The 60,948-nt window shown below is 35.3% G+C and overlaps 6 protein-coding genes and 1 long non-coding RNA gene across 8 annotated transcripts in view; 5 read left to right on the forward strand and 2 right to left on the reverse strand.

The window, feature by feature from the left end:
- The window catches only part of LOC109082727 (ensconsin-like), a 42,420-nt gene extending 29,482 nt beyond the window's left edge, over window positions 1-12,938 (reverse strand). Inside the window, 1 exon segment of the mRNA XM_042713693.1 lies at window positions 12,797-12,938. Within this exon segment, the coding sequence (XP_042569627.1) occupies window positions 12,797-12,829 (33 nt within the window). The 5' untranslated portion in view covers window positions 12,830-12,938.
- Window positions 12,939-15,521: 2,583 nt separating this feature from the next.
- Window positions 15,522-29,083, forward strand: LOC109057744 (protein phosphatase 1 regulatory subunit 14C-like). Its single transcript, XM_019074985.2, has 4 exons — window positions 15,522-15,807; window positions 26,062-26,145; window positions 27,318-27,350; window positions 28,594-29,083. The coding sequence occupies exons 1-4, from the start codon at window positions 15,580-15,582 to the stop codon at window positions 28,666-28,668; spliced, it is 420 nt and encodes a 139-aa protein (XP_018930530.2). The 5' UTR covers window positions 15,522-15,579; the 3' UTR covers window positions 28,669-29,083.
- A 6,720-nt stretch (window positions 29,084-35,803) lies between these two features.
- LOC109057743 (iodotyrosine deiodinase 1) lies at window positions 35,804-39,069 on the forward strand. Its single transcript, XM_042713694.1, has 5 exons — window positions 35,804-35,996; window positions 37,626-37,826; window positions 38,016-38,175; window positions 38,673-38,829; window positions 38,947-39,069. Exons 1-5 carry the CDS (start codon window positions 35,813-35,815, stop codon window positions 39,067-39,069), a joined length of 825 nt encoding a protein of 274 aa, XP_042569628.1. The 5' UTR covers window positions 35,804-35,812.
- Window positions 39,070-40,300: 1,231 nt separating this feature from the next.
- On the forward strand, window positions 40,301-43,998 carry LOC109057803 (suppressor of IKBKE 1). Of its 2 annotated transcripts, none has more exons than XM_019075035.2 (5): window positions 40,301-40,632; window positions 42,009-42,114; window positions 42,194-42,336; window positions 43,233-43,346; window positions 43,426-43,998. In XM_019075035.2, the coding sequence occupies exons 1-5, from the start codon at window positions 40,477-40,479 to the stop codon at window positions 43,543-43,545; spliced, it is 639 nt and encodes a 212-aa protein (XP_018930580.1). In that variant the 5' UTR covers window positions 40,301-40,476; the 3' UTR covers window positions 43,546-43,998. The 2 variants fall into 2 exon arrangements, with proteins under 2 accessions (XP_018930580.1, XP_018930581.1); XM_019075036.2 differs by having other exon boundaries at window positions 40,476-40,608.
- On the reverse strand, window positions 40,322-44,755 carry LOC122135133. The gene is made up of 2 exons (XR_006153366.1): window positions 44,393-44,755; window positions 40,322-40,661 (listed from the first exon to the last, which is right to left on the reverse strand). It is a non-coding gene; the product is annotated as an uncharacterized LOC122135133 (long non-coding RNA).
- Window positions 44,756-45,010: 255 nt separating this feature from the next.
- On the forward strand, window positions 45,011-47,456 carry LOC109057802 (MICOS complex subunit MIC10-like). Its single transcript, XM_019075034.2, has 4 exons — window positions 45,011-45,173; window positions 46,570-46,617; window positions 46,704-46,813; window positions 47,285-47,456. The coding sequence occupies exons 1-4, from the start codon at window positions 45,110-45,112 to the stop codon at window positions 47,291-47,293; spliced, it is 231 nt and encodes a 76-aa protein (XP_018930579.1). The 5' UTR covers window positions 45,011-45,109; the 3' UTR covers window positions 47,294-47,456.
- Window positions 47,457-48,073: 617 nt separating this feature from the next.
- On the forward strand, window positions 48,074-54,513 carry LOC109057801 (5-hydroxytryptamine receptor 6-like). Its single transcript, XM_019075033.2, has 3 exons — window positions 48,074-50,181; window positions 50,812-50,946; window positions 51,418-54,513. The coding sequence occupies exons 1-3, from the start codon at window positions 49,171-49,173 to the stop codon at window positions 51,775-51,777; spliced, it is 1,506 nt and encodes a 501-aa protein (XP_018930578.1). The 5' UTR covers window positions 48,074-49,170; the 3' UTR covers window positions 51,778-54,513.
- Window positions 54,514-60,948: the final 6,435 nt, after the last annotated feature.

The following is a 60,948-nucleotide window of genomic DNA, read 5'->3' on the forward strand; positions in this document are numbered from 1 at the left end:
AAAAACTTATATTTTTGAAATTCCTATTAGGACTTGATCTGGAAATGGAAGTCGATACAGATATCACATCTGTGGAGAACATAGCTGGACTCAGGATGGTATGCAGCATAGATGTCTACACAGTGACCTCAGTCCAGAACAACAGAGACGGAAGAGGTGGATTAACAAAGACGCTCTTGCGTACCACACCCTGGAGACTATTGTCTTGAACAAAGGTCTCCTGAAAGACCTGAGCCAATGCATACAGGCAAGTTATTACAACTACACAATCAAGTGATCCTTGTATAACACTACACATAATACATGTGTATTTTTTTTACAGGCACACTTGAAGTTTTCTACTCAGTCCTACTAAAGTACTGCCAGAAGAACCTGCACTTCCATTTCTCCTCCATGTTAGCTCGCACGCAGCTGGCCATACTAGACCATAATGAAAATGTTCAGTGTAAAGAGGCCATAACCAGTGCTCTCATTTTTCATCTATTTGAGTATTACTTTGAACATTAATGTATAAGTTTTTTTTTAGGCATACCTCGGTACAACATTGTGTTTCCCCAAACACTCCAAAGACTGGGTTGCCAGGAAACTTTTCGATCCCACTACACAAACGTTTAGAGAGGATCTGGTTTGGAGAGTTCTGGAATGTTTGAAGGATAAACAGATTACTTTTAAGGACCGGTCATCTCATGTGACACTTTCCAGTCTACCTGCTAATATTGCAACCCAACCAAAACCTGACAAACAAGAAGCCATTTCAAAGCACCAGTCAAGATTTAGACACTGAATGTTCTGTACATTTATTTTTATTTTTGAAACTGATCATCTCAGTTGTGTCTTCTTACAACAGTTAACGCAGTATTAATCAGTGTTTTATAGTATAGTTAATTTTATTTAAATGCTTGACAATTCTTTCGACTTATTACCCATTTAAAAACTTATTTGTTTTGATTTTGCTTCTGATTTTACTCTTGTATCTTTTGTTCCATTGTAAAACTGTGCTATGTATGAACAAAAGCACCACAGAGTACAAAATAAAAAAGAACATTACAAAACTTGCATATGATTATTTATTGAGTGCTTACATAAGTGATGCCCTCAAAATACAAAGATTGTTTAAACAAATGTCATATTACATTAGAGTAACACATTTATGTGTACAAATTATTTATTTACAAAATAATAAAATTTTTACACATAGCTAATTTTTAATGTCTACATCAGGGCAAAAGCATAATCTGCCTCTCTGAAACCCACATAGGATCCAGACTGGGATGGGTATGCCACCAACCTGAGCTGACTGTAAAACAAATGCATATAGTGAATAATATAGTTAATACACGACACCTACATCAGTACAATAATTAAACAAACACGGTACTTACTCCACAGACAGTGTACCACCAGGTCCTTCAGGCCTTGGTCGACGCCTCCAGTTTATACGATGTAAGGAGAATACCACTTCGAGTACACTTCGACTCAACAAAGGCAGAAAGCCTTCATGTCGTGTCACACAGGAGCACTCAGTTCTCTCACCAGCAGCTTCAACAACTTCAAAAGGAGGCATTTCAATTGCCCATTCATTGCAGCAAACACTCTCAACCTCTGTTGGCATTCCTTCACATCTACTGCACGTGCACCACCATGTCTCCTGAGCTCTGTGTCTACCTAGTTCTGCAGTTTGTGCCGCTGCTGCTGCAGCCTCCTCCATCTCCCTGAGTTCCTGGTCGGTATACACTGGTTCATACAAATATGGCTGGCCCAAAAAAAATCAATCTCCGTTTGGCTTATATCAAAATCATCTGACATTTTTCTTAAAAAAATCCTTGATTTGTACTTCTAAATCACAAACTCTGTTTTGTTATGTCCTCTCCTCTGCGCTTCCGCGTTTGTCACTACTCACGCTAAGCATACGTCATCCACCAGAAAGACACTCTCTCATGAACACGCGTATGACAGTTAGAGGAAGTGACAGAAATATGGATATTTTTACTACAACAATGCATGGATTCACTACAGAACGCCTTCGTTCACCCACCAGAGCCGTGTGAGGCACGATTTACTATGGATTTAATTTGACTTGTTTTGGACTGATAACCTGCAACACCCACGGAGTGGCATTCTAAAGCTTGAAAGATGAAAAAAAAAATTTTTCAAATAACTCCGACTGGATTCGTCTGAAAGAAGAAACTCATATACTCCTAGGATGCCTTGACACTGCGTAAAACATGGCCTAATTTTCATTTTGGGGTGAACTAACCTGCACCAATTCAAGGTGGACAATTTTATCCAATGCATCATCCATGAGACTGTACATGCTGTATTTTGCACTGTAGCACACCTCCCGACCAATAAATCACAAGCTTTGTGCTTTGTTACTTTTGATTTAAAACAAAGTCTCACACACAGCAGTGAACATACACCGTGAACACACACCCGGAGCAGTGGGCAGCCATTTATTCTGCGGCGCCCGGGGAGCAGTTGGGGGTTCTGTGCCTTGCTCAAGGGCACCTCAGTCATGGTATTGCCGGCCCGAGACTCAAACCCACAACCTTAGGGTTAGGAGTCAAACTCTCTAACCATTAGGCCACGACTTCACCCACGACTTTTATTACTTTTATTTTTAAAAGTCAAACAATAAATACCATTTTGGCATTGTTTAATGTTGAGTGACAGTGATGCACCTCAGTTCAAGAGAAGTGAAAGCACATGTGAACTGATCTCCTCCAACATAGCAGTTAGGCCTACAGCACGAAATAAACATGAGTGACCATCCGAAGGCATGTTAAAAGAAAGAGTTCAACTTACCGAAATCCATATCCTGTCTCATGTAATCGCTCAATCAGTGTTTCAACCATGGAAATACGTCAATGTAACAGCTTGTAAACAATGTCACGTAATGTCACATTTACCTCAGAAAAAAAAAAAAGAATTCGGTGATAAACGTGAAAAACGAAAATGAAAAAAAAAAGAACTCTAGAGAGGAACATTTTGCTAAATACATGCATAATATATATCTAAATATATCTCGCAAGGTTGTGAACCAAATTTGACTCGAATCGTGAAATTTGTGTCAATGACCAGCCCTATTTTCAGTTATCATAGAAACTAGAACTGTATGATTTGGGGATTTTTAATTTTTCTCGAAGTTTTGATTTGCAAGTAATTCAGTCTGCACCTGAAAAGTTATAAAAAATGCCTGTACACTAAGGTGAAAAAAGACAAGCAAAAAAGCTAATAAAAAATAAAAACCACAGCTATTCTGAGGAACAGCAAATTTTTCATTCACAACATGACCTTCTTCAGTGTCTAATGTCAAGGAATGGAGATCACATGGTTTGTATGTCTCATGATGACCAAAAAACACATGATCAAAAAAAAAGCACATAATAAAAATTTTAAAGAACAATAGTACAATTACATTACAATGCAAATATTTATGGCCGTCTTAATTTCCTAATTTTCAAACATTAAACCATCAAGCTTTTATTTTGGTGGAAAACTGCACAGAGCTCTTGTAGGTTCTCTTTTGTTGACAACAGATGGTTTATAAGCACTTCTTATTACAAATCTGGCAAAATGTTTGCCGCATGTTACATTCCTAAATACATATTAAAGCAACCCAAACTCACAGCAGATACAGAGATGGAGTTTGCAGCTCTGAGATACAGAAAACACTGGATAATGAGCTGTTCACATGTAAAAGAGAAGTGTCATGCTTCACTCTGAAACACAGCCTTTGTGATTTGATTATCGTACTAACGCATATCACAATTTTAATTACTTGTGCAGCCCTAGCAAAAACCACAAATGGTTGTAACCATAGTAAGTGAAAAAAAAAAGTTACAAAAACATCATAAGATATTATGCTGCTAAAAAGAACATTATTTTGTGTATTTGGTGTAATGAAATGTTTATGCGGTTTAAGGTTCAAAAAACACATTATTTTCCACATACTGTACAGTTCTCCTCTATGCCCCGCCTTTCTGAAACTCATCGGTTTTTTTTTGTTTTTTTTTACAAAGCTCATCGGTCTGAAAAGCGAGGTGTGCTCTGATTGGCCAGAAATCCATTGCGTTGTGATTGGCCGAATGCCTCAAGTGTGTGACGGAAATGTTATGCCCCTTACTATACTGTGATGTGTGTCCCAGGTACGTGCATGAATCAATTCGAACAACTGAGTCTTTACTCATTTTCAAAAAAAACATCTAAAGACTCCTCTTTTTCACCTGCACTTAACCAACTAATGCTAGTACTTACCTTTTCTTTTCTTGTCTATCATATTCTTTAAAAAAAAAAAAAAATCCCCTGGCTAGTGGCTACGTGTTCTGTACTAGACTAACTGAGACTTGTCATATCACTTGTATACTGTTGTTGTTCTCTTGTTGATCTGATTGCTTCTATTGTTCTCATTTTAAATGTAGTAGACATTTAATTACCAGGGTTCCCAATTTCTAGTCTAGGAGAATCACTTTCATGATCTGTGTTCCCACTGACATGGTCCCTACACAGTGTTCATTGCTCCCTACTCCCTGAGCAGAGGAAATTTGTTGAAGTGTACCTCACTTCAGAACATTCATTCATGGATTTGCACTACGCAACGTCTTCACACACGGACAAGTGTGACATCATATACCTCTGTAAATAAATACAATTTAAATTGACATCTCGCACTTTAAATGTAACATATACGTTTGCTTCGCACTGGAATCATGGCGGAATATCCTGTGATGTCCAATTCACAGGGCACTTATGTTCGAATAGAAGAAACGTTTGAAACCATAAGAGAAACAAGTGCAGAGCAGGGGGGCGCGAGGACTGGGATCGAGAACCGCTGCTCCACACTGCTCAAAACTCGCGTTTGAATCATCAGTGGCAAATCCTTTACATATGTAAACTTACTTACAGCCTGTGAGTCAGAACAGCCGGCATTGTAGTCTTCTCTCCCAGGATCAGGAAACAGTCCTCCATAAAATGAGCTTCACACACTCGAATATTTGGCTTGAACTGTTCTGGAACAGTGTTGTAAATACAACTTAGCCACTGATTTCTAGTTGTGTCCTCTTTTGGAAGGCCAAACTAAGTAGTTTCGCTTTCACAACGAAACAGCATCTCCACAACATGGCGCCAGCAGCAACAGCGCGAATAAAAGTTACGCCTTTGCATAACGGCGTTATGCAAATTTTCCCACATCGTGATGTAGACATGTGGGGGCGTGTTTAAACAAGCCATTTTAGGAGGGCGCGGACGAGTCTTAACTTTCATAAAGAATATCTCTTTGGATTTGAGACTTTAGTCTTTGCAACTTTACAGATCTTCTTTATGCACCAAGAGCTTGTAACACTCCAAAGCGAAAGGAAAACTTGAAATCGCATCATATGACCCCTTTAAACAAGTTCAATTGTGCCGACAGTTTAATAGTACACTAAAGTTCAGACTAACAAAACATTGACTACTCACTAACTGACTTCTGAATTACTAGATGACTATCCTTACACATACCTGCTTTGAATGCTTTATTCTTTTGTGCAGAGCACAGCCTTTGTGGCGCACCCAGAACATAAAACTGATAGAAGCCACTTAAATGAAAAAAACAGTGACTGGATCTAAAATGTCTAAATGGCACACAGCCCATTTCTCCATCTCTGAGTTACCAGAACTCCACAAAAAAAAAATCTGAACGTAGCCTAAGAGTGTATGTGTGTAATGCCTACACCAGTGAGGTAGCAGTGTTTTCAGTTCAGAGGGATTTTTAGCCCAGCTGAGAACAGTCTTGTGACCCAAATCTGAGCATGTGAAAAGTCAAAGTGGGAGTCAGACCTCATAGGTTGAAGCATGTTTGCTTCACATTTTAATGTTAGGAGGTTTAGGCTAATTGTCATTAGAAAGCTTACATAAAAGTGATTCCTCATAGAAAAAGACCTGTCTATTCAGATCTAGAAAGGAAACTACTGAATGTGAGCATTAACCTACATCCCTAATTCATATGTAAAGCCTTTAGCCTGAGTCCGAACAGTCCCATCCACCTCTATGTGGATCCTTCCAGTCAGTTGTTTACATTCCACTTCCCGGTGGTCATGTGACCCACCCACAGCCCAGGCCATCCTGTCCAACTTGTCAGTCATCTGCCAATAGCGACAATGGGTGGGGAAAACAGCCACTCCCAACAGAAAAAGAGAGCAATAATATTTTCCTTTTTTTCAGTAGAAGCTGTGCTAAAACAGACACTCAAGACTGATGAATGTTTTTTTTCCACTTCAGTGAAATACATGTGATGCTGACGCTCACTCTAGTCACTGACATCATTCTCAGTCTGCATTTACAAAACTGATATTGATACTCATTTATGCAAACAAATACCAGCAGATATCAACTTTTGAGGATACTCGGAACAGAAAATAATAACAACTGAAACAACCTGATTAGCCAGTAAAATTAACTAATTACTTACAATTATCTAACTAAGCACTTAAAAATATATTTTTGTATTTTAGGTAACTAGAATGCGCTTTTAAGCATAACACTTTTGATGCTCAAAATTGCTGTCTTAAGTTAAGACTCAGGAGAGAAAAAAAAAGCCATTACCAACTGAAGCCATTAGCAACTGAGTATTAAGGCCACACTTTCCTTACGCACATTTAGTTACTGAATCAGGGCTCTAAAATAGGTTGTCATGAATTCTCACTAAGAAATTTTGGATTGCATGTACTTTGTTTTTTATAATTATTATATACAGTATAATTAGTAATGCTTGCACATCACTAACCCTGCACTGCAATGCCGTCATCTGATGATACACACCAGTTCTGAAATAAAAATGCTTAACTTTAACTTTTAACAACTACAAAACACGCAGACACACAGATCACTTAATAGGCCAGGTATTAGCTTAGCACCCCTGAGAGCAAAACCCCAGAGAGATTTACATCAGCCTTTTTAATCTTTCCTATCCTGACCTCCCACGTACCTCCTCCTTTCCCTCGTATCTTGCAGCTCCGCTGTCCCTCCTCTTCCTCAGCGATGGTGGAGAGAGACGGGATAGCTGACCTGCAGGCCCCCCTCCTCATCCTGAGGGGGGCCGGCATCCTCCTCTCTTCTCCTGTGCCGCTCTCTTTCAGCAACCAACACTGCTAACAGCTAACACCCCACACATCTCCTCTGAATGATCTTAGATGATATAGCACTCAGTAGGATGAGTAACAAACACAGTAAGAGCTGGAATACGCAGCAAGACAGATTGAAAGGAAAAAGAGATGAGTCGAAACCCCTTCCAGTCCAGCCCGGCTTACTGATGCTCCTGTAATCCACAGAAGCGGCCGGCTCTCTTCCTCCTTAAGCCTGAGAGACACGGCTGCTCTAGTTGCTGATGCTGACACTGTCTCTCTCTCTCTCTCTCTCTCACAGGCCCTTATAGAGAAAGTACCACAGACTGACAAATGCACTGAAACACTGCCTCACACACACACACAGTCCTCTGTTTCCTACTGAAATATTCAGTATGAAGACCTGCAAGGTGAGCCAGTGGATTAACAGACACCATGACAGTTACAGCACACAGAATGGTGGGATAAAATGAACCGGAAAGAAATGAATTATTGCCCGTCCTACAATTGTTCACAAACAAAAACTGACCAACTTGAATCTGCTGTGAGATCTGTATAGTATACTCTTTCGCCCTCACATGAAATTCCACATTCTGCCAATTCCTAGATTGAAATGACTCAATTTCCCCCGTGAAAATTCACCAAACATTGGTAAATATGATTGTGCATGAAGACAGTCATCCCACATTTTAACATGGGACGTGGCTACAACAGGCTCAAAAAAACAAATACACAGACCAGGGATGGGTCAGGATGATCGCCAAGTCATCCAACAGCGCTTGAACATCAAAAGAGCTCAAACTGAATGTGATGAGTCAAAAGGATTGGGTACAACAACATCTTTCCATTGTGTTGTATTTGCTGGCGGCGTGCAGAAACAAACAGCCTGATTTAAAAACAAAATGACTAATGGGCCAGTTCTTTTAATGAACTGGAAAAGAGGTTTGTGTTTTGAATCAGTCTAATGAAATACTGAATCCATCAGAATAGTTATCGCCTGTGTCCCACCCTTTACTGTCAGCTAGATAAGAGCGTGTGTGCGTTTATGAATGAGAAACAGTTGACAGTTTACAGCCAATGGGTGAATAACACCTAAAGATCAACCTTTGACCTACTGAAAAGCATCATGACTTTAGTTCACGAACACAAAACTGACGAAGTAATGAAATACTGTTATTTGATCCCCTTTTACATACAGTGCACAGTCGACTAAAACCCCTAATAACCACCAAATGATTGCAACTGTAAATCCTCCTTCTACTTTAATCCACTATACCAGGCATATTTTGGTTTGATTTAAAAGTAAATCCCAAAAACTAAACAAACACAAAAAAAAAAAAATACCTTTTTTTTTTAATATATTAATGCCCAAATGCCCTTTTTTAAATATAAAATCTAGGAATAAAAAAAAAAATACAAAAAATATGACAAAAAAAAATTATATAAAAATATACACAGTAAAAAAAAAATTCTAAAAAAAAAAAAATTCAAACAAAAAATAACGAAAAAAAATTTAATTAAACCAATTAAAAGGTTAAAATTACTGATTTACAGGGGTATCTGCCAGAATTTAAAAAAAAAGGGATATTTTGCGGTGTAAAAACATGAGTTGATATTTGCATTGATCTGACCATGAACAGCAAGAAAGGTTTATGTTTTTGCGGTGTAAAAACATGAGTTGATATTTGCACTGACCATAAAAAGAAAAAAAAGAAAGTTTTAAATGCAAATTCATTCTCTGCCATGAAGTGGCGCTTTAGGAGCGCCGAAATATTGCGGTTTCCCCGGTAATGGCTGAACACAAAGCAGCTCCGCAGGGACAGTCACTGCTTTATCAGGAATTATAGGTCAAATTAAATAAAAATGCCAATGACACGTTTCTGAGGACAGTCGGTTCCATTAATATACATTAAAATAAAGACATCCGCGCCGCATTCTGAAGCATGCAGTGCTCATATTTACTCAATGACATCATTGCCTTTTGAAGTTTAATCCAGCTGTATTGCGACTCTTGTCTTTCCGTCCCCAACTGTAAAACCTCTTGAAATTATAATTAAGACATTTTTTTATACCATTTAACGCATTTAAAACTTTTTATGGCCTTAAGTTTGATACTAGTCACTTTAGGAGTTTTTAAGGTCCCGCGGGAGATCTGTAGGTAGCCGGTCGGGTAGAGTGGTGATACATTTTGGTAGCCTGACTGGAAAACATAATAGCCCCCGGAAGTCGGGCTAACGATTTTGCGAGCCCTGTGTGCGTGACATTCGCAGTGTTTCAGTGTATGCTGTCTCTCTAAATGAGGACGTAAACACATGATCAACATCTCCAGAGCTCACTTCATGAGCATTTGACCGTTTGATGAGTAAAACAAAGGTCATTTCACATACACAGAGCTGTAAAGGTATTCACGGAAACCCGTCAAAATAAAAGTCTGGTTTGATTTGAATTCTATTTTTCAGTAGAATGCAAATAGCCTACTACTACTACTACTTAAATGAAACAAACATTATTTTTTAATGAATGCTCACACAAGATTTCTTCTTCAGGTTTTAATTTTAATAGTAAATCCCCTTTGTTTGCCAAAAAATAAAGTTTGCTTAATTTTCAATAATTAAAGGATAAATTAAATGAATGTTTTATGCCTTCAATTGTTAAACAGAAATTTTTAAATACACAACAGAATTTCTGAGGGGAAAAAAATTCATAAGGCTACTTTAGGAAAAAAAATTAATAAATTAAGTTGTGTTATGCATTCAAATAATTAGAGATGCTAAAACAGAATTTGATAACAATAAAAAATATGGTAAAAAAAAATAAAACATTTCATAGGGCCCTAGACATCATTTTTGTTAACCTTTTAAATAAATTGATGTGAAGATGTATAAGTTTCATGATTTTAATTAATTAGACATGCTTTTTGACCGATACAATTTCATTTAACTGTTTAAAGGGTTTACTCCATCCCAAAATGAAAATTTTGTCATTAATCAATTACCCCAATGTCGTTTCAAGATTAACGAATTTGCTTTTACGGGTTTGGAACGACATGGGGTAAGTGATTAATGACAAAATTTTCATTTTGGGATGGAGTATCCCTTTAAAAAGGAGTCGAGAAAAAAAAAACTTAATCCAGAAAAATTAAAATGGAAAAAACGGAATTTTGAAAAAAATAAACCAGAATTTAGGAAAAAATAAACAAGACTTTTTTTTTCATCTACATTTAGCATTAATCACTGTTAAGAGCATTTTAAAAATAAACATATAATTGTTCAAATTAAGAAAATTATTTGTAAATCGCAAGGAAAGACAATTCCATTGAAATTACGAGTTAACTTTGTTTTCTGCTCATGATGAGAGCATTCTGATGTTTGTTTTAAGCAAAATATAAAAATACTCCAGACTTGTATCTAAATGTAAAAAATAATAATAGCTTGAACATCTGATCTTATCCGATTGCATTTGAAATACTCCTGCACTAAAGCGTCAATATAAAAAAAAAAAAAGACTACTTTTATACAGTAAATCCTACACATAATTATTCCTACATATTCTCTTGAACAACTCATAATGTGACACTGAACCTATTGTATGGTCTTTAACATTTCTACCTCTATAAGAGACACTTAACATGCACTGTAGCATTAAACTTTGATGCATGTTGCATGAATAAGCCAATACCTGATAACAGTATGTGTACTAAATCCATAAAACTGCACAAGCAAACATATTCTTGCGATGATAACCATCTGTCTTTATTGGTAAACCTTAAATACACTATTCAGATGCTGAAAGTGAGGTTAATAGGCTTTTTTAAAAATGATTGTCTATATGAATTGCATGCATTTCTGAGCATGTGACATCTGGTAACACTGAAAATGCATTTATACACATTGTGCCATTATTTACATTGCTTATTGTCTAGAGCAAATAAACAAGAATTTGCATTTAGCACTCATAAATGGAAAGGTCGGACTCATTTAGATGCTAATTCATTAAAATATTCAGGAAGCAGGGGATGCATACAATGAAGCCGTCATCATGGATTCTCATAGACGAGCTTCAGTCATATACAAAAACAATTCCTTTATTCCATTCCATTATGCTCTACTACACAAAAAATAACATTGTATTAAAAAAAAAATAAAAATTTAAACAGACACAATAAAGAATTTAAAAAAAAACAAAACAAAAAAAAATAAATATTCTAAAAAAAAAAATAAATCAGCCCAAAAAAGATTTGGAGAAATGTAGCATTACATCACTTGCTCACCAATGGATGCTCTGCAGTGAATGGGTGCCGTCAGAATAAGAGTCCAAACAGCTGATAAAAACATCACAATAATCCACACCACTCCAGTCCATCAATTAAGGTCTTGAGAAGTGAAAAGCTGTGTGTTTTTACTTCACAATGATGTTTAAATTTTTCACTTCACAAGATGATAAAACAGATATAACACAAATTTAAGGGACAGAAGGAAGAAATTTTTAAAATTAAAACTTAAAACTAAAACATTCTCTTAAGATGTTAATAGATGGACTGAAGTTTGTGGATTATTATGATGTTTTTATCAGATGACGGCACCCATTTACTTCCACTGGTGAGCAAGTGATTGTTCTGATGAAGAAACAAACTTCATCTTGGACTGCCTGAGTGTGGGTAAAGTTTTCATTTTTGGTGAACTATTAATTTAATGCTTCTACTGATCAGCGAAGAAAGTAGGTTATGAACTGATGCTGATAATAATCAAATATAATCAAATGTCTTCATATTTATAACAGTGATCTATATTTATCTGTATATGTCAAAAACCCACACACTATCATGACCATGCACCTACGTTCTATCTGTGTGTGTCTTACTTCACTAAATTCATAACTGAGAAGGCACAGGAATCTGATCTTTGCCCCTCCAGCCCAAATAAAGACAGTAACCTTACACTTTAACCAGAAAAACCGTTGTTGTCTGCGGCTAGAATCCACTGACAAAGTTTAGCAGATTTTGTAACCACAAAGGACAAGTAATCTCTGTTAATCTGCAAAATTGGTTAATCTAGAAATAGACAAATATCAGCCTGACCTACATGAGTCTGTCTTTGGACCAGTGCAATACAGACACAAAACTAGTCAGATACATTTTTATTATTATAAAAAATATATTTTTATATGAAGGTGACGTGGGCGGGGTAACCTAAATTTAAATACAATGTGATTCACTCACCAAAATATTTATGTAACAAACAAAACAAATGAAGACAGGATGATTGCACCAGGCTCTTTAAAGAGCTGGTGTATCGATATTTACTTTAGTTGTACAAATAACACAACAACACGAGTAAAACATAACAGATAAAGCCCGAAACTTGTCGACCCGTCACGTGAGATGTAACAGGTGCTAAACTCAAAACTGCTTCAACGGCGTTTAAAAAGAGTATAAACTAATTAAACAGCATCATGTCAAAACATAAAATGTTTTTCTTCGAGATAGCCGATGTAAACACCCGATGGCAGTGCTTTGGCTCAGCGTTTAGGCTGATTTACTGATTTAATCCCTTTCCTCTGACCGGCGCGCGCTGCTTCTGAGGTTAAAGTGTTTCATATGGTGACAGTTTGAACCGACCAGCTTTAAAAACAGATGAGGGTCTGGAAGCGGGATAGTAGTTTTGGACAAACTTTGCTTGAAGTAAATAAATACTCACCTTGGCTGGAACTCTGACAGACGTCGCTTCCATCCCGCTCCGCCATTTCACCGACGTCACATGAGAGGATTAGAGCGCGCCCTTAGTACAAAAGCGGCGGTTACGCGCCTCTGGCGGACAGGTGCAGAATCACAGATGCACACAGAGACAGACAGATTCGACCGACTGACTGCAAGAGCTCTTTGCTAATAAAGTCCAAATTAAGTAATTATTATTAATTAGATTTTTAGTTTTAATTATTTAATATATCTGTCTTTATTTAATTGCAATGTTTATAAAATACTGTATGTTATCAAATATAATTCGTTCTCTTTATTTTTACATTAATTTTAGATTATATAATTGGTATTTTAAAATATGCATGTATTATTGTTGTTATTTTCTAATTGTTTTATAATCACTCAATCATTTATAGGCCTATTTATTATATTTTAATTATTTTATTTTGTAACAGTTATTTAAAATGGTTTAATAATATATTTTAATAATTAATAATATATTTATTATTTTTAATTATTTAAGACAAATTTGTCTTTGTGTTGCCATCTAGTGGTAATGTATTTTCATGTTATTCACAATGCTTTGGATGCTAAACCTTGAAGAGATGTTGTTAATGGGCGAGGATTGCGAAATTTTGAGATATGAAAGTCTTGTTATATGAGACTGGGCTTTTGTAAGTCGTGAATACTAAATAACCTTATGGGACACATTTTATTTTAAGATTTTATTCCTTGCCCCCTCATTGTAAAGCTGTCCTTTTAAATAGTCTACACACTGTTTTTGATCTATACATTATTACTATTACTAACTTTTTTTTTTTCTTTTCTTTTTTTATGGTATACCTGTTTATGTGTTTTCCTTGCAATATTACGAGATGTCCAAAAGGTGGCAGCAATTTACAGTACACTTCCACAACTTCAAACAAAAAATGAAGTGTGTGTTGTTCCATGTGGACCTTGATGATCTGATCATGAAAATGATATATATAAGAATGTATCATAAAAAAAATATAATAATAATAAAAACTTAAACCATCCACAATGATTTGCTGTGTGTTTTTTTGTGTGTGTGTGTGTGTGTGTGTGTGTGTGTGTGTGTGTGTGTTTGTGTGTGTGTGTGTGTGTGTGTGTGTGTGACTTGTGTACTAAGCCAGTTGTTATTTTTGGAAGTGACATCATTTGACATCACTCTCTTTTACATACAAACAAATGGCTAAAAAATATGAGAAAAAAAGTACTTCTGAGAATTGTTTGGTTCAGCTTAACGCAGAATGTACAAAAACAGAACAATAAGCCATGTATTTTTGGATGGGATGGTTTAATATTGAATATCCCCAGATAACCTCTAATCCACATACACGCACCCCATGCTTCTTGTCTACCAATCCATCATCCTGGCTGCTCACATACATCATGCATCCCACATGGTTATTAAGAAGCATCATAAAGTAGATAAATGAGAACATGAAGGAACCAAATCTCTCTCCCTCAGTCTCTCTTGTTCTCTTTCTAAAGCAGCACTGGTGTTTTGGGACTGGGCCATCTCATTAGTGTGAGTTTCATTTCGTTACATAAGCCCTGAACACTTTCTCTCCTCACTGTCCTCTATCCCACTGAAGCTCCGACCTCAGCTCCCCTTTAACATACAAGCACATATCATGCATCAACATAATACACATAACAAAGACAACTTTTTCTCCCAGTTAGGGCATAATATGAATTTGATTTGTAAACCAGGACAAGTTTATCTTAAAGATCATGCATGTCTGTTTTCTTTGTTTATATACACCACCTGCATGTGTGCTGTAATCTGTGTATTGTGCCTTATCATATTTCGTATCGCATATTGTATCGGACTGTATTGTATAGTATAGTTGCCTCCATAAATCAATTATATATCATTATAAAGCAAAATATCAAATCAATATCAAAATAATATGTTGTACTGTATTTTATTGTAATGTATACTGCATTTTATTTTGTATTGCATTCTATGTTTTGATAGATAGATAGATAGATAGATAGATAGATAGATAGATAGATAGATAGATAGATAGATAGATAGATAGATAGATAGATAGATAGACAGACAGATAGATAGACGGATGGACGGACGGACGGATGGATAAATAGATAGCCGGACAGACAGATAGATAGTAAGCCGGGACAGACAGACATAGATAGATAGAGATAGATAGTAGCCGGACATACAGATAGACGGATAGATAGATAGATAGATAGATAGATAGATAGATAGATAGATAACAATAGATAGATAGATAGATAGATAGATAGATAGATAGATAGATAGATAGATAGATAGATAGACAGCCGATAGACAGACAGACGGACAGACAGACGGGCGACGGACGGACGGACACGGACGGACGGAAGGACAGACAGACAGACAGACAGACAGACAGACAGACAGACAGACAGACAGACAGACAGACAGATAGATAGATAGATAGATAGATAGATAGATAGATAGATAGATAAGATTAATACCATGGTACATGTCAGTATGTCATGATCATCTCATGCTGTACCATACTGGCACAGCTTGTTCAGGATCTCTGTTGTGTCCAATGAGCGCAGAGGGATTTCACGTTTCACCAATACTGTGCGCGTTCCGGCACTCACAGCGTTAACGGGCTTGACATTCCCCTCCCACGCGCCGGGCTCCCTTTAAATGCTCGCGCTGTGCTTTAAATAGCAGGTGTGAGAAACTGACTGTGTCCCTGCATACACCCCTCAGACACCACCACCGCCATCACCGCCGCAATGTCCACCGCCAGCGCCGAGACGACCACACAGCTGCCCCCGGCCGCGGCCAGGGTGTTCTTTCAGCCCGGCGTGGGCTGCGCCGGTCCCGGACCGATGCAGCGGGACGACCCGGTGCAGAAAAAGCAGGGCAAAGTGACGGTGAAGTACGACAGAAAAGAGCTGCGGAAGAGACTCATACTGGAGGAATGGATCATTGAACAGCTGAGCGAACTTTACGACTGCGAGGTAAGACTGGACCCGAACCGGAACTCCATAAAAGAGCTTCAATCTAGATCATTATTGATCATTAGTTTTTTATTTAATTATTAGTTATTTTTGTTTATTGTAGATATAGTTTTAATATTTTTATTTGAGATATTTTTGTAAAATAAAATAATTTCTAAAACAAAAAAATAATTTTGTTGTAAAAACAAAATTCATTAATGACTATTATTATAATTATAAATGCATTAATTGATATTGTAATATATATGCTAATGAATAATATAATTGTATTCTTTTAATTATCATTTATGCAAGGCATCATACAGTACAGACAAAATACTATATTTTCTATTTAATAATTTTCATTCAGAGCTTTTTTTTTAATGAATGCTATCTTTTAGAAACAACATTCATAACATCTGCAAATATGCCACTTATCAGCCAGGCAAAATAAACGGTTGTTTTCAGCTTCATTCATCACTGTCTTTTTGGAGTAGCTTGAGGTTAAGTGTCTTGACCATGGGCATAATGATGATACAGTAGTATATAAATCAGCTCATGCGGGGTTCTGAAGGTCTCAAACCCAGATTTTTAACCTCAAAGCTACACCATTCCCTTGGGTTTAGGTTGACAAATTGTGGTCTTCTTTGTGTGACCTATATTTGGCTGCGATATGAGACTACAGCTTTAGGCATCCTTTGGCATCAGTCCTCATTTGAAGATGACCAAACGTCATTCTGCTGAACTGTGAAGTGTCTTATTGCTCTGTACAGTGTGCTGGTCTCTTTTGTTCTTTCTCTATCTGTATCTCTCAGTGTTACTGTTCTGCAGCAGCTTACTTTTTTTTCTGCTGATGCTGTGTTGTCCCCAGAGAGACAAGAAAGAGAGAAACGGCTAGTTTGACTCTGTGATTTAATTTAGCTAGTTATTGAAAAGTATTATTATTTTTTATTTTTTTATTTTAGGTTATTGAGGATATATTGTTTTTTTTTTAGATGTATTTTGTATGTAAATTAATATTCCTAAAAATATTTTCTTGTAAATAAAAATATATATATTTTTTGTAATATTTATTATATTTTGTTTGAAATCAAATAATAATAATAATAATAATAATAATAATAATAATAATAATAATAATAATAATAATTAATGTCCATTTTATTTTTACTCAAAGCCTCGTATAGTACAGGCAATATTATAATTGTATTAATGTCCATTATATTTACACAAAAACCCTCATATAACACACACAAACACTTTACACTATATTATAAAAAAATACACATTCAACATCTTTTGAATATATATATTTAAAAAACTGTATATTTATATTATAAAAATAATTTTTAATATATCAATAATTAATAAATACAATCAAATACAGAAACAATCACAAATACTTATCATAGTAATAGTGATTTTTTTTGTCTACAAAAATTCCATTATGGGTAAATACAGATAAACAAAATCACAAATATTTATCATCAATATGATTTTTTTTTTCATAAATAGGTACTGTCAGATAGGTTTAGTATTACAGTGACAAAATACAGTGATGTGATCATAGTAATCAGTTTGTGCTCTGCATTTAAAAAAGTGCACAAACATAACACACACACATAGGTACATTTCTGTACCGCGAACACACAACCGGGGCAGTAGTATTATCCTGCGGCGCCCGGGGAAAATGCATTAAGTCTTAGCCTTGGATGTCAAGGGCACAGTCGTGGTATTGCCCGGCCCAAGACTCAAACCCACAACCTGTGGGGTTAGGAGTCAAACTCTCTAACCTAGGCCAGACATCCCCTATATGGAAATTTCTTTTAAATGCATTAAGTCTGAGAATACACAACCCAGCAGGGTCTTGATTGTGATGTTTAATGTAATGCCATTCTTGTTCTGACAAAGTTCACTAAGCAGACATGAGCATGTGGTAAAACGAGCATTTATATGGTCTCACTGAATGACAAAATGGCATTCGCATCACTATGGTTTACAGTCAAAATTATATGTTTTAATAAAATTCAAAAAATTTGATATAAATAAAATACATATCTGTGTGAGTTATATTCAGAATATATTATTTTGATATAATACATAGCATTTGTGGCAAATGAAATGCTTTTTATTTGTGGTGATAATCAAAACATTAAATAGGATGCTGTTTACAAGCTCAAGCATCTAATCAGATTAAACATGAAGAGGTGTTTACTCAGGTGTATTCTAATGACCCCCGTCACATTATACTATAGAAACAAGAAGAGGAAGTCACACATAGTCAATAACTGTTCACAGCTCAATGTCTGGGTGCCCATTAACAGCAGGTTTCAATCAAAGGCAAGAGACTTCATGTAAACAACAGGATTCTGAATTGGAATATGGCTGCACTTTTTAATGTTTTTCAAAGAAGTCTCTTATCCTCACCAAGGCTGCATTCAGTTGATCAAGAAATACAGTAAAGACAGTATTGTTAAATATTATTACAATTTAAAATAACTGGTTTCTGTTGTAATATCTTTTAAAATGTAATTTATTCCTGTGATCAAAGCTGGATTTTCAGCATCATTACTCCAGTCTTCAGTGTCACATGATGCTTCAGAAATCATTTTAATATGCTGATTTGCTACTCAAGAAACATTCATTATTATCACGGTTGAAAACAGTTGAAGCTTCCAGTTCTGCAGCTGAAATTTTGCAATCTCATTAGCATTTCTTTTCATTGGCTGAGCAAAAATGATCAAAACCTTGTTGATATTCACAAGTTGAATGTTTGTTTGTTTGTTTGTTTGATATTACTTAAATATGTCTCTCACACTGTTAAATGAGTTAAGGGAACGTGTTTAGCAGGTTAGCATGTAAACAGACAGTTGCTGATGGGAATTGCGTGCATCCCCATTGTGCACTATGGCTGTAAGGGTTAGTGTAAGGTGTTGACAACTTAGGCAGATTTTCTTAAAGAAGAGTAGGTCAGCATGGGATTACTTGCTGACAGTGAAGGTTTTCTGTCTCTAGAGAAGTTTGACAGAATTGAACTATTTCTAACTAAACCCTGAGGCCCGAAACTTAATCTCTAGAACATGAATGCATATGCTTTCCAAAAGCTGTGCAGATGCTTCTAGAAATGCAGGCTTAGTTGTATGCATTGTTGCATTCCCAAATGTCAAGTTTTAGTTGATTTAGTTTTAGAACTTCAAGTTAAACTAAGCAACAAGCTTTGCAACAAGCTAAAATAAAATGTTTAATTTATTTCATTAAATGTTTATTTCAAGTAAAAAAAAAAAGGAGTATGCTTATTATTTTAACTCTGACTTCAATTCTTAAAAATTAAATTCTAGGCAATTTAAATAAATATTTTATTTGGATATTATGAGTCAGTTTTATAATACATTTAATAAAAATGACACTATAAATACTGTAAAAAAAAATTGAAAACCCATGAATAATTCAATTAAAACTGAAAAAAATTATTAATATAGACATTTAATAATTTAGACACTTAAAAAGCAAATACCAATAAAAGTGACAAGAACACACAAAAGTACTAAAACTTAAAAATGAAAATGGAAAATATAATAATGAAAACTATTTCAAAATATTAATTAAACTCTATCGATGTTCAAAAAACAAGCAAACCAATAATAAAAATGACAAGAACACACAACAAATTGACTAAATCCTTAACTAACATTAAAATGAAACAGAAAATATCAGAATGAAAACCTGAATAATACAATTTGGTTTAATTGTACAACCATTTGAAGGTTGCTCTATCGCCACCTTGAGTACAAGTATTTACAGTGCTTGCAATTGCATTGGCCAATCATTTGAGCCTGTGATGGGCTTAAACCGGCTCGCTTTATAACATCTCTTAACTATGACATCACAGAGCTGAGCTTTGACATCACTCAAACAGGATGAGTGACAGCACAGCGTGGATTAGATGAATTTGGCTGTCTTATATTGAGAAAGTGTATCCAACAGAGCGAAAGCAAGAAAGAAATGGTGTAACGTTATCAGGATATTCAGAGGTTATTTTCCGTGGCTTCTGGGAGAAGAGGATTGGGGAAAGGAATTAAAGCAGAAATTAGAACAGAAGATGAGAGGAAAGTAATGGAAAGGCAGAGGATGGACGAATTTAATAGAATTAGAATAGAATATGTTTAGCGGATGATAAAACAAAGGAAAAACAGGCAATTTACGATATAAAATATACAGAGATATTGGACTGGGAATTGAAGCAATTTCTGCCTCTGTAGTTAAACAGCATGTCATCTCATGCACACACTAACAATCCTCTGAGAAACAATAATGGTGTGTGTGTGTGTGTGTGTGTGTGTGTGTGTGTGTGTGTGTGTGTGTGTGTGTGTGTGTGTGTCTATTTTCACAGCATGATCTCTGCATTTTCAGCAGCCTTGTCTGTGCTTACAAGGCTTAAGAAGAACAAATGTAGGCTGCTTCTTGTTGCGATTTGCATGTATGTGTGTGCCAGAGCTCTGATGTTCTTTGTCTTAGTAAAACAAGTCCATCTGGGGTTCATTAGTGTATTGAACGTGCATATGAGGTGGTTACGTGCGAGCTAATGATGGAGTCCTCAAACCAATGACGGTCACAAACTGCTGCTGCCTAAGCTGTTTTCTGCTGAGGATTCTGTCTATTTTGGGCAGCGTGCAGCAGTTTCCAAGCGTGCTGATTCTCTCTGTGTGATCATGGATGAATAGTGCTGTGATAGGATGTGAAAGCTAATTCAGTAACACTGCTGTTCTAAACACTAATCCTACATATTCAGATTCACAGTCAATAAACATGCATTTTCCATTTTTATGGCTGATTTTTAAAAGTAGATGCAACGTGCTTATTATTTCAACTCTGTCTTCAATTATACTTATAATTAAATTGTATATGCTTGCAATTTAAATAAATATTCTGGTATTATGGCTCAGTTTTACTTTTTAATAAATCACACTATAATTGAAAAAAAATACATGACATTGTATTGTTTAAAACATTTTTGCAAAGATTGTTACATTCTGTTTTGGATTTGAATGATAAAGCTTTTATGGAAAAAAAACAGTTAAAGCATGATATTTTCACTGTAATCAAGGTTATTATAGTATATATATAGTATATAGTATGTATATATAGTATATAGTATGTATATATATATATATATATATATATATATATATATATATATATATATATATATATATATATATATATATATATTATATATATATATATAAAATATTAATATAATTAAACATTTTATTTCAGCTAGTTAGTTTAAATGAATGAATTAAAATAACTCAAATTAAAACTGAAATAAAAAAATCATGAAAACTATATTGATTTTAAAAAAGCAATTAAATTAAATTAACTAAAATTAAAATGAAACAGAAAATATAAAAATTAACTAATTCAAAATATTACTAAAATCTATATAGACATATTGAAAAAAAAAACTAATAAAATGACAAGAACGTGCACAACTAAATCTAAAAACGTTAAAATTAAAATGACAAATAGAAAAATTAAGACAATTAAGACAAAACGATTAAAACTCATTAAAATTAAAAATGAGAACAGAAAATTAAAAAAATTAATAATTCAAAATATTAATAAAAATTAATATATAACCCCCATATATAACCCATATATAACCCATTAAAAAGTAATTGTGATGAGGGACATGATAAATTAATAAAATTAATGAATAATAATGTATTATTTGAAGAAAGAAAAATTACATTGTGTACTAAACAGTGTAATCTATCAAATAAAGTGACTAAATTCAGCACCATGTTAGTTATCAGTACACTGAGTCACAGAGAGCAAACAAAATGTTTCCTGAAAATGGCTGCAAAACACACTCTGCATTCTGACACAGCATAAGAAGCAGTGAGATGTTTCCTCTACATTCAGCCCAGTGGGGTCTGCTTACAAAAGATACCCACAACCCCCCTCTCCACCGTTTTCCTCTTCAGCGAGGGGGAAGGGGTTCGTCTTTGATGTTGAGTGCTTCAGGGGTCTGTCTGTCTGATATCGCGGGTGCTGCTTTTTATTCCACTTTGACTGTTTGTATTGATGAAGCATGTTTGTGTTTAGTATTAGAGACTTTTAATCTCTGATTTTTATTTCTGTTTGACCTTGTAGCAGAAGTGTCATTTAATTTTGAAATTTCATTTTTGCTAATTTGAAAAGATTATTTGTATCGCTGATCATTAAGAAGCACAATTACTGCATGTAAAAATTACTCCAGTCTTCAGAGTCACGATCCTTCAGAAATCATTCTAATAGCTGATTTGGTCAGTTATTATTCATTAATATTGGAGCTGAATTATTAAAAATGGCTTTTATTATTATTAGTGTTGAAACTGTTTCATGGAAATATTTTTGTGGAAACCATGACATTTTGTTCCAGAATTCTTTGATGTATAACAAGAACAGCATTTATTTACTGTCACTTTTGATAATTCATTTCTTTAAAAACGACTTACCCCAGACTTTTGAATGGTAGTGTATCAGAGTTTCCACAGGAATATTAAGCAGCACAACCGTTTTCAATATTTAGAATAATAAGAAATGATTCTTGAGCAACAAATCAGCTTATTGGAATGATTTATTTTTTTACTCACAGGAATAAATTACATTTAAAAAAATATTTAAGAAAACTGTTCTTAAATTTGAACAATCTTTCATAATATTACTGTTTTTACTGTACTTCAAATAAATGCAGTCTTTGGTGAGAATAAGAGATTTCTTTCCAAAACATTTTTTTGGTTTATTAAAACTATATATTAGATTGAAATTTGAACCTGTGCCCCTTTACTTGTAGACTAACGTATTTTATTTGTATATTATTTGGCCTATGCGTTTTTTTTTAATCTTTTTTTTTTTTGGTCTTGTCTTGCCACGGGCACTAATAAAACCACAAATGCATCTGATGCCCCCTCAAAAAAATGGGTTCATGTCACCCCTGCCTTGTAGAGACCAAATTTATCACTTTGATTCTGCCGTCAAAATGACCCTGATCATAAATCATCCGTGACACACAGGATATGCATGCGGATAGTATTTCATGAGCACATATGTGCTGGTACAGTACAATCTGCTTGTTTATGTTGGTATTCAAATCGTGTTATGTGTGTGGGAGCATGTGTGTGAATTCTCAGCATAGCTGTCGGCATTTCTGTGTACATTTTTCACCCTCCTGCAAGACCTTTCTCACACCAATGCCTGTTTGCTATTCTAATACAAATCCGCAGTGATCTGACCTGTCTGTTGCGAGAGAGAGAGAGAGAGAGAGAGAGAGAGAGAGAGAGACCGAGAGAGAGAGAGAGAGAGAGAGAGAGAGAGAGAGAGAGATGGTTTCCCTCTTCTGTTTGCAGATGAGACACCAGTCGACTGCACGATGAGGCACAACGCACAGACAGGTCTAGTGAAGGTGTCTGTGCTGCTTCTGCAGACTGGAAGAGCTCATTCAACTCTCTGATCTGACAGCACATGCATTCACTACCCACAATACACCTGCAGGGCTTTTCATTCACAACAGACAGACATTATATGCAAGCAACGGGAATGAAAAATGATTTGATAAAATGGATAAAAAATGATTTATGATGCCATAGTGGGCATTAATGATTGCTCAAATACAGCAATTATGAGAATGACAAGAAGCTTTTATAAAACAACTGTAATAGCAATATGATAAATAACTATCTTTAATAAATAAATCTTTAATTAATTAAATTAATTTATATTTAATTAGATTAAATATTAAGTATTAGATTAAATATTATCAAGTATATATATATATATATATATATATATATATATATATATATATATATATATATATATTACATCTCTCTCATAGTATTTCAATAAATAATTATTCATACTATAATAATACATTTTTATTAATATATGTCTGTATGCTATATATATAATTTATATTATAATATATTATAATGTATAATAAACAATTAACTAATTCAATGTATAGATATATTAATGAATATATAAAATAAAATAAACAAATACGTATTTCAATAGATAATTCAACACACACACACACACACACACACACACACACACACGTAAAAAGAATAATTATTTATAAAAATATATATAAATATGAATATATAAAATATGAATTCAACATACATATATTAATAAATGTATAAAAAATTATATAAAATATATTTAAATACATTAAAAATTGATTTTCGTAATTGATTTTCGCAAAACTAGACACAGCAATGCAGAGGTGTTGCTAATGTGGTTGCTAAGTTCTGGGTGCTTTTTAGCATGTTACTATGTGGTTTCTTACAGACTTCTTGGTTCATCAGTGTGAATGTAACTAATGAAATGATTGTTCCAGAGGGCTGATGGGCTCTGTGTCAGCTGAGTCTTTGCGGCTGGTATTGTCTTCTTTGCCATTTTCCCTTTCAAAGAGAAAACACACAAACAAAAAGTCTCAAATTTCTTCTAATAATGAATGTGTAAATGATGTATGAGCCAATCTGAGAGCAGGCAGGCGACTGATTGGATCATTATTTTAACAAACAGCTCTAACAAGGTTAAAGAAACCATGCTGGTGTACTGAAAGGCTGATTTGTCAAAGTCTTCATTGAAAGTGCATATTTGAGTGTGTCTTCTTTTGCAGATTTATAGTGTTAATATACATTTATGTGTATCCATTAAGTCTTAAGTGAAAAAGTGTGTCAGAATCATTCTGAATAGATTTACACGAAGCTCAGATAATGTGGTCTATGCAGAAGCTGATGAGAATTTTGAGGCATGAGGGGAAACGTGAAAATACTCATATTTTTGATGAAATCACTCTTTTAAAGGTATAAAACAGTTCTAGATCCATCATTGTCAGTTTTCCCTCACCGAATGAACCATAGTGTGAATTTCCTTCTCAACCACCCACGCTTTCTTAACCCACACACACAGCCAGACTCATCTTTACTAACTCTGCAGACCAGCACTAATCATTGTGACCTGCTTCTTGTTAAATTAAGAATAAAAAATAAAAGTTTTCTTTCATTCCCCTTCTTTCTGTATTCCCTCTGAAAGGAAGCAGTGGTTATTAACCTGATGCTCATTTGAGTTGCTAGTAAACACAACATCAGTGCAGCTTGAGACAGAGATTGGTAACTGGGAGATCTGGGGGGCAGAACTAGAAATCTTGCTGCTTTTTTTAAGCTGAACTGTTAACTGTAGACCATGAAAGCTGGCATGGGTTGCACAGTTCTTTAGATGGATGATGCTCACTTCTAGGACAGTTAGAGCTGAGTCTGCCTTTGAGAAAATCTTATAAAAAAATAAATAAATAAATAATAATAATAATAATATATATACATACATACTATATATATATATATATATATATATATATATATATATATATATATATATATATATATATATATATATATATATATATATATATATATATATATATATATATAAACCAAATTAAATTTTAAAAATAAATGTTAAGTATTAATAAATAAATTTTAAAAATTGTATTTGTGTGTTTGTAATTGTTATATAAAATATGTATAAAATTAAAAAAATAATGCATAAAGTTTTAAGTGTGAAAAATGATGAAATAATAAAAGTGTATATATATATATATATACATACATATATTATGCATTGGTGTAATCATTTTTGTGATTAAAAAATGTATATGTATATTTACTTTTTAAAAAATCAGTGAATAGATTTAATACATAAACACATTTAAAAAAAAACAGCGGATCCTGGATTTGTCCTTGGTTCAGAATTAGCTGAAACCCTCACAATCCCTGGCACTCACACAGGCAGAAATGACAAATGTTGTTTCAAAATGATTGTCTATATGGATGATGTGAATTATTCCACCTCTCTCTTATTCCCCAAACAAGCCAAAACGATTGGTACATGGAAAATACTTCCCTCTCCTTCTCTCACCTTTAAAGAGGCCAGTGTATTTATAGAGCTCATCTCATCTGTCTGTGTGGCTCTGTCTGTCATCACTGGCACTTTCTGATGTTCTGGACGCTTCAGACTGTCTCCTGAGGTTCTCTAGAAAGCTTCCTAAAAATGAAGAACAGAACCCGGAGGGGAAATTAATCACTTGGAGGTTTCTTTTTAACTCTTGGTGGTTTCAGATGTTTCTGCAAGATTCAGTATAGGCACACAAGAAATCTCATTTGTGATTTCTCACTGTGTGATGTGTTCACTTCCACTAATGTTGCCTGATCTCTGCTTTTACAGGAAGAGGAAATGCCAGAGGTGGAGATAGACATTGATGATCTCCTGGAGGTGAACAGTGAAGACGAGAGAGCCATAAAACTACAGGTAAAACTACAAGTCCTGTGAGAATGCTTTTTTTTATTAGTTCACCCAAAAATGAAAATATGCTGAAAAAAATGTCATCATACTCGGGTAGATGAGTTTGTTTCTTCATCGGAACAGATTTGGAGAAATGTAGCATTACATAACTTGCTCACCAATCCTCTGCAGTGAATGGGTGCCATCAAAATGAGAGTCCAAACAGCTGATAAAAACATCACAATATTCCACAAGTAATCCACAGCACTCCAGTCCATCAGTTAACATCTTGTGAAGTGAAAAGCTGTGAGCTTGTAATAAACACATCCATCATTAACTGTTCAGATGTTAAACCATTTATTCTGTCCAAAATACAAGTCCATAATCCAAAATAACACTTCCCTCAGTTTAAAAGTTCATCCACTGTTCTCCTCTCACATCAAAATTCACCATCATATTTGTGTAGAAATATTTCGGACTGTTTTCACTTATAAACAGTGCTTGATCTGTGCATATTTCTCTCCTGATTCAGATGAGATTACTTTTTCACTGGAGAAAGCAATATTATGGATAGATGACTTGTATTTTAGCCAGAAGCAATGGTTTGAAGTTAACACAATGTTAACTTATGGACTGGAGTGGTGTGGATTACTTGTGGAATATTGTGATGTTTTTATCAGCTGTTTGGACTCTCATTCTGACGGCACCCATTCACTGCAGAGCATCCACTGATGAGCAAGTGATGGAATGCTACATTTCTCCAAATCTGTTCTGATGAAGAAACAAACTCATTTACATCCGGGATGGCCTGAGGGCAAGTACATTTCCAGCAAATTTCCACTGGGTGAACTATTTCTTTAAAGACTGAAAGTATTTAGTTTAGTTTAAGTTAGAATGAAGAGAATCTTACTGAGTAATTAGTTAAAGTTAAAGTCAGCAAGTTTATAACTAGCTAGCTGAATAAAAACATCTGGTTTAATATCACAGATATTTAAAAGAAACTTTAGTGCCACCTTGAGGGTGCACATTTATGCAAAAACACATTAAGCATGAAAACCAGGACTGCACAATTGCAGTTCCCTAGCTGAGAATTCACACTGTGTACGTATTAGTATATTTTAAGTCTGTAAATGCTGAAGCTTCTTAAGTTGTTGGTGTGTGTCTCAGTTGGTTGATATCTCTCTGTTTTTGTCCCTCAGGGATCACTGTCAGACTGCTACAAGCCCACTGATGTAAGTCATAACGTTAAATATAGGCCGCTAACACACAGCTCTGTTTCAAAACCTAGTGAATAGACAATATTTTAAGGAATATTTTTAAGACATCATGAATGCACTCACAAAGCAAAAGCTTTACAGCCACATTACGCTGCCTTATATTTTCATATGTATCTGAAAATATATAAATAAATACATATAATTAGTCAACTTTTAGTTGCTGTTCACAAGCAGTGTATGTGGCTCGCATGATTCACTGCATGAGTGCTTCATATCAGTAACTTATGAGGTTGCATTTTGATTACTTCAAATGCACACACACACACACACAAACACTGCTTCAGGACATGCCAGTGGATTTCATATAAGTGCACTGACCTGAAAACGTGTGTTCAAAGAATTCATACAACACTATGAAAATCATAATGCAAAAGAGCTATAGCAGACACAATAACCCACTGACCCACACACACATATAGATGCCTTTGCTCCAATTTAAACAAACGTTTACTTGATTATTGAAATTTGGAAGTACTTCTGTTTTCTTTTTCTTTTTAATTCAATTTTACATTTATAATATTTTTGATTTTTATTTAATACCATTATATTTATTCTCATTTATTGATTTATACCTTTAACAAAATTCTTCTAATATTTTATTTTATTATATATACACTATGGTTCAAAAGTTTGGGGTCTGTAAGAATTTTTGAAAGAAGTCTCTTATGTTAATTGAGGCTGTATTTATTTAGTCAGAAATACAGTAAAAATGGAAATAATTGAAATATTATATACAATTTAAAATACCTGTTTTATGTTTGGATATATTTTAAAATGTAATATATTCTTGTGAATCAAAGCTGTATTTTCAGCATCATTACTCCAGTCTTCAGTGTCACATGATCCTTCAGAAATCATCCTAATATGCTGATATGCATTTCTAATCATCAGTGTTGAAAACAATGTATCAGTATTAAATGATATAATATGAATAAATATAATATAAATGTCTTTACGGTCACTTTTGATCAATTTAATACAATATTAATAATAAAATGATAAAATAATATACATTAATTTCTTTAAAAAGAAATGTTACTTTTTTTTTTACTTTTTTAAAATAAATAATAAAAGTGTAATTTTCATCTTTAGACATCTAATTGCACACACACAAACACACTCAGTGTATCCATCATTATCTTGTGTTAAATGAAAAGCAATCTGCCTCACTCTCTCTCTGTCTTTCTCTCTTCATCAGGACTTTGTGCGCGAGCTCCTCGGCAGGATAAGAGGATTGAGAAAACTCAGTGCTCCGCAGAAGAAAAGCTTTTAAGTGCTCAACAATGCCAACGACAATCCAGCTACCTGGACTACAGGTCCCACAATCCATCACTCAGCGTAGAGTCGACCTCATACAGCCCTCAAGGATTCGCTATCCCAGGATTCATTTCTGGTCCAGAAACAATATACTAGAGTTCATTTTCCAAGGACCTTGACTTTGTTCAGTACACCTAAATTGAGTCATATTTCCCATAGATCAGACAATAAATCCAAGAGTGCAAAGTTCATCTGGGACACAATCAAACAATCTCAGCAGCCGCTCGGGACAGTCTAATGTTCCTGTCCTCAACCTCTCAAAGGGTCTTACAGGCCCAACACATTAATACACGCTTGGTGCAGTAATACAGCTATTTTTATGAGCCACAACCGACTACAAAGCTATTTTATACAGCCTATTAAATATATTTAACATTTTTTTTAAATGATTAATTAATTAATTTTTAATTTAAATAAAGTTGCTGAAGTAACATCCATTTTTTGGTATTTGTTCTTAAGCAAAAGACTGGTTTTAATAGCTGTTGGCTTTTTCTGCTGATCTCAGAACAGTTTTTCCCCTCCGAATAAATGTCTTTATTCTTTTTCCAATCATCTGATTCTGGATCAGCAGTGATAGTCACCAAAATCTGTCCAGTTAAATTTCATAAATTTGCACGATGGTCATTCTTCCCTAGAATCTGTACATGAGCAAAGCATAATGGAATATTTAGGTTCATGAACTGTGGGTACTGTTCGGTTTAATGTTATATAATTGGCCAGAATACATATCAGTCTGTTCATCATAATTCTGTTTTTATAACAATGATAATCTTTCAAGAACACTGAACTGTTCTTGAAAGGTGTGGTTAAAATAACTACTTTCATAAAGTGAATATGACTGTGGTATGATGCATTTTTTAAGATTTTGGGTGACAGAAAGTAAAGAAATAAGGCTATTTTCAGAATTAAAGGAATAATTCATTCAAAATGTACTCAGGCCATCCAAGATGTAGATGAGTTTGTTTCTTCATCAGGAGAGATTTAGAGAAATGTAGCATTCCATCACTTGCTCACGAATGGATGCTCTGCAGTGAATGGGTGACAGAAGAAACAAATACATCAAAATATTTAAACCATTGCTTCTGGCCATTATCCATATTAACGCTTCCTATCAGCTGTTTGGACTCTCATTCTGACGGCACCCATTCACTGCAGAGGATCCACTGGTGAGCTTGTGATATAATGCTAAATTTCTCTAAATCTGTTCTGATGAAGAAACAAACTCCTCTTTATCCTGGGTGGTCTAAGTATGAATGATTTACTTTGAACTATTCCTTTAAATACTAGTATACTATTTACTGTGCAGTACACACTAAATACCCGGAAAATGTAGAGTTGAGTGCATTGCATTGTGGAATATAGTATTCTAAACTATACACTGCATATTTTAGCAAATGCATTCATGTATTGTAGCATACATACTGTCCTGCTGAATTAGCAGCTGAGTGTAGTATCTCGAACATAGCCTGAGTTTTGTATACTTCTATAAGTCAACAAGGGCTGCATGAGAGTATAGATCTTATTAACAGACATACTGTGATGATGGTTAGTATTCGTCTAATGATCGAGCTGGATGAGGTATCTAGTTTGACTCAAGCCATTATTGAAAGCACATAAATCGTTTAAATCTATCTCCTTTTCTCATACGGTTTTACACGGAGGCTGCCAAAGAATTTAAAAAGGCTGAATATTAGCATATTATAAAGTGCTATCGGTGTAAATTGGTACATGTATATTATGTTTCTCTATAAAGAACATTTAATCTTCGTGTCATTCAGTGTCATACTCATGGGTCAGATTTGTGTTTGATGGTGTAAGTTGTATAACAAGGAATCCAGGGGGAAAACTATGGTGCTGTTTAAACTTTTAACCCTCTACAGCGTGAATGGACGATGTGTTTTGCAGGCCAAAAGAAAAAGGGTAAAAATAGAGATTCGCTCTTGCTCTAATACTCTGGATGAATATAATATTTTTATGATCCGTTTCTGTCAGCCTGCATCTAAATATCATTGTGGATTTTAAGGAGTTTGTGTGTTTTCAAGTATGTTTTGACTCTTCTGTCAGAGAAGAACATTCAGGGTTTAGGCTGATCTCTTCTTTATTTTATTTACTTTGTTTTGTTTCTAAAATGTTAGAGATGTATTTGAGTGTACAAAAGCTTTATTTATGCATGTTTTATTGGCATGATAGGAATGGAACGTTTTGGATCGCTTAAGCGATTATTTGTCTTTTTATACATTATTACAAGTATTACTCTTATAAATATTAAATTCACAACTTTTTATTCATTTTTATTGACTGTATATCTGCGTTTTGGGTGTTTTGGGTGTTTTGAATTGTTTTTCTTTTTTAGTTATGTAAAGTGTGTTTTTTTGTGCTGTTCTACTTCAAATAAAGGCGAAATGTCTAAACTGTTATAATACATGTTCTACAGTGTCGCTCACTTTTATTGATACAAATGGACAATATATCAAACATGTCTTCTCTTACTACAAGCATGCCTATGTAAGGTTTGTGTTATGTAGATGTGCACTGTGAAAAACACACTTTCTGGGGTCTGTTAGTCACAAATTTGCATCTCATTACTGAACACGTCACATTAATCCTGAAAATGCATTAATCCGCTTACTTGCTACAAGACTCATTCGTCTTGTTCTTCTTACGAATCCTCCCTACATAATATGGACAGATCTGTCATTTGTCGATAATTCTTATACATATTCATGCTCTTTTCCGAATGTATGGCACCAGCTATTTTCTAGAATGTATGGCACCAGCTATTCAGTTTCTGGATGAAATTCAGTTCAAGTAAAGTTCATCATGTTCATGCGACACAAGCAGTCAAGTAGAAATAGGGATTACTGCTCTATTTTACTTAATTTTTACCAGAATATTTGGTAGCTTTTAATAATTTATTTTAAATGTAAAAAAGTTGAAAAAACTATGCTGCAATTTCATGCAATATTATGGATAGAGGAGCCATATTTTAGCCAGAGTATTTTAAAAACAATCTAATCTACATCTTGGATGAGTACATTTACAGATTCTTTCATTTTGGGGTGATCTATTCATTTAAAAGATACCAAATATTTTGGTAATTGATTATTTGGGTTAATAAAGAGCATAAAATCATAGTGATTGTCATACATATGTCAGTATTAGAGAGCACAGATACATAACAAACACATGAGACTATGAAATTGCTTTATAGCGACACTTTCCCTTTAAATTACCCGACCCAACTACTGCAATAACTTCAACTAAGGACAAAATCTAATGACAGGAGTGTGCTCTGAATATCTAATCACAGCCCCCTCCACATGTGCAACACAATCCATACAAAAATAATAAAAATAAAAAAAAAAAAATAATAATAATGATAATAATAATAATAATAATTTAAATAGATATGCATGTGACTGTTAACCGCAAACTCTACTCATGTTTTATTTTTGAAGAAAATCTTACTTGTAGAGGCCGATGGATTTTAAGCATCGGTTAATATTTAAACTGCCCAGCATTGACCCAGATCTGTGGAGCAACGTCGGGCCTGAAAGCACTTCAGGAACACACATACAATCACACTGCTGTCACATGACCGTGAGCGTCTGCGTGTGTATGGTGTGAGTGTACTGTAATTGGTTTATTTCACTCCAGTAAACACAGTTTGTCTCTAGAGACATGTAAGTACTGGAATAACTCCTTTTGCTATCAGAATCTGTTCACTTTAGCCATTACAGCAGCCTTCAGTTCCAGCAGCACTACTACACTTCTACTTCTGCTATCATTATTAGACTATCACTAGCTGCTGAAATTCTTCTCTTCCACTACTACTACTACTAAGTACAAATAAAGCCTTCAAAGTATGGGTGTTTTTTTTGTTTGTTTGTTTTTTTTTCATTCTATTAATTTTATTATTTTGTTTTTATTAAAAATTTTACATAGAGATTTCTACTTTTTTATTTTTGTTAGGTCACACTTCAGCCGTCATTTATTTTGTTCCTTCTCTTACAAAAATAGATTTTTATCATTTCACCCTCTCAGCTTCAGTAAACTATGAAGATCTATTATTGTGTTAATTTTTTTTTTTTTTTTTTTTTTTTTTTTTTTTACATCAGTACAGTTTTATAGATTAAAGCTGGTTCAGATGTGTTTAATTAGGGTTGGAGCTAAACTCTGCTGGCCCTCCAGGACCGAGTTTGGTGACCCCTGGATTAAAACTCCCAATAATTTTTACACCTAATAAAGTGTTTTTAGCCCTAGCAAGTCAAAAGAGACTAATATTTCATTTAAAAAGTAATTACATTTCTTTTAAATCATTTCCAATTTTAAAATAATGTCCACCAGGGTTATTATCGTGACAAAAATGACAAAAACATATAATAAAACTGCTAAAACTTGACATAAAATGAAAATATAAAATATAAATATATATATGCCAGACTTGGCAAAGTATCAGTTTATAACATGCCTATAAAGTGGCAATGAAGAGGAATTTGTATTCAATTATGAGGAAACTTTATAGTTTAGGGATTAAAAATAAACCTTTGACATTTAATTTGCAAAGTAGCTCATGCTAGATTAGAATGTTAAGAGTGCCTCATATCTTGCTTTTTACTGATCATTTTAAATATTTTTAGATATTCATAACATGAAAATATAGTTTTTACTTCTCTTACTTTCGTATTGGGTTCAGTCAGGTTGCATATTTCCATTTTAGAGTGATGCTGAGATTGGAAAGCATGAAATGGTTGTGATATGGATGTGTGATGCTGAAATCTGACGAGGCAGAAATTTGTCTCCCTTTTCAAACAGAACTGGGAATTAGACACGCTTGTTATCCTCACATTGAAATATATAATTATCGCTAATGAGTTTCTGAGATCTTCAGCGTCAAGTTCAAGACTGAATCAGTAAACAGTAAAAATAACAGCATGTTTTGAAATGTTCATTGTTTTCTATAATGTCAGAGATTAATTGCATTTCAGATGCTGTATATTTCAGATCTTTAAAAATAAAATTATAAAACAGCTGATAAAAACATCAAAATAATCCACAAGTATTCCACACCACTCCAGTCCATCAATTAACATGCTGAACGAAAAACTGCATGTTTATAAGAAACAAATATATCGTTAAGACATTTTTTAACTTCAATCCTACTAAATACGAGTCCTCTATCATAATTTTGATTTGTCCAATGAAAAAGCTGTCTAGTCTGAATCAGGAGAAAAATATGCACAGATCAAGCACCATTTACAAGCCAAAACAGTTCTTAACAAATACGTGAGTGGATTTTGATGTGAGAGGACAACAGGGGATGGAGGAAACATTATTATGGATTATAGACTTTGCCAAGTTGGCCAGAAGCAATGATGTCAAGTTAAAACATTGTGGATTGGTTTCTTACAAACACACAGATTTTCGCTTCATTGAGGATCCACTGGTGAGCAAGTGATGGAATGCTACATTTCTCCAAATGTGTTCGAATGAAATAAACTCATTTACATCTTGGATGGCCTGAGGGAGAGTCAATTTTCTGAACTATTTTTGGGTGAACTATTCCTCTATGTGCATTTAATGGCATACACTGATCTGATTGGTTTATACAGGACAGATACACTAGATTGGTCACAGATGCTACTGTAAAGCAGATTAACAGCTTTTAAAAACACGCAAGTAAACCTGTGCCTTTGTTATCTTTTATAAAAACACCACACGGTTTTTTGTGTGTGTGTGTGTGTGTGTGTGTGTATAAAGCTACAATACTATCATAGACAGAGACAAGACAGTGCATATACCGCCGTTTTAATCATGTCATGTCTGTGAGAAAAACACCACACAGTGACGCAAATGAGGTGATTTGATTTCCGTAATAAAAATGACAACAGAACAACACCCACTACAAAATGTCCTTTGCATGACCTCTAAATTACCATCAATGTGTAAGAACATAAATCCCAAGTGAATAAATACACTATAAGCTTCCATATTGCCAACTGCGTATCAGGACATAAGTTTTCTTTAGTTTCCACAGGGGAAATGTAATCATGGCAAAAGTGCAGTAATGACAGACCATTTTCATTTTGTTATTTTGTGATATGAAATGCATCGCTGAGAAGGACTATTATTTTGATCTGCTATTATGATTGATATCATTAAATTAACTTTGAGCTCATCATTCAAATGTGAATACATAATAATATCATGGTGAGTGCAAGAGAGAGAGAGTGAGAGAGATTTTCAATTAAATAAATAAATGTCGTGTCAACAGCGCTGTGGCTCTGATATTTTGATCGAAAAATTAAATATGACCAAAACCAATAATTCTGTCTGTAATGCATAATTTGCATTACAGCAAGTTGTTTAGGCCCACTGGATATTCATGTCTTTTCTAGAGGAAAAATATGAAAAATATATTTGTTTATTCATTTGATATCTAGGCTATCCTAGATATTGCTTTTACACAACAGTTCAATAAACAATAAGTTCATATCATGTAACTTAAATTTAGATAGGTCTGCTGTTACTCCGTCCGTTTTGCTCTGCCAATGAAAATATTACCAAACAAAGCAGAATTGACATACGATCGACAGGATCCGAGCAACACATCAGGTGGTGGGGATTCATTCCCGATTGAATCAACATATTTGAATGAATCGTTTGAGTAAATGATTCACCGACTCATTCATAAAGACTTCACTTGATCATTCCTGACTGAATCAACGTCTTTGAACGAATCGGTTGAATGAATGATTCATAAAAACTGGTTACTTGTTGCCAACTACTGACATATGAAATGAGTCACTTAAACATTCCCACCACTAATGCATTTTAATTGTTTATTTAATAATAATAACAACATAACAACAAAATTAACATTATTTTTACATTTATTATCGAATTATTATGAAATTTATACTTAGGCTATTATACATATTACAGATATATCATATGAATGACTATTGTGTGGTAATCAATTCGTGCCAATAGTGTGTATGAGTTCCCTGGGAGCTGTTTAATATTAACAGAAGAAAGTGAGTCCCTCCCCGTTGAGTGAACTTGAGTGAAACTCCTTCTTCAGACTTCACTCGTTCATCATGGCGGTGTTTTCGTCTCTTACTCCGGTGTTCGTGGCGGTTTTGTGTGTGATTATCGGGTTTCTCTTCAAAAGCTCCCAGAGAAGAGAGACAAGATCAAAGCAGGAGCGTTCAGATCAGACAGCCAGACCATGGGTGGACGAGGATCTGCAGGATGATACAGAAATCAGCAGTAAACACAACGGTACTCTCCACCACTACTCACATCATCACTAGTATAATACTAAGGGAATTTGACTTTATCTTTAACTTTTGAACATACTGGCCTACATGTTTGTTTGTTTTGTTTTTTTGTTTTGTTTTTTATCTTAATGTTTTCAGTATTAAATAGTGTTTGCAACCCATCATTATACTCTTTAATAATATATATATAAGTAAATATATACACACAAACACACACACACACACACACACACACACACACACACACACACACACACACACACACACACACAAAACTAATAAACTATTCAAAAGTACTCCTGTATGTAAAACAGTAAAGCGCATGATCAAATCAATAAACAAAATGATTTGGATTGGAGAAACTGTCTGGATGGTTCGAGTCAGCACAAGAGTGGAAAGCAACCGTAACCTCCACACAATAGCATTTATGTGAAGATGTCTTTGAAGAGGGCACCACGTCAAGCGTAATGATGCAGAACATTTAAAGAGATCTTAAAGTTTGAGATCTCAAAAAAGGTAAGAACTCTATGCTGGGAAAGAGTTTTGAACCGAATGCAAAGGTTCAAGTCCAAAAAAGTCTTGCTTAAAAGATGTTGCTACATTCACTATTACAGTCCACTTTCAAAATAGCACTTTAATGTCTGTTGATGGGCACTGTTTATATACTGTTTATAAATATTTTGTTTCATTATTGCAAATATGCAATCATATTTTTCATATATGACAAGGTTCTTCCATTAGATTACATATTCAAACTTTTTCAAAACATAAGAGAAGAGTAGAGAATTAAAATAATAATAATAATAGTTCACCCAAAAATGAAACATTTACTCACCCTCAGACCATCCAAGATGTAAGTGGATTTGTTTTTATATATTTGGAGAAATGTAGCATTACATCACTTAGATCACCAATGAATCCTCTGCAGTAAATGGGTGCCGTCAGAATGAGAGTACAAACAGCTGATAAAAACATCACAATAATCCACACCACTCCAGTCCAGCAGTTATTGCTTGTGAAGTGTCCATAATTCATAATAATGATTCCTCCAGTTTAAAAGTCTAGTACATCTACTGTTGTTCTCACACATCAAACTCTGCCAACGTATTTGTTTAAAACAGTTTGGACTGTTTTTGCTTGTAAAAGGTGCTTGATCCTTCTGATCCAGACATCATGTCTTTTTCACTAATAAAGAAAACTAATATTATGAGATAATATTATGGATTATGGACTCATATTTTAGCTAGAAGCAATGGTTTGAAGTTTAAAATGTCATGATGGATTTGTTTCATACAAACATGTAGCTTTTCGCTTCATAAGACATTAACTGATGGACTGGAGTGGTGTGGTTTATTGTGATGTTTTTATCAGCTGTTTGGACTCTCATTCTGACGGCACCCATTTACTGCAGAGCATCCATTGCTGAGCAAGTGATGAAACTACACATCTCCAAAAAATCTCTTCTTATGAAAAAACAAAAAAACAATCTTGAATTCATTATCACATATACATCTAATTTTCTTTTTTGGGTGAACTATTCCTAAAGCCATAAGACTGCCATGTTCACCCTGATGTGAGTTTGTGATTCCGTTTATTGGCGTTGGTGACTCAATCGATTGTCTGTGCACAGAGGATGATGATGATTGGCTAGACACAACAGAGGAAGAGAACTTACCCCATATCCCATACACCCCAATTCAGTATTCTGCTACTGAGATGCTGGAACGATCTGAAAAGTTCTACTCGCTCATGAATCTGAGACGTTCTGTCCGCTTCGTCAGTCCAGATCCGGTACCAAAACAAGTGATTGACAATGTCATACGCACTGCAGGTAATGCAATCACAATGATGCAATGGGCTGAATTTGTCGTGTGATTTGGCAGAGGTGGAAAATCACTATTCAGCTCAAAAGACAAAACAATTCAAAGCCTACTCTTTGTGTGTGTGTGTGTGTGTGTGTGTGTGTGTGTGTGTGTGTGTGTGTGTGTGTGTGTGTGTGTGTGTGTGTGTGTGTGTGTAGGCACTGCACCTAGTGGAGCTCACACTGAGCCCTGGACGTTTGTGGTGGTGTCTGATGCAGATGTCAAACACAAGATCAGAGAGATCATTGAGGAGGAGGAGGAGATCAACTACAAGCAAAGGATGGGAGACAAGTGGGTCCATGACCTGAAGAAACTGAGGTGCGTTTCAAATAGACATGATGTGTAGTTTTATGCAAAATACTTGTTTTATTTTTACTGTAGTATTACTATGTACTAGTAGTATGTATTATTTAATTTAATTATTATGTATTAATAAACTGAATATAACAATTACAGACATAACAAAAATGTGTTGACTAAAACTTAGCTATTACATTAGTGCCACCTTGTGGTTATTATTTTATTTTATTTTATTTTTTACCATGGTTAGTGTTGTTTCAAACAGTTAAGTGGTCACATAATAGTAATAATAATAATTATTATTACTATATTAGGATTTTTGGCAACTACATACAAAAAAAAAAAATATATTATAATAAATAATTATAATAATAACAAAACAATTTAATAAAATCCTTTAGCTGTGTTACTAGAGCCCCCTTGTGTGTTTGTTCTACTATAACTAATTGTATTTTAAGAATTGATATGACTTTTGAATTCACTAGATAACAAACAAGTAAATGTCTCTTTCACAGGACAAACTGGGTGAAGGAGTATTTGGATGTGGCTCCATATCTGATTCTAGTGTTTAAGCAGACCTATGGAATTCTGCCCAATAGCAAGAAAAAGACTCACTATTACAATGAAATCAGCGTGTCCATTTCCTGTGGCATTCTGCTGGCTGCCCTGCAGGTCAGACACACAAAAGCAATTTCACAAACACACAAATCAAACATTTTATATGTATATAAAAAGTGTATCTTTGATTTAAATGATGTGTAATATTCCATTGTTCTCTGCATTGTTTAGAATGTTGGGCTGGTTACCGTGACGACGACTCCTCTGAACTGCGGTCCACAGCTCAGGTCCCTCCTCCAGCGACCGGCCAATCCAGCCACGCGGAAAATCCCGGCCAATGAGGAAGGAGAATGAGTTCTAATGCTGCTTCCTGTTGGCTACCCTGCATCTGACGCCAAAGTGCCTGACCTCAAACGCAAGGACCTAAATGACATCATGGTGACTGTGTGACATTATCAACTGCTATAAACAAACGTAATACAATAAAAATGCAAATTTACAGACCTGTTTTGAATAAAAGAAATGAGTGTTTGGCAAATTAGACCAAATGTTCTCATCCTACTGCTTTATTTTTATTATACCTTACCATAAAGGGATGTTACAGTAATAGTTTACATAAGGACACAGTTCCTCTCTGTACGCTTCATATATTATGAATCGGCTGTGATTTATGCAAAACATTAAGTACATGTTTGTATTTTCCCATGCTAATACTTTATGATGTTTTCTACACTCTCACTGACATATTTGAAAGGGCTTTATGTTTATTTTAAGGCCATTGCAAGATAATGCAATCTGTAATGCAAAGATCATTTTTTCAATAAACATCTCTAAATTACAGTCCACCATAGTTTATTTCTGTGACAAAGCATATATAGTTAAAGATGTAAAAGTGTCATTTGTTAGATATTGAAATACTTTATTCTGTCCCACCTTATTATGCAGAGACATAAGCTAAGCTATTTGTAGGATAATTCAACAGAAAAGTGTAAACACTACATTCTGTAATTTGTAATATATATTAAATTAGAAAAAAAGTAGATTGATAGAAAAATAATAGAGAACGCTAGTATTAGAGGGTACTTTTTTATATTATATAAAAAGAAAACAAGCAGATAGAATTGTAAAAGAGTATAGAACGCGAGTGTTAGAAGGTATATTTTTTTATAATAAATAAAAAGAAAACAAGTATATAGAATAGAGAGTGCTAGATGCTAGTGTTAGAGGATCAAGTGTTTTATAATAAAAAAGTAGATAGAATAGAGAGTGCTAGTGTTAGAGGGTATATATAATTTTATAAATAATATAATTACATTAAAAATAAACCCAAAACTTTCATTTATTTTGAAAATAAAGGTGAAGCGTATCCTTCGTCAGATGTTAAAATCATTTCTTCTTTCCCATGTTATTATACAAAGACAATTTGTGTAAGCTATTTGTAGAATAATGATAAATAAAAACAAAAAAATAATTCGAGTACTTTTATTGTTTTTATTTATTTATTTATTTATTTATTTTCATCCAAAAAGGGCTTTTATTTTGAAAATACATTCCCTGTACTTACAAAAGAGTTGACGCATTTGACGTTGTCTAGTACAGGAAGTTCTTTTCCTTGACAGCTTTCCTTAATCGTCTATCTTAGTAGATTTGCATCTTGTGCTCGATATAAGGAAGTAAATATGTAATATATCTCACCATTTTCTACTTCGACTGTTAGCATCAGGCTCGCTGAGGGCAGCGGTGTAGTTTGTGGAGGTGGAGATGTGCTCGATGGAGAAGGTGCTGGGCGACGCGCGGACGCTGCTGGAGCGGCTGAAGGAGCACGACACTGCCGCGGAGAGTCTCATCGAGCAGTCGAGCGTCCTCAACCACAAGATCCACAGCATGAAGGAGGTCGGAAACTCTCTTCCTGACAAGGCATGATATGAAATCTCCTACTGAACACCCTACAGAGCACACATATGACCTCTAAGGGCATGCATGGACAGATTACTGTAATCTTACAACGTGTTATTGCATGTACATTACACAATATGAGCCAATTATTGTTCCACAGCGTGGGGTTTAGTAGGTAAGATCTGGACTGATGAACCAAAGCTTTTAGGTCGGATGGGTAGTTAGTTTTAATGTTTGTCACTGTTTTGCTCCTTGATCAAGACGCTGTACTGCAAAAAAAAAAAAAAAAAAAAAAAAAAGAAGAAAAAAAAACATTTATTTTTGTCTTGTTTTCTAGTACAAATATATTAATATTCCCAAATCAAGATACATTTAGTTGCAAAGCAAAATTATATTAGGTCTTTTACTTATTAAAAAAAAAAAAAAAGATCAAGTGTATGCTTAAAACAAGACAAAACATCTGTCAACAGATTATTTTCTTACTTCATTGACTACTATCTATTTTTCTTGTTTTTAACAAATTTACGTAATTTTGATAACATTTTTGGAAAACAAGACTTATGTTGTTATGTCTTATGTTATTTTCCTTCTCATGTTAATGGATCTGGATCTTTTTTTTTTTTTTTTTAGATATTTAGTCAAAAATCCTAAACAAAACTTATGGATAACAGCTTGGAATATTGTGCAAACATTTTGCTGATAATACATTTTTGTGTTAATGCTGATAACTAATATTGTGCCTGGTATAATAAATCTATACTGTTGTCATGCACATTAAATCTGTAATTAAGCTGTCTTTAACATTTTTGGAAAATCAAAATTATGAATAAAAACATGATAAGATACAATCTTGATGGTTGAGTTTTATGAACAATATTTGTTAATATTTAAAAACAATGTAAAAAATTGAGAACCCTGTATTTATTGGTTAATCTGTTGTTTATTTTCTTAAATAATATGAAAAAATGTTAATTTTAATTTGGTTAATTGGTTGTTGTTTAATAAAGGTTTAAAACTACATGAGTGAGTTTTATGGTACTTCAATAAAAATAAAATCATTAGCAGTCTTGGTGGTATGGTTTTGTGTGATTTTTTTTTTTTTTTTTTTTTTTTTTATAATAATTATTAATCGATCATCAAATTTGTTAGGAATTATTATTATTTATAATTACTATTATTTTGATAATAGATTAATCTATTGATTATTTTATTGATTAATCACATAACAACATATATAGATAGACACATAACATGCAGTCTGAATTAATTGATAATCAAATTTGTTGTCAGTTTAGATGTTCCAGCTCTAGATCCCTGTATATGATGCGTCTAATAACTAATAAATGAAGAATAACTAGTAACCACCCATTATGAATTTCTGTTTTTCCTGTATTTAGTACACGGAGGAAAGCACGGAGTATCAGGAGCTGTCCAGATACAAGCCTCACATCCTGCTGACCCAGGAGAACACCCAAATCAAAGACCTCCAGCAGGAGAACAGAGGCAAGGCGGCGCGAGTTTCTTCAAAGTGTCTCGCATGTGTAGAGTAAATCCCTGATTCGACTCTTTGTGATGTTCACAGAGCTCTGCCTCTCTCTGGAGGAGCACCAGTACGCTTTAGAGCTGATCATGGGCCGATACCGAAAACAGATGCTTCAGCTGATGGTGGAAAAGAAAGAGCTGGATGCCAAACCTGTGCTTAACCTTCACAAGGATCATGCTAAGGTGCCAGCCCGACCTTTGCTTTCTTAAAAGAATAGCTCCAAAAATTAGGATTAGTTGTAAATGTACTCACTCGCAGGCCATCCAAGATGTAGATGAGTTTGTTTCTTCATCAGAAGAACAGATTTGGAGGAATGTAGCATTGCATCACTTGCTCACCAATGGATGCTCTGCAGTGAATGGGTGCCGTCAGAATGAGAGTCCAAACAGCTGATAAAAACATCACAATAATCCAGAAGTAATGCACATGACTCCAGTCCATCAGTTAATGTCTTGTGAAGTGAAAATCTGAGTGTTTGTAAAAAACAAATCCATCATTAATGCGTTTTAACTTTAAAACCATCGTGTCTAGCCGAAATATGAATCCATAATATATAATAACACTTCCTCCAGTGGAAAAAGTCCATCCTCTGTTATCCTCTCACATCAAAATCCACTCACATATTTGTTTAAAACGGTTTTGGACTGGTGCTTGATCTGTGCATATTTCTCTCCTGATTCAGACGAGATGACTTTTTTACTGGAGAAAGAAGTATTATGGATAGAGGACTCGTATTTAAGCCAGAAGCAACGGTTTGAGGTTAAAAACATCTTGATGGATTTGTTTTTAACAAACACAGCTTAGCTGTTAATTGATGGACTGGAGTGGTGTGGATTACATTCTGACGGCACCCATACACTGCAGTGAATCCATTAGTGAGCAAGCAATATGATGCTAAATTGACAAAGTCTGTTCCCATGAAGAAAGAAACCCTACATGTGAGATGATCTGAAGGCGAGTAAATTTACATTTTTGGGTGACCCGTTCCTTTAAAAGTTAGCATCCGTTTCTTTAAGTTATATTGATGGCATGTTCAAACATCAGGCAGAATGAAACCTGAAATAATTCTTTATTCCAGGAGGTTCAAAACCAGTTGGAGCGGATCTGTGAAATGGGTCAAGTGATGCGTCGAGCTGTGCAGGTGGATGACAAGCGCTACTGCTCTGTAAAAGAGCAACTGGCACAGCTTGAAGTAATGGCTTTATCTAAATCCATCAGCTTAGAGTTTCTGCTTTTGTATGTTCATGTAACACATCATTTTGTTGATGCAGATTGAAAACAAGGAGCTCAGGGGTCTGCTGTCCATCAGCAACAGCTCTGTGAGGCCACAGAGAGAGGAGACAAACCCTGCAGAGACGGCAGCCCAGAGCCCTAACAAACAAGAGCCCTGATAGAGCAAATGTCACTTTAGATGGCAGTTTGTTTATTTGTATGTCAGGTGACCTGGCGTCCACTGACATCTCTGTCTGTATTGGGTTCTCTAGTGTTGAACTGAACTGTCCTGGCGGGGGTTTACTTCCTGCTGCCTGATGATGCACTTTCTGAAGTTTGTTATTAAAGATGCTGGTGTTTTTGTTCAGGAAAGATGTATCACCTCTTCAGTTTTTTAATAATAGATGCTTAATAACTTAAGGTAAATTTGCATTATAGATCAGTTCTGGCTCTATTTCTGTTTGCATTTTCAAAAAAAATAAAAATTGTGTTTGGAGTACTCCTATATTTGTGAAAACTGATTATTAACAGGCCTGTTAACTCATTTTCATCTCAGGAAAGCAATCATATGTACTGCAGTTGTTATTTTGTATAACAATATGTGAAATAAAATACAATTATTCAAGTTTAAATGTGATGAGTTTTATATTTCATCAGAAAGTCGATGTTTATGTGATAAGTTTTAAAGTATGATATAAAATTTTAAAAATTTCTCAAAACCATACACCACAACACACTGTGACACATAAAATCACAAAAAATATATAAAAATACTATATACACATAAAATAAACTAAAGGGATATATATATTTATAATTTGTAATACGTTTTAAAGTGTGATTATTAATCTATAATTAATATTTAATGAAACTTTCCATTAAATATTTTTTACTCTTAATATTCAAAAATTAATATTTAAAATTACTTCAAAATATTTGTTTATATTTTAAATTATATATATTTTTTAAAAACGAACTAAAGGGTTAGTTCACCCAAAAATGAATATTAGCTTGTGTTTCACTCACCCTCGAGGCATCCTTAGGTGTATATGACTTTTGTTCTTTCAGACGAATACATTCGGAGTTATATTAAAAATTGTCTATATTGTTTATATCGAAATCCGACATTTTTCTTCGCAAATCCTCGGTTTGTACTTCTAATTCGTAACCGGTGTGTTGTTTTGCTCTCTCGCGCATTTGTCACTAATAGCAACGCCGACGTCATACGTCATCTGCCGGAACTGCTTCAGTGTATGTCTGACAGAACGGTGTTTATTACGTTTGGAATATGGATATTTTTCTTACAAAAACACATGGATTCGCTACAGGAGGCCTTTATTCACCCCCTGTAGCCGTGTGAGGCATGTTTTATTACGAATGCGCGCGCTTTATTTGACGACTTGTGCACTGTTCAACTGCAACACCCGCTGACTGCAGTTTTTAATGTAACTCCGACTGGATTCGTCTGAAAGAAGAAAGTCATATACACCTAGGATGCCTCGGGGGTGAGTAAAACACAAGCTAATTTTCATTTTTGGCTGAACTAACTCTGTGTTTTGTATCTGGGCGGTGATCGCACCCCCCCCCCCCCCCCAAACTTGCGTTATTTCTCCGCCTGTCCAGCAGATGGCGCTATCACGCAGCGCGTAGACACTCCTCCACTGCCGGTGAAGGAAAGTATGACAGCGTACTACAGCCTTCAAGCCAAAGTCATCCGCTCCACCGCTGCCGTCCGCCGTTATCATGTCTGAGAAAGAGCTCGGCCAAAAGTGGGACCGCTGCCTCGCAGACTGCGCTGTTAAATTCGGTAAGAATTCATTAGATTTAATAATCAGCTTCGTTTGAGGGCGTGTTGTCACGTCCGTGTAGGGCACTCCGGTCACTGATAGACGCGCACACGTTGGGTTTGGCTCAAAACCTACTGAACTCCCTACATAGACGCCTGTAAATGCTGTTTTGTTTTAAAAGAAGCTCATTAGGCTTTAAGAACTATGGTATTATTTTATGCGTTATACTAAAAAGGTAAAGTTACTACTAGGACCGCCTACGACTAATCCATGCAGCTCTTAGTATGACACACTTTAATAAATCTGTGTTTTTTTGGACTGTTTTTCTACTATCAGAGCTGGGTAGATTACTCACAAATTGTAATCCGTTGCTGCTTCCAAATTACATGACAAAAATTGTAGTTAGTAACGTAATTCATTAGATTACACAATAATCAGAGTAACTTGTTTGATTCAAATATGATCTTGAACCATATTGATATATATAAAAAAGTAATAAAATATATTCCATTTGTTTTAATTAACAACATGTGTGCATTAAACAATATACTACATCAAGGTTTTCCAAACTGGGATTTGTGAGTTTAATGAAAAGCTAATGATTTATTAAATTATAAATGTCAAATTAAAATGTCATTTTAAAATAACATCAATCAAAATAAAATACTAAGTAAAAAAAAATAAAAAAATTATATTGTTTACCTGCAATTTATGTGACCTTTAATCAACGTCAGAGAACCGTAAACATGCAAATGTGATACTTAATTATTAAAATATTTATTTTAAAATTTCAGAGGTTCTTCAATTAAATATATTAGGTGAAAGAGGTGCAGATGACAATAAAAAGTTTGGGAATCGAATAGAAATTAATGTGTTCATGCAGTGTTGAAACACTTCTTAAAACTGAAATGATTTTTATAAATCCAGTGGTTAAATCACGTGTGGCTACTTGACTAGTGACTGATCTTTGTGTGAATGACCACAAAACTAAAGACTTTCTAAACGTGTGGCAGGCTAAAAACTGTAATCAGTAATCTGATTATGATTATTTTAAAATGTAATTTAATCTAATTACAAATAGTTTTTGGAATCTGATTACATAATCCAGATCACATCTAATCAGTTACTACCCAGCTCTGTTTACTATGTACCATTGTAGTTATCATGGTATTCTTTAAAGTACCATGAATTCACAGAGAAAAGGCACAAAAGCTGTCACTGGGGAGGTACCTTTTCAGAAGCAACACTTTTGTTCCTTTTAGGTACTAATATGTGCCCTTCAGGTATAAAAGTTGTACCCTTTGAAAAGGTACCGCTCCAGTAACAGCTTTTGCATCTTTTTTTTCAAAGTAGTTGTATCAAGATACGATATGGGCATGCTGGGTAATTTTGTAATATGATGTCTTTCTCTAATAGGTACCGGTCTGGGTCTAGGAATTGTGTTCTCTGTTGTTTTCTTCAAGCGTAAGTATATTACATTATACCTTGTGTAAAGCAGATTTATTAGAATGAGCCTTCATCCATGCTAATGTGAAAATTTGTTTGTGCAGGCCGGACGTGGCCCATTGTGTTTGGTACAGGACTGGGTCTTGGCATAGCTTATTCCAACTGCCAGAATGACTTGAGGTCACATTATGTGCTGCACAGTAAAGTTGCTAAGGTTTGTGTTTTTATGGATTTCACGTGGTGTCTTGATCAAATCTCACCAAGCAGTTTAAGTCTGTGTGGCCGAAATATCTGTTTGCATTAGAGAGCTTGGGCTCATTTATAAAAACATGCATAGAATGATCCTAAATGTGAATGGATGAAAATATTTCTAGAAATATTTGTATTAAAAATGTATAAAATGTATATACAAAAATCTGCTTTCATTAAGATACTATTCAAGTTTTTGTTGATAGTTTCAATTAACTTTTTATATTTTCTGTTCTGTTTTTATATTTTTAATAATTGTCTTCATTTTGTTTGAATAAATGTGTACAGCTCTGATGTTTTGACTTAAATTATATATACTCTGATTTGTTTGTGTCTTTAACATAAGATTATATGCATGGAAACTCTCTGACTGACGGCATTAAAAGATCATTTGAAGGGTTTCAAATCCTGGCCTGTTTTCTCTTGTCTCTTTCAGGAGGAGTAGAGTCGCATCAGTTATGGATTCTGCAATCTGCCTTGCTTTTCATATTCAAAGCCTGACACAACAGACTGGTTATCTCTCTTTCTCCATAACATCCATGTTCTTGTACAGGACAGTCTGTGTTTATTTAATAAAATATTAAAAAAGCAGATTTTAAGTTTGCTAAGGATGATTTGAATGTGATTTTTTTTCTTTTATTATTTATAAAAAAATGGCCCTACAGTAATATGCATTCCAAAAATCATAGTCTTCTATTATATCCCCAGTGATAACATCCTACGCTGTCATCTAGCTTTTGACCCAGGCCAAGATGATATTTGGCAACCATGCTAAACTAGTGCACTTTGCTTAAAGCAAAACATTTGCACAAACCTGCATTGTGTCCAGAGCAGTGTTGGCATGGTGACAGTTCTTCAGTAGTGAAGTACAAGCATACCTTTTTTTTATATATTTATATATCTGGTGTGCTTATAATTGCACTATTGTAATGTTGGTTTTTACATAAAGATAAAAGTACATATCGAAATAAGTTCTCATGCATGACCTTTTTCAGAAGTAAGGCTTCAGGGAATTGATGCAGGCGTGTTGGCTGTAATAATTATAAAATAAATCATATTTTGCTTTTGTCAGAGGTATACTGTTTAGGAAGATCTTTTCAGCTTTTTTTTTTATCTTGGAATAAACATTAATTTCAAAACCCGTTTTTTCCTCAGTTCTAATGTTACAACCAAAAAAACAACACAACCAAAAACACAATTTAAAAAAAAATAATAAAAAAAAAAAAAAAAAAAAATAATAATTATGACTCAATTTCCACATCTCGGTTTGCAAAAAACATAAATGACAGAAATGCATTTAAAAGGGAAGTCTACTGTGCAATAGCAGCTTTATTGAAAATGTTATTGTAGTCTGTGTTTTGACAATCAACCTCCAAAAAAAAAAAAAAAAAAAAGAAGATTTTTGATACCAAATATCACAGTCAAGAAGAAGCACATAAGAAAAAGTGTTTACACGCACAAACAAAATGTCTTGTAAAATTAAATTTTAATCATTTGGTAGCAATCATATATTTTTTTTTCATATCTCACATTTACATAAGCCTTTTGTTAGATGTTAATTGCTTGCCTCAATTAACCCTGAATAACGATCGGCTGTGAATGTGCATAAAGTCGCATTAAGTGCGCGATACTCAGACACGCTTTATGCCCAGCGGCAGAGTGTAGATCCCACAGGCACCCTGAAGTGGACGATACAGGGATTAGAAGGGCGCATGGAACAGCAAAGACGCCAACACGGTTACCTCTAGTGCACTTGTCTGCTCCCTTTTACTCAATTACAGCCACACAATTACTGAATAAAGAACACTAATCTCATAAAATGCATAGAAAGCAAACAGAAAGAACTGGATCAAGATAAGTTTGTTTTTTAATTCACTCATCTAAAAATATCTATACGGTAGTCTTGCTCTTGTGATGCTCCCTTTCTTTCTCTCACACTCTCTCGTACCGAAGCCCACCTCTCAGTTGCCCTCCCCCAAAGAGTGTCATCATGACACGTAGCTTTGAAATACTCTGACAGGCACAGAATTGCTCATACTGGTGCTAAGCATTGACGAAGCCAGACTATTGACAAGGACATTTGTCATTTTATTGCTTTGCTCATCTCACGTTAACAAATGGAGGGATGGCAGCTGAATATACTTGCACTGATGTGACTGAGGCACAGAGAGGGAGTGAAATCACCAACCTTGCCAGGGGAAAGATGGAAAGGATTACTAAAAAACGGGACATCTTGATCTTTTTTGCCACCTGAGGTGGTCTGCATCAGATTTCATTGAGGTGACCCGCAGATCAACTGTTTCACATTCAGCATCATTCTCAATGCACTTGAAAAACGCTGGATGTGTGTTCGCTTCATCGAGACCACAGGAATCGCACACAGTCCTATTCAACTCTCCGATGATGAGTGGCTCACCTATCCCTCGAGTAGAGGCAGCATCAGGTGTGGATGCCTGGAATGTTCACAGGAGCTTCAATGACAGCGGTACTATCGGTGATGGTTGGAGCATTAGTGGCAGCGGTCCCTGGCTTCTCGCAGTCATGCTGTCCCTCATAATTCTGGTGACAGCTTGTGGGAACATTTTGTTGATTGCCTTGGTGTTTGCACATCGGTCGCTGCGCTGCACCTCCAACTGCTTCCTAGTGTCCCTCTTCCTGTCAGACTTGATGGTGGCTTTGGTCGTGATGCCCCCTGCTATGCTCAATGTGCTGTGTGGGACCTGGGTGCTGGCGCCTGGATTCTGCCCCGTCTGGCTTTGCTTCGATGTGATGTGCTGTAGTGCCTCAATTCTCAACTTGTGTGTTATCAGTTTGGACCGTTACCTCCTCATCATCTCTCCGTTGCGATACAAACAGCACATGACCCCGCCTCGTGCCTTGCTTCTGGTAGGTGGGGCTTGGGGGTTGGCAGCCCTTACTTCCTTTCTGCCAATCAAGATGGACTGGCACAGTCTTGGTCGCACGCAAGACCTTTCCGAGAACAATCCCGCCAACGCCACAGTTTCGCAGTCGAGTTTCTTCTACCCCTCTTCGTACTTCCAGCTTACCACATCAGGGACACCGTCCATGCAGTGCCGCCTGCGGGTGACTCTCCCCTTTGCCCTCGTGGCGACCTTTCTCACATTCTTCTTGCCTTCTACAGCCATTTGTTTTACTTACTGCCGGATCCTGTTGGCGGCCAGAAGACAGGCACGACAGGTAGAGGCTCTGACTCATCCTCCTTACCCACATCATTCACCAGGCGAACCATCTCATCCTCCTTCTCCCGGTCATGCCATCCAGGATGGAGATGATTACAGCCATCAGGAGCCACCCGTGTTGCGGCAAGCTCTGGTGAGAATTTCTGAGTCTGAGAAAACAGTGGGATAGAAATTCAATTCTTCAAGTAGCAAGTCTTAGAATAGAGTTATAAGATGCCATTTCTGGTGAATGTATTGCTTCGTGTATTTGTGTAAGAGTGTGTGAATTCTTTTTAAAACTTGCTGAGTACTTTCGACAAACTAAGCCACTTGGAGTGCATACATTCTCAAACTGTTTTGGCCTATTGTTCATTCACATACCCACTGCTTATGCAAGTGAAGGCTGTGATCACTGACACAATGCAGCGTGTTGAGAATGTGTAGAGAATTCCCTGCACCTTAACAAACACAAAAAGAAAGCTGAAATATGTAGCGGAAAAGGAAAATTCAATTTTAAGGACTGGAACAGAAAGTAATGAGAGACAAGATGAGGATGTCGGAGTGCCAATAAGGCATTTGAAGATGAGGAAGGGCGAAATGGGAGGGTAGAACTATTCAGACCTTGTGAGGCACTCACTTTCAAGAGCTTTCATCTGAGAGACGGAAAGACATAAATAATTACCCAAGGCCAAGGTAATATTACTACCCATCTCTCAGCAGGCGAATCACTGTGAAATCTCTATGAATATATTCTTTTCTGTCTCTCTCTGTCTTTTTCTCTCAGTTGTCGGTGAACAGTGAGCGCAGACTGGCACACAGGCAAAGGAAGAGAGCTCTGAAAGCCAGTCTAACCCTTGGAGTCCTCCTGGGTCTCTTCTTCGGTGCCTGGCTTCCCTTTTTTATCACCAACATGGCACAGGTCAGTCCACGAAACACAGTTAAGAAGCATCCTCATTCACGTTGACTGCGAAACTCACTCACATATTGAACCTTACCTTGACCTAAACAAGCATGTAGCAAAAAAGGGGATGGGTGGCAAATTAATTGCAATATGACAAACTGACGAAGAGAAAGATTCCTATTTAATTGTGCAATTATTCCTTATCCTGCTCTCAAGCTTTCAACGATCCCGTCCCCCAACTGTGTCCCTCACTTTGCTCAGATTTCGAGCTTCTGGGCAAGCCTGTCTCTAGCCTTCCTTCACACACAATATGGTGTGTGAATAGCACTCCATCTCTATCTCCTACTCTCCCCTTCTTCATCCGTGGCATCCTGACATCCTCTTCAAATGAACTAGACATCTTTGACCTTTTCCACCTTTTTGGTTTTGAGTCTCAGCTACGTTATGTATTGATTTTGTGATCTAAGATCTTTTCTTCTGTACATTCAGGCGGTGTGTGAGTGCGTACCACCTTCCTTCTTCGATGCCATTACCTGGTTGGGGTACTGTAACAGCACCATGAATCCAATTATATACCCAATGTTCATGAGGGACTTCAAGAGGGCTTTGGCACGGCTTCTACCCTGCTGTTCTTCATCTCAAGCCCCTCGTAGGCCATCGTTGCCACTTTCCCTTTCTCTACGCAACTCAGGGGAGCCACAACTACCCACTGAACCCCCCTCCCTTGTGTCCGACCCACCTCAACTACCGGCGACGGCGACAGACGCTGTTAACCTTCTCGATGCAGAACACGCTAGGATTGACCTGCCTCTGCTGCTGCCCAACCAGGTCGATACATTAGATGATTGATACGCCAACTGAGACAACAAAAGAAGCGCAATATACTGTGGAAGGCAAAATGTGTGACTTTATGAAATGTTTTTTGAAAATACCATTCTAAAAAAAAAAAATTAATGGGATAAGTGTTAATGGGATGGTCATGCCTAAACATGAAGGCTGCATCTCTAATCAAGGCAGACCAAAGAGATTGTACATTTAGCACAGACTCAACACGGATCCTGCTTCATTCATTACCATAACAACCAAAACAACAGATGGATAAAGCAGACGAGAGCGAAAGAAATCTCACTAAAACCTCACACAATGTCAAGTGGGTTGTCTGTGGAACTATAATTCACATCTTAATTAAAAAGCAAACCACACTTCTAATGAAGGGGGAAATGGTATACATGAAATACTGACAGTTTTCACATAGCAGTTTATCACAAATTATATTGAGCAGTGCTTAAAAAAAAAATCAATATTAATTAGAGATGACATCTGCAAATAACTTATATTAGACAATATCAGAATGACAAAAAGACAAGGTTCTAGTTGATTCTAGCTTATATTGCTATGTTACATTCTGGGTGGTGTCTAGATGGTAACCCTTCTTCTGGCATAAGTCTTGAGATTCACATGCGACATTCCAACACTGTGTTTATTTGAGTCCCACAGCGACCCTACGCCCAACCCTCAATCCTGGTAGCAGCAAATGCGACTCTCAGGAGAATTTCTTGGAACAAGGTATACCATCTAGACCCTACCCATATATTTTGAGTTGTGAATTATGGAAATGTCATGATTTCATTGCTCATGGCTCAGAACAAGGACGTTTGTGAATGATTAACTGTCCTTGTGCTTCAGTGTGCGACTGGTAGGTTATGTTTGTGCATTCAGTAGTCCAGTTTGTGTCGTCCCAGTCCCAGGACGTGTGCTCACAGTATGTGTCACTTACATCTTCTCTGTCCATTTTGCCCTCATCTTGAGATGGTTAAAAATGATCCTTGACTCTGAGAGCACATGGCGAATGTGTGGTCCCTTGACGGGGTTCAGGGATGCCATCACATTCACTGATGGAGTCCAATAAATCAGATATATCAGGGATTTCCCAGCCATTCTCAGAGTCCTTCCTCTCACACTGTTTCTTGTCTTTATTTACATTTGTCTCTGTGGTGTCTGAGGTATCATTATTTGAAATGTCCATGGGTGGTCCCCCTTGACTCTGCTCTGACCAGCTGATTCTGGAGTGCCTGTTTATTCCTGAGATAAATGTACCAGCTGTAGTTTGCCACTCATGGCTCCAGCTTCTTCCCTGGAAGGAACCCTTACTGCGACTAGGATGGTGTCCATTTGATGCATGTAGTCCAGGTGTCCTTTTACCTAAGAGGTGGACAGAACACACCCAGTATTCATAAAGCAAGTGGAAAAGACTTTACATTCCCTAACAATTTTACAGTGCTTGCAGTGCATTATTATAGATTGATATCCTCATTCTAATTTTAGTGGTGCTAGCAAACCTTTCAGAAAAATCAAGCTTTGGTGCATAACTCAGGCATGCATGATACCTCAAACCACGCAATGGTTAGTACTTTTTTAAGCTATCAAATTTAATTTTTTTCATGCCCTCCCACATACTTATATTATAAACAGAGAGGCCTGAACCAACATATAGAGAATAAGCTGGAATACTTTGATTTAGCCAATAAGTAACCACTTAGCAACCATCCAGAATACCCTAGCAACAGACTAAAAGAACACCATAACAATGTTTTGCACAGGCAAGGACCAATGTAAAATGTACATAAGGGTAGATGCCATATTTAATTTTTCACAAATAAAAATATAGAATATGCACAGTCTTCTCAAGGGGTTGTAATGTTTTTAACTTGGCTGACTGATTTAATTTATTTTCACTATAGCTGCTTTGACATTGCAACATCACATTATGTGACATCTGCTAAGTTTTTATATGAACAGCGAGATTAAAATGGCTCTGACAAACCTAAACCTAATTTAAACCTAAAACTGTAACACTATTCTCTTACAAGCACTGGTATTTATTTCAGGAAATGCAAATTTAGTTGCTCATTAACATTTCTTCACATGCCGAACGAAGGTGCAATTCTTCACATGCCTCACATTGCAGTCGCATAACCGGGGTTCTTGAACTGATTACCTTGCCATATCTCCAGCCGATTTATCTAAGCTATATAATTATGCATTTTACTGCTTTCACGAAAAAAGCATGACATGACAAAAGATACAAAGCATTTGTTTATTTGTTCCGGATTAAGGCAGGTGTTATGTAACCTGTATTCTGTGTCTGTGAGTTAAGGAAGATCTCAGATCCAGTCCTTTGTTTATGTCACATGGATGGCTGGCATGATGACCTCTGTTGAGATGTACAGACTTGCTCAGTGCATTGTTATGATTCTGAATGGATCATTTTAAGTTCAAGTGTCTTGATTTTTTTACATTTTTGTCTATTGTATAAATAACACCTTTTTAGGTATTTTTTACATTTTTATGAGGTAACAGCATTGAATTTAAGGTCTCCACGCGAATATCAACGAGCAACTTCCTGCGACAGTAATTACAGTAATTGTAGTCTTTTGTGGGTGACAATATAACAATGCCCTTTCTATTCACGGCAGGGGGTGTTCTGCAAAAAGCATTAAATCATTTTTCTCCAAAAAAGTAACTTCAGATGACTTCAAATCTTAGCCAACTTGAAGGAAATTAAACTTTGACTCTGTGATAATACAATGTTGTGCCACTGGGTTGAATAGTTACTTTTGCAGCCTGTAAATTTAATCTGAATCTAAATGCATCTCACAAACACCAAGAATATTAATAAAAAACAACATCTATCGAGAACATCAGGGAATTCATTCTCAGTGCATACATGTATTTGCTTAACACTGATGACAGATCAACATTGATAATTTTGCAGTCTTGCAAACTGATTGGCTGGAGCCCAGCGACAGACCGTTGGACAGATGAACTTCCGTACAGGAATCCAAGAAGCCAATCCGCTCTAAACCAAATAAAAACAAAAAGAAACATATTTACACGTTAATGTAATAACTAGGACTTTCAGTTAGAATTAACAATAGTTATTACAAATGATGAAACGTAGTAAACAAAATCATAATCTCCAGATTTGTTTGCAGTTAACATGTAGTGACTTTGTTACTTTTTAATAAATGAATAAATTGTCAATTCTAATTCTTGATCCGGTGGCCAAAAATGTAATTCCATAAATGTGTAATTTAAATTTGATTGAAGACTGGAGTAATGATGATGAAAATTCAGCTTTGCATCACAGGAATACATTACAATTGAAAATATATTCAAATAGAAAACACTTTAATATAATTTCACAATATTACTGTTTTACTGAGCATAAAAGACTTCTTCCAAAAATATTTTAAAGAAATATTACTGGACCCAAAAGTTTGAACAGTAGTGTAAAACAGAAAAAAGAAAGAGTTAAATTAACTGTAAAGGGCTTTGAACATAACCCTTGACCCTTAGTAGGAGTAATATTAAAAGTGTCTTGCAATATCCATTAACAATCTTCCCAGCCACTACCCTGGACAGTCCCTGCCATGCTTTCTCCGATCCGTCCTCAGGGGCCCCCAGCAACACCGCATCTTCACTACCTGCCGATAATAAGAGACAAAAGTCCTTCAATTGGCTCTGTGCGATCAGATTCTCATTTGCAGTCTCACACCTCTCAGATTCCATCTCTCATTACGATGACAAAGAGAACATGACTCAATCTAGCTTGCAGGAAATTTGGCCATGTCCAGCTCTCTCATGTGGACACTTCTTGAGACATGAGGTCTTATAGACAAAAGGATGTTCCCTCATTATCAGCGACTCATTAAAATGAATAAAAAGTGTACCTTGATCATTAGCGAGCTCTTCTAGGCAGAAGTAGATGACATGAGCTCCAAGGCTAAAGCCAGTTAGATTGACAGGCCACTTTCCCTGCAGAGAGAAAGAAGATAATTATACTCACAGTTGAAAGGAATATTCTGGGTTAATATTACATAGATAATTACCCCCAAATGTATCATGTTTAATATGTAATAAGGCCTTTAAATGATCAACATGATCAAAACTTTGCTGAAAACATGTCTTCATCTGTCATCTGATTGATAGTTTGTACTTTTTAAAACAAATAAAAGGCCTAAAACTGTAAAAGTGTGATGAACATTTACTGAACTGAAGCAGCTGAGGTTTACTTAATTGTTCTTTCTTAATTTTCTGAAAAATCATGTTAAAATCATTTTTCAATTATCATTGTACTGGATTGCATTATATGTTTTGAAACTACATTGCTTTGAAAATGAAACATTTAAATATCATCTTACCAAGACCTTTTATTGAAAGATACATAGTGACAATTGATATTCATATGCATTTTATGTAATTAATCTGTAATGAAAATTGGGATTTCATCGTTGGCCATATAAATATCATCAACTGATTCAAATTGCATATTTTTGCTCAGTTTGGGCCAGAGGGCCTTCTCCTCAAGTATGATCCACAGACACTGTCTTTCGAGCTTGTCTTTTTGACCTGTGACATTTTTCGAATGAGTCATTTCAAGCCACATTGAACTGAAATTGTCAAAGACTGAGGAGACTCTTGAAGAAGTCGATGTCTTGCATGACTCGGCTTGACTCTGGAGCACCTGGGTGAGGTGTTTTCCCACCTCTGCTGATCGGCTCAGGCACACTCCCCAGGGGTTGTGATCACACTGGCCACAGCCAGCAGAGACGCAGGGCATGTCAGAGCCGTTACTATGCCTGAACACAGACAAAAGAGAGAGCAATGTGGTTATACTGGACACCTTAAAGCAATGCGTGACAATTAAAATCTACTTTCATGATGCTACAATTAATAAAGTGCATTTAAGGCACTTTCCAAAAGGGTATTAAATAGGGTCAGAAAAATTAAGTAATATGTTGCTCAGCAGGACAAATGGTAACACTTCAGAATAGGGAACACTTATTCACTACTTTTCCCTCAATAAATTCCTAATTTGCTGCTTAATAGTTAGTAAGGTAGTTGTTAAGGTTAGGTATTAGGGAAGTAGGATAAGTAGAATGAAAGGCATTAATATATGTTTAATTAGTACTAATAAATGGCTAATATGCTAATAAAATACATGCTAATAAGCAACTAGTTAAGAGATCCTAAAATAAAGTGTTAATGGACAAACAAAATTCAATATGAGCTGTTTTATTTTCTATTGTAATGCTGTTTTCAAATACAGTTTAAACTTTTCCATAAATAGCGAACATGAAAAAAACTCAATATTAAATATGCAAATGTATTTATACACACACATACACACATAGATAGATAGATAGATAGATAGATAGATAGATAGATAGATAGATTTGTTTTGTTTTGTGATTCTGTTAAAATAGATCGTGAGCTAGAGAAAAGACTGATCTGCGCTTCTGAAGCTGCGTGGGAGACAATGCTGCCGCTGATTAAAACTGCAAACAGCCACTCAGCAAAACATGAAAAATTCCAGCACTGGATCATCATTCATTATAACACGCGTGAATAAATTAAACAAACTCCAGCTCAACAATTAGAGACACTTATTCTGTATTCGACACATCCCTGCTGAGAGGACTGTCAGAAATGGCCCAATTTAGACTAGATTTAAGATTAAGTGAATAACTATGACTGCACTGTTCAACACTTACATAAGATAAAGCACAAGAGACTTTTAAATCCTCGAACCAGTACTTCTATCTTTTTATAGCTTAACAGCATTAGCATAGTAAAGCAGATGTACCTGAGAGCACTGTGTATCTGAGGGCCTCCTGAGCCACAACACTAACAAGCCCGTCCCATAATGAGTCCAGAATAGAGCCCAGGTCCAATAAATAACACGACTCCCATTTCAGACAGTACTGCTCGCACACACTCCTACACTGGACCAGGGAGCCTGAAACGAACCTATGATGGGCAAGTCAGTCTGAACCTGAGTGTCAACTATATTTCTTGGGTACTTTGGGTTTATTACATTAAAGGAATAGGTCACCCTACAAAGAACATTTGCTGAATATGTACTCACCCTCAGGCCATCCAAAATGTAGATGTAAAATGTTTGTTTCTTCATCAGAAGAACAGATTTGGAGTGTTGTGGTTCAGGACCATTATATCACTTTTAAGTTAAAACTTCTTAACGATGGATTTGTTTCTTACAAACATGCAGCTTTTCGATTCACAAGAAGTTAACTGATGGACTGGACTGGTGTGGATTACTTGTGGATTATTCTGATGTTTATATCAGCTGTTTAGACTCTCATTCTGACGGCACCCATTCACTGCAGAGGATCCATTGGTGAGCAAGTGATGGAATGCTACATTTCTCCAAATCTGCTCTGATGAAGAAACAAACTCATCTACATTTTGGACGGCCTGAGAGTGAGTACATATTCAGCAAATATTTTTTTTCTGGGTGAACTATTCCTTTAATAATTAATAAACAATATATGTTTAGAAGTAACATAATAGTAAACATATCAATACACATAACAGCAACTGAAAAGTGCTGTTTTGATGGTAATATCATCACGGATAGTGAGATAAGAAAGAAACGGAAGCAACTCAACCTCTTCTATAGCGCTGACACGCTTGTTCATTTTATAGCCTGAGTAAAATGAGTAAATATACCTTCAGGTATCCTCATACATATAAAATAAGTGAACATAAACATAGAGAGGACACAGAAACTTGATCTGCAAACAGAAAAAAAGAGAGGCAGGAGCACATATAAACTGCATTTGAAGAAACACTGAGCAACTTCAATAACCTTGAGCTCAATTCACTTTGAATGGCAGCTGACGATGTGCTCTGAAAGCAGGCTTTTATAAAACACCAGCACACATAACAATGCACTAAAGGACTGTAAATGCAATAAATAAATACTGCAATAATCCATAAGGAACCTTACATAGCATCACTTGCATTATAATCTTGAAAAATCAATAAATAAATAATGCAAAAATCCATTATAAAATATAAAATAAAATAATTATAATAATTTTTTACAATAAAAAATTCAGTCAAATTTATAAATTTCATACAATTTTTTTATTACAGTGCAAATAAATCCAAATAGAGATATATATAGCAAATTTAAATACACATGACACACAAAAGTTCAATTTAAATATTTACATTAATTTGATTTCATTAATTTTCAATTATCAATATATACAGATACAGATACTTATAATTGTGTGCATTTTTTGTATACAATAGCATATTGTGAAAATTCATTGTTAGAAAAAATTTTTTCATATTTAGATTCATTGCAGTAGTTCAGGTCTGTCAAATTGATTTTGGCATACAGCTCATTGCATCCAAAAAAATAAAAAAAGTTTCTCTAAACGTTTAACCTACATCTGAATCAACTAATTAACTCTAAACACCTGCAAAAGATTCCTGAGGCTTTTAAAAACTCCCAGCCTGGTTGAAATCATTAAGATATGTACATATATCATTGACACCCTAAGCGAGAGGGAGTAAGACACACACAAATTTCACTGTTTCCCACACCTCAGTGGACACAAGTGTGGCATAAAAACGCTGCCAAAAAAGAGGTGACCGGACCCTGAGGAAAGATTGTGGATATGTGAATTTTGGGGGACCTGCGGAAGCATGAGTAATTCCATGCCATGTGCTTTTGACCATTATATAGTGGTCCAAAGTACTTTTTTCGGATGATACATTCATTTAGAGTCTGGAGGAAGACTGGGGAGAGAAGGAAATGCCAAAAATATATACAAGTACGTATGGTGGGGTGCCATGTGTGCAAGGGGCAGGGTCAATGCAGCTAGTGTTTTGGAGCACTTCATGCTTCCATCTGCTGTGTGTGATGAAGATGTGTTTTTCAGCACGATAATGCTCACAGTGCCAAATATATATATTAAATAAATAACTACTGACTAACCCCATAGAGAATAATGGGATAATAATAGAGAAAGACCCACAAATATCGAAGCATCCTGGGCCTCCATAAACAGGGCCACAGGCTGATTGCCCATGCCACGCCGCATGCATCATTTCTGCAAAAGGATTCCGACCAAGTATTGAATAACTGAACATAATTATTTGAAGGTTGACTTTTTTTTGTATTAAAAACACTTTTCTTTTATTGGTCGAAAATATGCTAATTTTGTTGAGACAGGAATTTTGGGTTTTCATGAGCTGTATGCCAAAATCATAAAACAATAATAAATATACTTGGTGTGCAATAATCTAAAAACTATATGAAAGTATTTTTAATACATAATGGAAAAGTAATGAATACAATATCTTACAGTAGGACCTTTATGGTATATATTAAATTAAAATAGTAATTAAAATCACAAATATCCTGAAATTACAGTAATTAAATATTTAAAATATAAATAATAATATAAATAAAATAAACTCCAAATACTATTACAGTCAAGGTTTTCAATGTCTTAAAAAAATACAAATCTTAAAAAAAAGCAAGAAAGTCTTAATTTTCTTAAATGAATTACAAAAAAATACAAATCTTAAAAAAAAGCAAGAAAGTCTTAATTTTCTTAAATGAATTTTTACAAACAAACAAACAGGCTTTATGCATGTTTTATTGACTTTTCACTGACATTCACCTTGGTGAGACCAATGTAGCTTAAAACATACGCCCAAGGCATTTAGACTCACCAATTACTGTTCCTCCACCCACAGTGGCAAGTCCGGTGAGCAGGAACCGGCGCAATTTACGACCTCTCTCTTTCTTCTGCCTTCTTGATGACTCTTCTCTGTTGAGAGAATGTCAATTTGATTCAGAGCATGCTCAATGGAGCTGATGAAAGCTCAGAGATGTTGTTCAATGTTAACTGAATTCTATTAGAAACTAAAACTAAAATGAAAGCACTGAACTGAAAGGAAAAACCTTGACCTAGGCTGCATATACACGGCTGTGCACGGTCCACATCAAAAAAAGACAGAAATCAGCAAACAGATTCAGGTTTGTTCCTCATGTCAACATTTTCATAGCACTTTCACTGATTTCACAATGATATTGATTGTTCCCCTGTATTGACTTTTCTTTGTGAATCTGCAGATGGCTCTACGTGGGCTTTGTGGAAACAATCTCTTGTAAATGATTCATCCTACAGCAAA

Source organism: Cyprinus carpio, chromosome A23 (genome assembly GCF_018340385.1).
Source record: "Cyprinus carpio isolate SPL01 chromosome A23, ASM1834038v1, whole genome shotgun sequence".
NCBI classification, from domain to species: Eukaryota; Metazoa; Chordata; class Actinopteri; order Cypriniformes; family Cyprinidae; genus Cyprinus; species Cyprinus carpio.

Excerpts from the sequence above, each read along its gene's own strand:
- LOC109057744 (XM_019074985.2), top strand. The coding sequence starts at position 15,580 with ATGTCCACCGCCAGCGCCGAGACGACCACACAGCTGCCCCCGGCCGCG. Across the intron at positions 26,146-27,317 it reads AGAGAGCCATAAAACTACAG|GGATCACTGTCAGACTGCTA; the intron begins GTAAAACTACAA and ends TTTGTCCCTCAG. Across the intron at positions 27,351-28,593 it reads ACTGCTACAAGCCCACTGAT|GACTTTGTGCGCGAGCTCCT; the intron begins GTAAGTCATAAC and ends TCTCTTCATCAG.
- LOC109057743 (XM_042713694.1), top strand. The coding sequence starts at position 35,813 with ATGGCGGTGTTTTCGTCTCTTACTCCGGTGTTCGTGGCGGTTTTGTGT. Across the intron at positions 35,997-37,625 it reads AATCAGCAGTAAACACAACG|AGGATGATGATGATTGGCTA; the intron begins GTACTCTCCACC and ends GTCTGTGCACAG. Across the intron at positions 38,176-38,672 it reads CATGACCTGAAGAAACTGAG|GACAAACTGGGTGAAGGAGT; the intron begins GTGCGTTTCAAA and ends TCTCTTTCACAG.
- LOC109057803 (XM_019075035.2), top strand. The coding sequence starts at position 40,477 with ATGTGCTCGATGGAGAAGGTGCTGGGCGACGCGCGGACGCTGCTGGAG. Across the intron at positions 42,115-42,193 it reads CCTCCAGCAGGAGAACAGAG|AGCTCTGCCTCTCTCTGGAG; the intron begins GCAAGGCGGCGC and ends TGATGTTCACAG. Across the intron at positions 42,337-43,232 it reads TTCACAAGGATCATGCTAAG|GAGGTTCAAAACCAGTTGGA; the intron begins GTGCCAGCCCGA and ends TCTTTATTCCAG.
- LOC109057802 (XM_019075034.2), top strand. The coding sequence starts at position 45,110 with ATGTCTGAGAAAGAGCTCGGCCAAAAGTGGGACCGCTGCCTCGCAGAC. Across the intron at positions 45,174-46,569 it reads AGACTGCGCTGTTAAATTCG|GTACCGGTCTGGGTCTAGGA; the intron begins GTAAGAATTCAT and ends TTTCTCTAATAG. Across the intron at positions 46,618-46,703 it reads CTCTGTTGTTTTCTTCAAGC|GCCGGACGTGGCCCATTGTG; the intron begins GTAAGTATATTA and ends TTGTTTGTGCAG.
- LOC109057801 (XM_019075033.2), top strand. The coding sequence starts at position 49,171 with ATGCACTTGAAAAACGCTGGATGTGTGTTCGCTTCATCGAGACCACAG. Across the intron at positions 50,182-50,811 it reads CCGTGTTGCGGCAAGCTCTG|TTGTCGGTGAACAGTGAGCG; the intron begins GTGAGAATTTCT and ends TTTTTCTCTCAG. Across the intron at positions 50,947-51,417 it reads TTATCACCAACATGGCACAG|GCGGTGTGTGAGTGCGTACC; the intron begins GTCAGTCCACGA and ends CTGTACATTCAG.